This window comes from Mesoplodon densirostris, chromosome 3 (genome assembly GCF_025265405.1).
Source record: "Mesoplodon densirostris isolate mMesDen1 chromosome 3, mMesDen1 primary haplotype, whole genome shotgun sequence".
In the NCBI taxonomy this organism is placed as follows: Eukaryota; Metazoa; Chordata; class Mammalia; order Artiodactyla; family Ziphiidae; genus Mesoplodon; species Mesoplodon densirostris.
The window spans coordinates 56,895,032-56,965,851 of NC_082663.1; the positions used below are offsets into that span (position 1 = coordinate 56,895,032).

The following is a 70,820-nucleotide window of genomic DNA, read 5'->3' on the forward strand; positions in this document are numbered from 1 at the left end:
AGAGATTAAGTAAATGATAAAGCAAATGGGGTAAAATGTTAAGGATATTTGAATCTGGGTAAAGGGTATACGTGTGTTCCTTGTAATATTTTTGTTTGCAACTTTTCTAAGTTTGAAATTATTTTCAAATTAAAAGTAAAACAAAAAGATTGGCTTTGGGAAAAAATTTGATTGAAGTAATCTGGCACGTTAAGAGGCTGGCAATATTCTTGAGACAATTACCGTTGTGGAAACGTCATGGATCTAAAGAAATCTAAGTTTAGTCCCCTGTTACTAATTTGTGATCCTGAGAAAGTCACCCAAAGCCTCTCTGAGTTTGTTTCTCCAACCCAGAGTGCTGCCAAAATGATCAAATTAAAGAATGTATATACAAAAGCCTTTCCTGCTACATGCCACTGCAGAAGAGGAAAGTGTGTTTAACAATAAGTAGGACTAAAGCCATAACATCCTCTCACGTCAAACCAGCGGCTCCACTCTCTTTTCCAAGGCCCTGCTAACCATGGCTGCGCACAGGTTCGCCCCTCCAGGTGGGCGGTGATCATCCCTCTCCAGGTGGCAACAGTAGCTGCTTGAGGGCGCAGGCGCCGAGTCAGATCACGTGACGGTCTGGCCCCACCCCCGCCCGGACTTCTTCGCGGGATCGCCCTGGAAACGCATTCTAGGCGGAACCGGCCGCCGCCAATGGGAAGCGAGCGAGTGCCACGAACAAGCCAATAGGGAGGGAGCGGTGCGGGGTTTAAACCTCAATCGGTGCCCGATTCCTCCCGGCGTGCTGCGGAGGAACGGCTGCTGGCCTGCGGTGGGTTCAAGGTCCCCGGCTGGTCTGGGGCTCCCGTGCTCTGCTTCTCCCTACTGAGCTGCTGCCTGGTGCAGAGGAAGCCATGGCGCTCCGGATCACCAGGGTGAGCTGCTAGGGACGGTGAACAAACGCGGCTCTCCTGGCTCGCTGCGTCTCCTCTCCCTATGTCGCCTGCTGGAGTTCCGCTGGCAGGAGTGGACCGGGACAGATTTGGGGGGAGGATGGCGGTCGGTGGGCCCCTAAAATAGTGGGAGAGTTTGGGGTGCGGACAGACGGAGAGAGGAAGGTGAGAAAGAAGTGGATGGGGCTTGGATAAAGTGGGGGGGGGAGGGGACAAATGGAGGGTAGACGCGAAACCTTTTGTAAAAGGTGACGGAGGACCCCTGAGCGACCTCCCACCAACTGCATAACTCCCTCCCCACAGGAAAGGTGCCTGCAATTGAAAGCTTTTTCGATTTCCTTTCAAATGTAAATTCATGGTATTTTAGGTCAGGCGGGGGCTGAGCAGGCAATCCCTCAATAGGTGAAAGAACTGGTTCGGGGAGGAATCTGGCTTGTTACAGCTTTAGCGTAGACCCTGGAACGCAGGTTTCCCCTAGGAACCCATTTACTAGTCGGCATTCCTCCTGAGAGCCTCTGTTTTGCCCCCGCTTTAACCGTTGATTTACTCTAACTTGGCTGAGCCAGCTCTCAAAGTGGTCTTGCTTTTTACAGAACACGAAAATTAATGCTGAAAATAAGGCGAAGATCAGTATGGCAGGCGCAAAACGCGTGCCTGTGGCCACTGTTGCAGCCTCTAAGCCTGGGCTGAGGCCAAGAACAGCTCTTGGAGACATCGGTAACAAAGTCAGTGAACAGCCACAGGCCAAATTGCCCCTGAAAAAGGTAACTGTCTTTCTGATTAAACTACTCTGTAAGAGTCTGCCTTCCAACTGTGACCCGTGATGGAGAAACATTCCATTCTCTCCTTTTCATCCACAGGAAGCAAAAACTTTAGCCGCTGGAAAAGTTATTGCTAAAAAACTACCAAAACCTCTGGAAAAGGCTCCTCCTGTACCTGTGCCGGAGCCCCAGCCGGAGCTGGATCTGGAGCCAGAGCCGGAAACCGAGCCTGTTAAAGAAGAGAAACTTCCCCCTGAGCCTATTTTGGTAAACTTAACTGTAATATTTTAGAGCCTGTTGATTGTTTCTTTTCCCTTCATTTTACTAATGCATGGCATAGCATTTGACTAAATAGGAAAAATAGTAACATTTATAGAGCGCTTAGCAGGAGGTAGGCTCTGCTAAGCACTTTACATGCATTAGCTCACATAATCTTACACTCTCTCAGTGCGCTGGTATTATTACCTCTACTTTTAGATAATGACATAGAGAAGTATTAAGTATCTTTCCTAGAGTCATATCTCATCAGTGGCACATAATTGGATTCAAACCCAGGCTATCTGGCTTCAGAATCTATGCTTTTAATTGCTTTGTTATGCTACCCCTCCTTTGTTTACCGTACTGAGTAGTAGCTGCCTGGACTAAAGATTTTGCTGTCTTTGAGTACAAGCCATCTCTGGCCAGAATTTATTGACTGAAACACAGATTGTTCTCTTGAGTCCTTTTTTTTTTTTAACTCCATAATGTGGCCAAATAATAAGTCTGTAACACTGTAATTTATATAAGGATGTAAAGCAGAAAATGGAGCTCTTCAGAGAAGGTAAGATGAGTTAACACTTAGCCTCAAAAACCAAGAACATTTTATTAAATATCAGGTATGTAAATGTATCTACTCCTGTGAAGAAAATATACACCATCTAGAAGAGGCTGCTTTCCTGAAACTGCAATGAACTGCATTCTTTTTTTTTCTTCAATATTTATTTATTTGGTTGTGCCAGGTCTTAGTTGTGGCTTGCTGGCTCCTTAGTTGCGGCACTTGGGCTCCTTAGTTGTGGCATGCGAACTCTTAGTTGCAGCATGCATGTGGGATCTAGTTCCCTGAGCAGCAACGAACTGCATTCTTAAGTTCTAATTTTTAAAACTTCATTAAAGCTGGTTGGGAAAATGATCGGTTAAAGTCATTCAGCCTAGCTCTCTATATCTAAGGGAAAGGGATGTGAGGCTATGGCTTTAGTATTGTCCTTCTGGACATACCACAGAAACCTGTAGCATGCGCAGTCTTTAACTGGCCATACCAAAAGACCTGAGCTTTCCATCAACATACTGATTCTTGCCTTCACTTTCCCACCCTCTTTTTTTAAACTGATAACCTTCTCATCCTTCAAAACAGCTCAATCATCAACACCTAAAGCTTTCCCAACCCTACCCTAACTTCCCCGCACCTCTAGGATTTTTTCAATCAATCTCTTTACTTCATTTACTTATTTCTTTTAAATTCAAAGCCCCTTGAGGACACCATAAAGCCAGTGCTTAGCACAGAGCTTAAGAAAGTGCTCAATAAATGTTTGGACAACGGGGTAACTGGAGCTTGAAGAAAATGGTTCATGATAACAAAGCCAGTTAATCCTTAGTAGTTTGGGGGCTTCCCTGGTGGCGCTGTGGTTAAGAATCCGCCTGCCAATGCAGGGGACCCAGGTTCGAGTGCTGGTCTGGAAAGATCCCACATGCCACAGAGCAACTAGGCCCATGTGCCACAACTACTGAGCCTGCGCTCTAGAGCCCGTGAGCCACAACTATTGAACCTGCGTGCCACACTACTGAAGCCTGTGTGCCTAGAACCTATGCTCCGCAACAAGAGAAGCCACCGCAATGAGAAGCCTGCGCAACTCAATGTAAAGGAGACCCCACTCCTGCAACTAGAGAAAGCCCGCGTGCAGCAACAAAGACCCAACACAGCCAAAAATAAATAAATAAAATCCTTAGTAGTCGGGGACAGGACTTGTGTTCTCCTGTGCAGTGGGAAGCAGGCCATGTTACTAAAGACTAACTTGCCATTCATTTGGATTAACTTTACATGACATTGCTAAGCAAATGCATTACTTATCAGTTTCCTTTGGAGGAAAGTCTAGACGTGAACTTGCTTCCGCTCTGTTTTACCTGTTAGCATTCTACTGACTCTAAACTGATTCAGTCTAAGTTGGCATTTCATCTTTCATATTATTCACTTGCTGAACACAAATTGAATAAATTTGAAAAGGTAAATGAATCGTATGTCTGTTCAGCAGATAGTCTCTTGAATTGGTACCAATAATCTGACCTTCATTCCCAAATTGTATGCTCCTCTTTGCTATTATTTCAAAAAGTCTATTCTGTTTCAAGGTTGATACTCCCTCTCCAAGCCCCATGGAAACATCTGGCTGTGCCCCTGCAGAAGAATATCTGTGCCAGGCTTTCTCTGATGTAATTCTTGCAGTGAATGATGTGGATGCAGAAGATGGAGCGGATCCAAACCTTTGTAGTGAATATGTAAAAGATATCTATGCTTATCTGAGACAACTTGAGGTCAGTAATATTAAACCTTTGTTTTTTCTAAACTGCATCTAGCTTTATTAAAGAGATTTTCCATTAACAGTTCACAACAATTTAAGCAAGATATGAGCAGCATTTCTTAACAGTAGGTTCCACTTTGAAATTCTTCGTAGAAAAATAAAAAGGCCCAAAGTAAGCCAAGGAAATCTTTTTTTTGGGTGGGGTGGGGGTTGCATGCATGGCTTTTGGGATCTTAGTTCCCTGACCAGGGATTGAACCCCGGGCCTGGCAGTGAAAGTCCTAACCACTGGACCGCCAGGAAATTCCCAATGAAGTCTCTATTTGCCATTTTGAACAGGGAAAATTCAAAGTGAGAGTGGATACTACCATGGCTTTTCCTAAAGGAAAGTCCACAGATTGGAAGGTATTTTATATCTATCCCAGTTAGGAGTGAGTGAGTCCCAAATTCTGGGTTTAAGGAGCGTAACAGGCAGGAGGTACATGGTAATGGAGAAGATGCTGAAAAACTGTAGCCAAAAAAAGGCATTTTGGGTCAGTGTTGCTTATGAGCATGTGATATCAGGGAAATTGTTCTTTGTGTCCAAGAGGAGTATACTCAAAAACTAAAGGTTTTGGTTTTCTTCCATTTCATCCCATTTCTGAAACTTTCTATTAGTGTCCTTTGCCCTCTTCCCCCTCAAACAAGGAAGGATTCTGTATGTTAACAACATAAGCTATACAGTTACCAAATTTACCCAGTTGCTTGTTTATAATGCGTTGTGTTCTAGTGACATCATTAACATCTTCAGGCTCTTGCCTGGTTCTTTTGGGCATCTCCATTTTCTACAGGATTGTCCTGTAAGAAGACTTCCTTGCCAGGACCAGCCTTCTGCTGTGGATTTCTTTTCTCCCTTGTCTTTAAAGTTTGTGTTCTAACTTTGGAGGAGTGGGTTTTGCAGATGTGTGTGCTGGATTTTGATGGTTGACTTTTGTTACCTATGGTGTTTTGGGGGTTTAAACCCTGGAGTAGGAGTGGTAGCATATTGGTTCCAGCTGATCTGGGAACTGCTGCTATTTTTTTCTACTTCATAAAGCTCAGGTTGTGGGTTTAGAGTCTTAAGTGAAAAGATCTGAGGTGATAGGTAGTATGGTATCCTTATTTGGGAAGAAGTGGGGAAAGGGTGTGGGCCAGTAGTAGTGATAGTGAATTGGACATAGTAAGATGTGCCAATATGAAAACCTGCCACACTGTCCTGTTTCATGTTTGCTTTCTTTGTTTCTCAGTGATAGAGCTGTTTGCAGTGACCAAATGAATAACTGAGTTAAGAACCGTTAGAGATTCTAAATGTTCCAGAGCTATCTTGAGGTGACTATTTCTGGTCAGAAATGTCATGTGGAGTCTTGCTTCTTAGGATAATCAGCATTTCTTTTGCAGGAAGAGCAAGCAGTCAGACCAAAATACCTACTGGGTCATGAAGTCACTGGAAACATGAGAGCCATCCTAATTGACTGGCTAGTGCAGGTTCAAATGAAATTCAGGTTACTCCAGGAGACCATGTACATGACTGTTTCCATTATTGATCGATTCATGCAGGTGAGCATAATTCACCAATTGAGGGTTCTCCCTTCCAGGGTCCTAGCTGAGTCATAAAAAACAGACTTTTTCAGCTAAAATCTGTCTTGAGGCATGGGGTGTCATTAATTGAGATTCCGTTGTGAGAGTGTGTCTTTCCCACCACTCCTTCACAATTCTGTGCCTCCTTTTTCAAATATGTATTACTTATTGATCCAGTTGCAATTCCCATTGCAGGATAATTGTGTGCCCAAGAAGATGCTGCAGCTGGTTGGTGTCACTGCCATGTTTATTGCAAGCAAATATGAGGAAATGTACCCTCCAGAAATTGGTGACTTTGCCTTTGTGACCGACAACACCTACACTAAGTACCAAATCAGACAGATGGAAATGAAGGTTCTGAGAGCTTTAAATTTTAGTCTGGGTCGCCCTCTACCCCTGCATTTCCTTCGGAGAGCATCTAAGATTGGAGAGGTACAGATTTCTTGAAACCTTTGGTATGGTACATTAGGGAATACCGCTGGCCAATAAGATCTAATTGAAGTGCCTTGTATGTATACCTAACTACGTGAGGAAGGGATAAAGATGGTATTTATTTCCAATCAGGCTGTATGTTAATATTATTATTAAAGCCTTTCACGGGCAATTGCATTTGAGAGTTTGTAGGCAAACATCTGTAGTTAGTTATGGGCATACCGGTTACCGCCAATGCAGAATTCTCTGACAGAACCTATGGGTTTTATTCCAGGTTGATGTTGAGCTACATACTTTGGCCAAATATCTGATGGAACTAACTATGTTGGACTACGATATGGTGCACTTTCCTCCTTCTCAGATTGCAGCGGGAGCTTTTTGCTTAGCACTGAAAATTCTTGATAATGGTGAATGGGTAAGCTGTGACCCACAAACTGAGGTTACCCTGAGCTTTTAAAATTATAATATTTACTGCATACAGAACTGTTGTCATTAAAGGCCAGTTCAGATGGTTCTTAAATATGGCATCTACTGAGGGAATGATTTAACATATCTTGTTTGTGATATCTCCATAAAATGCTTCCATTTCATTGCCTAATCTCATCTATCTATACCCCTTTGAGAAAGGCAGAGCAGCTGCTACTCCTTACAGATGGAGAAGCTCAAGCAGGTCAAATGACATACTAGAAGTTCGTTCGTATTCGTTGATTAAACAAATATTTCTCCTATATGCCGTGTGATACTCTAGGCCCTAGAAATAGAATTACGAACGAGAAAGTCAGCTCCAAAGAACTTGGAGTCTAGCTTTGGGGTGGGCAAGTCAGCAATTACAAAAGTGTAATTAGGTTGGAGCACAGGATCCTAGAGAAGCCATGAAAGAAGGGTATTTGGGGAAGAAGGGGTCTTAAGCTTGTCTTAAATTTTGATTATAATCAGTCACACAGTATCTACTTCCCTACCCTACCCTACATCTAGAAATTTTATGAAAACCATTGGTGATGAGCATTTTCAACATTAACTTTTGTTGTCTTAGACACCAACTCTACAGCATTACCTGTCATACACTGAAGAATCCCTTCTTCTTGTTATGCAACACCTGGCTAAAAATATAATCTTGGTGAATCGTGGGCTTACAAAGCATATGGTGAGTCAATGGTACTGTATGGTGTTGGGAAAAGTGGAAAATCATTAAGATTTTGTGTGGTTTTTTTAAAATATGTATATAAATTTATTTATTTATGGCTGCATTGGGTCTTCGTTGCTGTGCTCAGGCTTTCTCTTGTTGCGCTGAGCGGGGGCTACTCTTCATTGCCGTGCGCAGGCTTCTTATTGCGGTGACTTCTTTCGTCACGGAACACAGGCTTTAGGTGCGCGGGCTTCAGTAGTTGTGGCACTCAGGCTCAATAGTTGTGGCTCTCGGGGTCTAGAGCTCATGCTCAGTAGTTATGGTGCATGGGCTTAGTTGCTCCACAGCATGTGGGATATTCTTGGACCAGGGCTCAAACCCTTGTCCCCTGCATTGGCAGGCGGACTCCTAACCACTGTGCCACCAGGGAAGTCCATTCATTAAGATTTTATGCCTGTAAATTCATAGCTTGCTTTTAAGGAGTTGATTTTTAAGTGTATATGTGTATCGTTGGTTCTTAGGATGTTTTCCTCTTTCCCTTCATTAATTACTATGCTTTTCTCTTCCAGACTATCAAGAACAAGTATGCTACGTCTAAGCATGCTAAGATCAGCACTCTAGCACAGCTGAATTCTGCACTAGTTCAAGATTTAGCCAAGGCTGTGGCAAGGGTGTAACTTGTGAACTTTGGAATACTATAAAATCTGCAAATAAAATTGGCACCATGTGCCATCTGTACATATAATATGTTACATTTATTTACTTTTAATAAAGTTGTAGTCCTTTTTACTTAAACCTTAACTCATTTGAATGTGGCTACTTCCCACTTGAGGATAAAAGTTGTTTTAAAGGTACAGTGGGGGAATAGTAAAAAAAACTGCTTTCAATTACCTGGGGACCCAATTAATATACACAATTTGGTCTTCTTCGTTCTTGTTTTATGTACCTGGCTTTACTTCAGATAAATTACTAAGCTCTTGAAGGCATTTACAATCCTTACTTGCTTTATGTCATACTGTATGTAAGCCCAGTCATCTTAAGAGAATTGGCTGCCTAGTTCTATGTAAGGAAAAGTACCACCTCATTCCCAGTTCCCCTGATTTCTATTTCCTCTGGTGGTTGCTGCTATAATTCTAAGTAATCTACTCATACCACTTTCTTAAATTATCAACTTAAACTAGTATCAACTTTTTCACTTGGAAAAATAAGAATTTTAATTTATATTCAAAACCTAGTTTGCTTTTTCTTTATTGGTTAAGAAAATAAAACAATCCTCAAAACAAATAAGAAAGTATCTAAAAACGTTTATTTACCCGCCCTCTCTTACTCTCCTATGTCTCAATCCCATCCACATGAAGGATATCAGGAGTTTGGGATGTATCCATTCATGCCTTCTATGAATATAGACCTGCATGTAAATTGTTATGGGGGGGTATTAAAAAAATGAGATCATACTATATACCTAGCAATTCTTTCAACATGGACAAGCCTTACCTGTATTTGGGCATTATAGTCCATAGTATGGATATACTATAATGTAATTAACCATTCCCCTGTTTATGTTCAGATTGCTTTTTGTCTTTGCTCCTACAGACAATGCTGTTTAAATGTCATTATATCCCATGCCTTTCTTTATGTACACTGGGTTTTCCAAAGAGTGTCTTCTAAGTTCTGGCAGGTACAGCCAGCTGACTTTCTCAATGTCATCAGCAATAAATGTACAGAAGTTCTGGTTTTCTCTGCATCCTTGCCAGAACTGAAGGTAATCATTCTCTTTAATCTCTGTGAGTTTGGCAAAAAATATCCTATTTTGTTTGCTGTTTATTTATACTTCTCATGAGTAGTTGAATCAATTTTTGTTGTCCGTTTACTTATCAATTTGTAAGGCTTTCCCAGTTTGTCGTTTGCCCTAAATCTGTTTATGCTATATCTTTTGCCATGCAGACACTTTAAATTTTTATATTATCCAAACTATTTTTTCTGTAGTTGCTTTCAGATTTTTGGTGTTAAGGTCAACTCCATCCCCAAACCATTACCATCTCTTAAATTTCTAAATTTTTCCTGTTTAGGTCTACAAGCCCTCAGTAAACTTTTTGTATGTTGTATGAGATAGGATTCTTAACTTCCAGATGGATGCCCATTTGTGCCAGCCAGTACTATATGTTTAAAGTCCTCCTTGTACGATTGAAACATCAGTTTCTATTGTTCCCTGATCTACTTGTTTCTTCCTGTGATTAATACAGTTTTACATTAAGTTTATCTGGTATGAGGAGGCTACCACTGTTTCCCAAATATGTGGGGGCAATTTCAAACACATGAACCTTAAAATTATGTCCAGTTACTGAAAAGCTCCTTTGAGATTTGACTGTATATTATATACATATATATAGAATGTTATGTACTAGCTCTGGATGGACTGATATTGTCTTCCCATCCAGAAACATTTTTCTCCATCAAAGACTTGTTGCATGCCTTACATTGCAATGTTAGAATTTAATTATGTAATTGCTGTACTTTTCTTGTCAAGTTTATTGCTGGGTTTATGCTTTTTTTTGTCACTATTGTGAATAGGCCCTATTTCCCACTTCTATTTTTTATTGCTAGTTGTATTTTTGTTACCCAGTGGACATCGATGTTCTTGATTTTAGTGCTTTTCTAGGCCTTAAATCCCCAAATTCTATTTTTTCAACTATATGATATATATATATATTTTTTTTTAATGCAGAGGGACTGCCTTTTAATTAATTTATTTATTTTTGCTGTGTTGGATCTTCGTTTCTGTGCGAGGGCTTTCTCTAGTTGTGGCAAGCGGGGGCCACTCTTCATCGCGGTGCGCGGGCCTCTCACTATCGTGGCCTCTCTTGTTGTGGAGCACAGGCTCCAGATGTGCAGGCTCAGTAGTTGTGGCTCACGGGCCTAGTTGCTCCGTGGCATGTGGGATCCTCCCAGACCAGGGCTCGAACCCGTGTCCCCTGCATTAGCAGGCAGATTCTCAACCACTGCGCCACCAGGGAAGCCCCAACTATATGATTTTTAAGTTATTAGAATCTCCAACATGACATTGATAATTGGTAGATCCCCATCTTATTCCTGGATTGGACATCTCTTCAGTAGTTTTACCATCTAATATTTATCTGTTAGTCTTTAAAAAAAAAAACCAGAAAAACCCCAATGATATCATAAGCTGAAAGAGTAAATAAAATTCCCCAGCCTTGACTATTAAAAACTCTTAGCAGGAAGAGAAATTTAAAATCTATTCATTTATTGAAAGCTAGCTAAATTAATCTATAAAGTCACCTGGCCTGTTGCTGCTTATAATGGTAGCTTTCCATGGTTTTTTGGTGTTTTTTAAAAATTCCCCACCACCACCACCTCAGAAAATCATCCATTCTGGATTTTCTAAATTACAGCTGTAGAGGTATATGATATTATTCAATCTCTTTTGTATTGTATCTTCTCATTCCTGATGTTGAATACTTGTGTTTTCTAATCAGGCTTGCCTAGGGGGTCTTTTACTGGTGTTTTGAAACAATGATACAAAGGTATCATTTGTACTACCTTTATTTGGTAGTTTTAGCTTTTATGTTAATTCTTACCATCTGCTTTTCTTTTGGTTATTTTCTAGTCTAGGTTAAATACTTAATATATTTTTAGTAATAAAAGCCTTTGTATATACATTTTCCTCTGTGATAGCTGGTTTCTAAAGTCCTCTTTCGTCAATATCTGGTTATTTTGTGATCCTTTTTGATCTGGAGATTATTTTACTGCTTATTTTCTAAGTAGTTTGTTTATTTATTTTTGCTGCATTGGGTCCTCGTTGCTGCACGCGGGCTTTCTTTAATTGTGGCCAGCGGGGGCGTCTCAGTGCGGTGGCTTATCATTGCAGAGCACGGGCTCTAGGTGCACGGGCTTCAGTAGTTGCGGCACGTGGGCTCAGTAGTCGTGGCACGTGGGCTCAGTTCCTCCATGGCATGTGGGATCTTCCCGGACCAGGGATCGAACCCGTGTCCCCTGCATTGGCAGGCAGATTCTTAACCACTGCGCCACGAGGGAAGTCCCAGTAGTTTATTTTTTTTGTCAGACATGTATATGTTGGTAATTTTTTATTTCATTGGAAATAAGGTCTATAAAAAGCCTTTCGAAACTTTTCTATGTGGATAAGTACTTGACTGACTTATGTAAATATTCCATGGATTTTATTTCCTAATAGGAAGCAAAGTTTTAGTGATTTACGTAGGCAAATATTAAGGCTACAGAGAAAAAAACTGTATGGCGGTCATATACACGCGTGTGTGTACTTGTGTACATAAATTTCTATTTTTAAGAGCCATTTGAAAGTAAATTTCAGGTGTCAATATAATGTCCCCTTAAATACTTCCATCATGCATCTATGTCCTAAGAATTAAGACCCTTAATTTTGATTTGGACCATTTTTAAAGTCTTTATTGAATTTGTTACAATATTGCTTCTGTTTTATTACATTTTGGTTTTTTTGGCCACGAGGCATGTCGTATCTTAGCTCCCTGACCAGGGATCGAACCTGCACCCCTGCATTGGAAGGTGAAGTCTTAACCACTGGACCACCAGGGAAGTCCCCACAATCTTTTTATCACACTAAGAAAGTTAACAACTCCATATGTAATATACAGTACATAATCAAATTTCCACAGTCATTCCAAAAATGTCTTACATTTTCCAATCCAGAGCTCCAAGTTTCATTTCTTTTTCCATACAGAACAATTGCCCTGCCTTTTTTTTTTTTTTTTTAAATTATTTATTTTTGGCTGCATTGGGTCTTTGTTGCTGTGCGTGGGCTTCTCCTTGCGGTGGCTTCTCTTGTTGCAGAGCACGGGCTCTAGGTGTGCAGGCTTCGGTGGTTGTGGCGCATGGACTCAGTTGTTGTGGCTTGCAGGCTCTAGAGCACAGTCTCAGTAGTTGTGGCGCGCAGGCTTAGTTGCTCCGGGGCATGTGGGATCTTCCAGACCAGGGCTCGAACCCGTGTCCCCTGCACTGGCAGGCAGGAAGATTCTTAACCACTGTGCCACCAGGGAAGTCCCAATTGCCCTGCTTTTTAACATGAATTGTCTAGGCCATTTTTCTTGTAGAATGTCCTTCATTCCAGATTGTTGTCTGATTGTTTCTTCATAGTTAAGTTCAGGTTATGCATTTTGGCGAGAATATTGGTAATTTGCACAACCTATGCATCACTGGAGTCACGTATCAGATTGTTAAACACTACTGGTGATACCACATTTGATCATCTGGGTAAGGTAGTAACCACCAGATGAGTTTTGATGTAAAGGTGCTGTTCTCTTTTTAGTTTTAACGTTCATTAACGATACTTGCTTTGAGTAATCTTATCTCACTGGGAGTGGGGTGATGGTAATTATCTAATTTATCATCCATCCTATATTATTGGACATTGATTCTGATGCATGCTCAGACTGGAGAACCACTGCATAGTCTTCATCCCAAATTTGGCCAGTGGACACCTGATAGGCAACTGCTTAAAAGGATGAGATTGGTGTGAGATACTGGAAGACATCCCTATAAAAGCAGTTAAGTGCAAAAAGAATAGGGTCACTTTTTTGTAAAGAAAAAAGGAAGCCAAATGTTCTTCCAGGAATTTGGCAGCAGGAGTGGTGAACCTAACATTTTACATCCGACCGTGCCTTTGAATCTTTTACCAGGAGCTGAATTACTTTGATAATAGGAAGAAAGGGGAGAATTGTGTGAACAAGTATAACTCAGGGGCAACTTGCGATAGAAGGGAATGCTCGGCTCTGTTGTTCAGAGGCCCGAGCTGCTTGTGCTTGTGCAGCAAAGACTGTCCCCCTTACACGACTGACCATAGTGAAAAGCTACAAACCAGTCAGGCATTTATGTCCTGCGTTGCCCGGTCACTGCTCAGCCAAGAAAGCTCAATTGTAATCTGCCGGATCATCAAACTGACACTTGGGGGCACCCAACTCTGTTACGAGTTCGAATCTTACGGACAGTTGAATTTCAAACTGGAAGTCTGCACTGCCTCGTGGGGAGGAAGTGAGTATCTCTGAACTTGGGCCACTCTCTTCTCCGCAAAATGAGGGGCCTGGACTTAATGAGCTCAGAGCAAAAGTCTACCTAACCCTCCAATGTTTACCTCTGCCAGCCTGCCCGGCACAGTCATCTTCCAAGGCCGCGGATGGAAGAGGAGTGCTAAGGTGGGTCAGTAAGGGCTATCCCAGCTCCAAGGCTGAAAAGACCTGTGATGTCGGGGTTCTCCCCTCTAGGCCGCGGTGCCAGGAGCCGGGGAGTGCCCCCGAACGGTTGCTGCATATAGCCCTTGGCCCAGCACTCGACAGAGCTGACGCTAAATCAAAGTGCTTCCAACTTCCACTAGTGGTCTGTAACGGTTTTTTTGTTTGTTTTGTTTTGTTTTGGTGGTACGCGGGCCTCTCTGTTGTGGCCTCTCCCGTTGCGGAGCACAGGCTTCGGACGCGCAGGCTCAGCGGCCATGACTCACGGGCCCAGCCGCTCCGCGGCATGTGGGATCTTCCCGGGCCGGGGCACGAACCCGCGTCCCCTGCATCGGCAGGCGGACTCTCAACCACTGCGCCACCAGAGAAGCCCTGTAACGGTTTTAACTAGTACCTGGGCCAGGCAAGGTAGAAGAAGGGACAGCAGCCACCAGAGACCTGGGCGGAAAAGGCGGGGCCCTGCGGAGGAAGGGGCGGGGCGGAGCGCCATGACCCTGCGGCCCCTTCCGTTGTCAATTTAGTGGCGGGAAAAGCGGCCCCTTGTAGGGAAGAGTGTGCCGGTCCTGAGTGGTAGCTTTTCGCGCCGCGGATGGAGACGCAGTCCGAGGAGCAAGCCGCTGGCGAGACCGCGGACTCCAGAGGGGAAGACGAGCCGCCGCAGGTCGCCGGCGCCCAGGAGGCGCCTCCCGAGGACCGCATGACCCTGCTGCTCAGGTTGTTCCCTCTGGCCGGCTGGGCGGGAACCAAGTGGGCGTCGTGGCCAGGAGCTCCCCGCTTTGCTTAGAATGTCCAGGGTTCGAATTCAGCGTCGGTCGCTTAATGGCTGCGTGACTGCATTATTCACTTAAGCTCTTTAAGCTCCTTTCTTCATCTTGGCAAAGGAGAGAAAAATGACAGCTTCCCAGCAGAGTTGCTGTGGGCATTAAACGAGATATTCTGGAGTCAGCGTTTAGCAAAGGGCCCTTAGAGCCTAGGGAGCTGTAATTAACGCCTCCTTTCTTACCCACTCATGCCCTGGGGCCCCGATTTTCAAGCCCTTTTGTGGGTTGCATCGAAGCCCTGATAACACCGGAGGGAGGTGGCTCCGCCCTTTTCTGTTATAGCTATGGCCCTTTTCAATGCAGAAGCTTCATTTGTTATATTTTCTACCAGGAAGCAACGTCTCTACGTTGCTAGGGCAAGATTTGATGAGAAAGGACATCAGTCTTTTACATCAGTGGGCAACTGTGGCCCTGGCCTTATCCATCCTACTCTGTTGTTGTGTGACCCCCTCAAGCTAAGAATAGTTTTCATGTGTGTAAATGGTTGGGGAGGGGGGAAATCACAAGAATATTTAATAACAGATGAAAATTATGTGAAATTAAATTTCAGTCCCCTTAAGGAAAGTTTTATTGGAACACAACTTTCCTGCTTCAAGGGCTGAGTTGAGTAGTTACAGCAGATACTATATGACTCACAAAACCTAAAATATTTGCTATCTGGTCCTTTACGGAAAACAATTTGCAGATTTCTGTTCTAAATCAAAACAAAGTGATTTAAAAAAAAAAAAAAAAAAGCTTTGTAAAAGTATTTTGGCTTTACCGCTGCTTTGAAAGGCCTTGCCTAATAATAAAAAACCTCACAACCTCACTTTAAAAATTCCCTCCTACCAGTGCACAAGAGGTTCCCCCAAACATGGAATCTTGTAGCCCAGGTCTTACCTGAATCAGGATGAGGGAATTGTGGGTCCAGGTGGGGCTACTGGCCATGCCTCTGCCTGTGGCTTATCTGCACATTCTGCCTCCCCTCCCACCCCCACTTTCTCCTGCTCTTCACTCATGGAAATTGTCAGGGAAATTTTTTACCTACAAGGGACTGCACATCTCCTACTAGGATTCTGTGGGTATGGTTGGAAGTCTGGAGATAGTCATGCTTCTATGTGGCTTTCCAACGTCCAGTTATGATTGGTACAAGATTTAGGTAGGTCAGACCGTCCAGTTTCATTCAGTGATCGCCCTCGATTTCTTTGGTGTTGGTGTCAGTGACAACCTGAGATCACACTATTCCATATTTGAGCAGGCCAGCCTCATGGAGGCACTTTGGCAGCATCTGGGGCTCCAGAACCTCAGGATCAACCTTTTTTCTCATGATTATGTAGATGTCTTTGCCCAGGAGCTGCTCTGCAGGTTCAAGCTGATTTGATCTGGTCGGCTTGCTATGAAGAGTCTCTGTCAAACAGAGTTGTATTTCCCAAGACCCACCATCCTCTCCTTCAAAGGCTTCTCAGAGATGGAGGCATGCTTTCACCCATTCTCACATGACTCGTGAACTTCTTTGTATTCTCTCAAGGTCTCACCCCAGTCTTTGGGCCATACCCGACCCTCTGAGAGTGAGTTGTGGGACCTGTGGACAGGGATAGGCAACAGTGATGGGAACTTAGTTATCGACAGTCTTTTATAGTATATCCATCAGAGGAAGAAGTTTAGAGGACACCGGGTCGGAGCTCTTGCTTTAACTATTCCCATTCATTTTATCTATGAGTCTTTGGATCTGGTCATTCCCTATCCAGAGTTCTTGGAGCCATATAGGAAAGTGCTGCTGCAGTCCACTGTCAATTCTGGACGGCCATATTAGCCACTGTTCACAGCTAGAGTATCCCATGGCCTTCTTTTTTTTTTTTTTTGGCTGTACGCAGGCCTCTCACTGTTGTGGCCTCTCCTGTTGCGGAACACAGGCTCCGGATGCGCAGGCTCAGCGGCCATGGCTCACGGCCCCAGCCGCTCCGCAGCATGTGGGATCTTCCTAGACCGGGGCACGAACCTGTATCCCCTGCATCAGCAGGCGGACTCTCAATCACTGCGCCACCAGGGAACCCCGTCCCGTGGCCTTCTTGAATGCATATATGGGCTTCATCAACTCCTGGAAAGAATAGCTTCCCTGTATTACCTTCCCCTATTCCCTTATTTGTTGTGTATTCCACTTAGGAAGAAATGCCCAAAAGAGGTCCTGGCTACCAAACACTATTCTCTCACAAAGGTCCACCTGACTCGTTTTGATCTATTTCTTTGTGTAGCCCTTCTCTTCAAGCCTCATTTCAGTGTGGCCCATTAAGAATAAATTTTAAAATCAAATTTTAAACTTTTCCTCACAGATGCTGTTTTCCTACTGTATTTCATTTTGAGTATTTTTCTGAGGCCTTAAATTCTTTATGCCCGTTTTAAATAAAATAGGCCAAATGGAAGACCTTAATGCTATTTATTTATACTCATTTTGTTGCATCAGCTTGCAAAAAAGATGAGTTGATTTATAATATAGTAATGAGTAAAACCTCAATAAGTATATAACTTTCTTGTCTTTATCTGTTTTCAGGGTAAGAGCACAGACCAAACAACAACTCTTGGAATATAAGTCAATGGTTGATGCAAGTAAGTATTTTCATTTTCAAATAAGGTTTTGTGAGTTTGTTGATGAACAAAACTCCAGGGAAAACACCAATTTTACAAAAATTTATTTACTTAGGGAATGGGAGGGCCAACATAATGCAGTACTATACCGTGTAAGAATGCAAAAAGCAGGCTTGCCCTGGCCCTAAGGAACTCGTTAGGAATTCAAGAAATGTATATAAAACAAGTAAATAACAATACAGGACAATTAAGTTCTGTTGATCAGAGAATTGGGAAATCCCTGTGGGGGTTTAGGGTATCACAAAACTTGCTACCACCAACAACCTGAATATTAAATTAGCAGATTAGATGATTGTTAAGCAAGTGATCTGAGACCTATACTTTGAGAAACACTGGATTATCAGCATGAGAGCAGAAGAGGCATAAAGGCGTAAGTGAAAATTTTCAATTCTAAACACAGAAAAATTTTTAATTTATCTTTTAAAATTATTAATCCAGAAATTTCGGGGACCAAGAGAGTAGTAAAATGATGGTTTAGTCATCCTGAAATAATAGCCACCTAATAGCCACCTGATTTATTGTAAGCCCTTGGGTCACAAAGATAGATTTTGGTTACTCTTTCTTTCCCCATGAAATAAGCTTAAAGAATAAAATCAAATAGTACACTAGGTGGAATCAAGAATTGTGGAGGGAGTTCCCTGGTGGTCCAGTGGATGAGACTCTGCACTCCCAGCTCAGGAGGCCCAGGTTGAATCCCTGGTCAGGGAACTAGATCCCACATGAATGCTGCAACTAAAAGAACCCACATGCCACAATGAAGATCTCGTGTGCCGCAACTAAGGCCTGGCACCTCCAAAATAAATAAATAAATCTTTAAAAAAAAAAAATTGTGGAAAAGCCGAGGGACCTCATAGATGTCTTAACCACTTCCCTTAGGTAATTTTTGAGCTCTGCTCAAGCTCTCTTTAAGGCCATAGATCTGAAGGCATTTCTGGTGTGTTTTCCATCTCCATTCCAGGGCTTCTAAAGTCATATTTTGCAAAAAACCAAACCAAACCAAACCCTAAAAAACTGGGCCCCCCAGCCTCTTTTCTGCTTACTGTAACTAGTAACTATAGGAAGTAGGATATGAACCAGGCCTTCTTGCCTCCAAAGCCATGTCCCTTTTGTTACATCAATAATGCTTACCTCCTGAAAAAGAATATCTATTACATATATAAAATATATATATGTGTGTGTGTGTGTGTGTGTGTGTGTGTGTGTGTATATATATATATATATATATATATATATATATATATATATATAACTCAATCACTTTGCTGTATACCTGAAACTGATACAACATTGTAAATCAACTATACTTCAGTTTAAAAAATGCTTAACTCAAAGATGGTTAGTAGGTCACTGCCTTTCCCCTGGAGGAATTAATGGTGTTCTTGTTTCCAAAGCCCATGTTCCTTGTATTAAACCAATCATGTTTACCTTAGAGATGAGAAGTAAGACATGCCTAATGCTTTTTCTGGCATGAGAGCCCACATAATAAAAAAGTAAATTTTATCTTAGATGTTGAGGTATAGGGGGAAAGCTATTCAAAATTTGGACCATTGAAGAATTATCTCTATGAGTATTCCTGCACTCATAGTTGAATGAATTGATGCTAGGGATGGAGATATGGTGTTGAACAAGACAGACTTTACCCTCCTGGAGCTTAAATTCTATGTAGCAAAACAGGTAAGCAAAGAAACATGTGAGATAATTATGAGGTGGGGTAAATATGATGAAGGAAATAATGGTGTGATAAGAGGGAGTGTCTACTTTAGACAGAGGAATCAGAGATGGCTTCTTCGAGAAGATGACCTTAAAGCTAAAATCCAAGTGATAAAAGAGTCTGCCTCCTCATGCAGTTCTTGTTTTCCCTGTATAGATAATTTTATTTTTAAGGGGTTGTGACATCTGAAAACTTGAGTAGATTTAATAGTCCACACTCTAGAATTTCTACAACTAAAGGAGAGGACAGATTTGAAGCAAACCATAAGTAGTTAGGTTGTAGTCTTTGAGAGAAGATATTTTTCTAAAATTGATTAGTGTTCTACCATTAAAAAATATATTACTGGGCCTCCCTGGTGGCGCAGTGGTTGAGAGTCCGCCTGCCGATGCAGGGGATACAGGTTCGTGCCCCGGTCTGGGAGGATCCCATGTGCCGCGGAGCGGCTGGGCCCGTGAGCCATGGCCGCTGAGCCTGCGCGTCCGGAGCCTGTGCTCCGCAACGGGAGAGGCCACAGCAGTGAGAGGCCCGCATACCGCAAAAAGAAAAAAAAAAAAAAAAAATATATATATATATTACTGAGGGCTTCCCTGGTGGTGCAGTGGTTGAGAGTCCACCTGCAGATGCAGGGGACATGCGTTTGTGCCCCAGTCCGGGAAGATCCCACGTGCCGCAGAGTGGCTGGGCCCGTGAGCCATGGCCGCTGAGCCTGCGCGTCCGGAGCCTGTGCTCCGCAACGGGAGAGGCCACAGCACTGAGTGGCCCGCGTACCGCAAAAAAAAAAAAAAAAAATATATATATATATATATATATATATATATATATATATATATATATTTTACTGAGACTTTATTGCATGAAGAAATTTTTTTTACAGTAACTGCATCTATTTTAAGGGTACAATTTGATGAGTTCTGACAAATGTATACATCTCTGTAACTACCACCACAATCAGGACATAGAACATTTCTGTCACACCTGCCCATGCCACTTCACACTCAGTCCCCACCCTGACCCCAGCAACCATCAATTTGATTTCTGTTGCTATAGATTTGTCTTCTAGAGTAGTGCTGTCCAATACAGTAGCCAGTAGCTACAGGTGGCCTTTTAAAGTTAAGTTAATTAAAATCAAATAAAATTTAAAATTCTTTGTTGCACTAATCACATATCAAATGCTTAAGCCACAATGTGGCTGGTGGCTACCATATTGGACAGTGCAGATATTAAGCATTTCATTCATCACAGAACAGAACAGTGCTTTGGACAGCACTGTTCTAGAATTTGATGTAAATGGATTTATATGGTATGTATTTTTTTGTTTCTGACATCTTCCTTTTGTGACTTAATTCGAGTAATAAAATTCACCATTTTTTTTAGTTAATTAATTTATTTATTTGGTTGTGTTGGGTCTTCGTTGCTGTGCGTGGGTTACTCTAGTTGCAGTGAGCAGGGGCTGCTCTTCACTGCGCTGTGTGGGCTTCTCATTGCAGTGGCTTCTCTTATTGTGGAGCACGGGCTCAGTAGTTGCAGCATGTGGGCTCAGTAGTTGCAATGCACAGGCTCTAGGGTGGGTGGGCTTCAGTAAATGTGGCACGCGGGTTCGGTAGTTGTGGCGCACGGGCTTAGTTGCTCCGTGGCATGTGGTATCTTCCCAGACCAGGGATCGAACCCGTGTCCCCTGCATTGGCAGGTGGATTCTTAACCACTGCACCACCAGGGAAGTCCCCTGTTAGTCTTTTTAAATTTTAGCCATTCTAGTAAGTATATAGTGGTATCTTATGTGGTTTTAATTTACATTTCCCTAATAACTAATGTTGTTGATTATCTTTTCATGTCTTATTGGCAATTTATACATCTACTTTTATGAAATGTCCATTCAAATCCTTACCCATTTTTAAATTGGATTGTTAGTCTCATTGAGTTTGAGTTCTTTAATTATAACTGAATACATGATGTATTCTATTAAACACTAAAGAATAAAATATTCACTCCTTTAAAAACAAGAATACAGTCCTTTTTCAGGTAAATAAATAAATATATATGTGTGTGTGTATATACATATGTATACATATATGGCAGAAATTTTCTCCTAGTTTGTTGCTTGCTTTTTTATTTCCTTAACAGTGTCTTTTGAGGAGCAGAAGGCATTAATTTTGATGAAGCACTATTTTTCACCCTTTTCTTTTGTGCTTTGTGGTTTTTGAGTTCTATCTAAGAAACTGTGACTACCCCAAGCTTGCAAAGATTTTCTCCTGTGTTTTGTTCTAGAAATCTTAAAGTGTTAGGTTTAACGTTCAGGACTGTGATTCTTTTTTTTTTTTTAATATCTTTATTAGAGTATAATTGCTTTACAATGGTGTGTTAGTTTCTGCTGTATAACAAAGTGAATCAGCTATACAAATACATATATCCCCATATCTCCTCCCTCTTGTGTCTCCCTCCCACCCCACCCTCCCTATCCCACCCCTCTAGATGTACACAAAGCACCGAGCTGATCTCCCTGTGCTCTGTGGCTGCTTCCCACTAGCTATCTGTTTTACATTTGGTAGTGTGTATATGACCATGCCACTCTTTCACTTCGTCCCAGCTTGCCCTTCCCCCTCCCTGTGTCCTCAAGTCCATTCTCTATGTCTGCGTCTTTATTCCTGTCCTGCCCTCAGTTCTTCAAAACCATTTTTTTTTTTAGATTCCATATATATCTGTTAGCATACGGTATTTGTTTTTCTCTTTCTGACTTACTTCACTCTGTATGACAGACCCTAGGTCCATCCACCTCACTACAAATAACTCAATTTTGTTTCTTTTTATGGCTGAGTAATATTCCATTGTGTATATGTGCCACATCTTCTTTATCCATTCGTCTGTCGATGGACACTTAGGTTGGTTCCATGTCCTGGCTATTGTAAATAGAGCTGCAATGAACATTGTGGTACATGACTCTTTTTGAATTATGGTTTTCTCAGGGTATATGCCCAGTAGTGTGATTGCTGGGTTGTATGGTAGTTCTGTTTTTAGTTTTTTGAGGAACCTCCATACTGTTCTCCATAGTGGCTGTATCAGTTTAAATTCCCACCAACAGTGCAAGAGGGTTCCCTTTTCTCCACACCCTCTCCAGCATTTATTGTTTGTAGATTTTCTGATGATGGCCATTCTTAACGATGTGAGGTGATACCTCATCATAGTTTTCATTTGCATTTCTCTAATGATTAGTGCATTTCTCTAATGAAAGGATGTTGAGAATCCATTCATGTATTTGTTGGCAATCTGTATATCTTCTTTGGAGAAATGTCTCTAGATCTTCTGCCCATTTTTGGATTGGGTTGTTTGGTTTTTTGATATTGAACTGCATGAGCTGCTTGTATATTTTGGAGATTAATCCTTTGTCAGTTGCTTCGTTTGCAAATATTTTCTCCCATTCTGAGGGTTGTCTTTTCGTCTTGTTTATGGTTTCCTTTTGCTGTGCAAAAGCTTTTAAGTTTCATTAGGTCCCATTTGTTTATTTTTGTTTTTATTTCCATTTCTCTAGGAGGTGGGTCAAAAAGGATCTTGCTGTGACTTATGTCAGAGTGTTCTGCCTATGTTTTCCTCTAAGAGTTTATAGTGTCTGGCCTTACATTTAGGTCTTTAATCCATTTTGAGTTTATTTTTGTGTATGGTGTTAGGGAGTGGTCTAATTTCATTCTTTTACATGTAGCTGTCCAGTTTTCCCAGCACCACTTATTGAAGAGGCTGTCTTTTCTCCATTGTATATTCTTGCCTCCTTTATCAAAAATAAGGTGACCATATTTGTGTGGGTTTATCTCTGGGCTTTCTATCCTGTTCCATTGATCTATATTTCTGTTTTTGTGCCAGTACCGTACTGTCTTGATTACTGTAGCTTTGTCGTATAGTCTGAAGTCAGGGAGCCTGATTCCTCCAGCTCCATTTTTCTTTCTCAAGATTGCTTTGGCTATTCGGGGTCTTTTATATTTCCATACAAATTGTGAAATTTTTTGTTCTAGTTCTGTGAAAAGTGCCATTGGTAGTTTGATAGGGATTGCGTTGAATTTATACATTGCTTTGGCTAGTATAGTCATTTTCACAATGTTGATTCTTCCAATCCAAGAACATGGTATATCTCTCCATCTGTTTGTATCATCTTTAATTTCTTTCATCAGTGTCTTATAGTTTTCTGCATACAGGTTTTTTGTCTCCTTAGGTAGGTTTATTCCTAAGTATTTTATTCTTTTTGTTGCAGTGGTAAATGGGAGTGTTTCCTTAATTTCTCTTTCAGATTTTTCATCATTAGTGTGTAGGAATGCAAGAGATTTCTGTGCATTAATTTTGTATCCTGCTACTTTTGGATTAACTTTTCTGTACAGTGTGCACTAAGTAAGGATCAAGGTTCATTTGTTTTCCATATAGAAATCCAGTCTTTCTAGCACTGTTGAAAAGACTTTTCTTTATCCATTGTTTATGTGTAGGTCTATTTCTGGACTTTTTCTCCTGTTCCTTTGAGGTATTTGTCTGTCTTTACAATGGTACCACACTGTTTGGATTACTGTATCTTTATAGTAAGTCTTGATTATCAGCTCTTGTAAGTCCTTCAACATTCTTTGTCAAAATTGCTGTGACTATTCTTGGTCCTTTGTTTTTCTATATGCATTTAAAATCAGTTTGTCAATTTCTACAGATTTGAGTGGGATCTATAGATCAGTATGGGTGAAATTGTTATATTAGCGATAATGATTCTCCCAATACATATAGATAGTGTATCTTTCCATTTCAGTATTTTGTAATGGGGTCTTCCCTGGTGACGCAGTGGCTAAGAATGCACCTGCCAGTGCAGGGGACACGGGTTCAGCCCTGGTCCGGGAAGATCCCACATGCCACGGAGCAACTAAGCCCATGCACCACAACTGCTGAGCCTGTGTTCTGGAGCCCGCAAGCCACAACTACTAAAGCCTGTGTGCTGCAACTACTGAAGCCCGTGTGCCTAGAGCCCATGATCTACAGCAAGAGAAGCCACCGCAGTGAGAAGCCCATACACCACAACAAAGAATAGCCCCTGCTCGCCGCAGCTAGAAAAAGCCCACATGCAGCAATGAAGACCCAACACAGCCAAAAACAAATAAATAAATTAATTAAATTAAATGAACTTATAGTATTTGGTAGTGTTCAGTGTAGAGGTCATACACATATTTTGTTAAATTTATCCTTAAGTATTTTGTGGTTTTGTGTGCAATTTTACATGTATTTTTAAATTTTAATTTCCTATTGTTGCTAATATATAGACATACAGTTTTGTTTTTTACATTGATCTTGTTCATTTTTTACTCCTTTTCTATCATTCTAAAACTGCTGTCTGACATGGTAGACATTAGCTCCATGTGACCGTGGAACACTTGAAATGTGGTTAGTCCTCATTCAGAAGGACTGTAAATGTAAAATACGCACAGAAGAAAAGATTGTGAAATATTTCAGTAGTAATTAGAAATTGATTACATGTTGAAATGATAATATTTTGGATCTGTTGGGTTTAATAAGCTATATTAAAATTAATTTCATTTGTTTCTTTTGTAGTGTGGAAATGAAATTAAAATTACATATTTGGTTTGCATTTGTGGCTTACATTTCTTTTGGACAATGCTTTTATAAAATACTACTAACGTCAAAAATTTATTTATTTGTAGATGAAGAAAAAACTCCAGAACAAATCATGCAGGAAAAGGAAATTGAAGCGTAGGTCATATTTTAAAATTTTAGTTGTGGTTTTTATAGATTTAATAATATTATCCATCTTATAGTATTGTCTTTCTTTTTCCTTTCCTTTTTTTTTCCATGTAATTTGTCATGCATGTATTAAGAAGTTGTTGATGTGGGATGTAGACTTACATGCACATGAGTGATCATATTAGCACTTTTGGCATCCTCCACACCTTAAGAAGACACTTAGCAAAGTATCATAGCAGGAATCAGTTTACCAAATCTGTAAATGCATAGGTGTGGGGAGCTTGTAGAATACTTTTATTTAGAGAACAGGCATTTTACTTTCTTCAAAGATTTACTTTATACCTTTATTCAAGTAGTTACTTTTTCTGATATTGCTGAAATTCTTTTGTTCATGCTTCTTTGGCAGTAAAATTGAAGAACTGGAAGAAGAAATTGAAGAGGCAAAAATTGCTATTGAAATGAAAAAGCTTGCGTTAGACAGGTAATTATTACCTTTTAAGTATGCAAAATGTGTATGGCTCAAGGTGGAGGGGATATTTTAACTAGTCTGAAGTAATCCATCAAAATGACGTTTAGATAATGGTCCCATGAATTTTGAGCCCTGAGAGAAAAGTTACATCATTCATTAATGTCTTCATTTGAAGAAGTTACATAAGATAGGGTTAATAAGGAAATGTCAGTCAAGACAATTAAAGTGTGAGTTTAAATCTCATTCTGGGGCTTCCCAGGTGACGCAGTGGTTGAGAGTCCGCCTGCCGATGCAGGGGACGCGGGTTCGTGCCCCGGTCCGGGAAGATCCCACATGCCGCGGAGCGGCTGGGGGCCGCTGAGCCTGCGCGTCCGGAGCCTGTGCTCCGCAACGGGAGAGGCCACAATAGTGAGAGGCCCGCGTACCGCAAAAAAAAAAAAAAAAAAAAATCTCATTCTGTGTTTGAAAGGATTATATGGATTCATTTACTCCAGTAACTTTTTCTTTTTTTTTTTTTTTTTTTTTTGCGGTACGCGGGCCTCTCACTGTTGTGGCCTCTCCCGTTGCGGAGCACAGGCTCCGGACGCGCAGGCTCAGGAGCCATGGCTCGCGGGCCCAGCCCCTCTGCAGCATGTGGGATCTTCCCGGACCGGGGCACGAACCTGCGTCCCCTGCATCGGCAGGCAGACTCTCAACCACTGCGCCACCAGGGAAGCCCCGTAACTTTTTTTTTTTAATATTTGTTTATTTATTTTATTTTTTGGCTGCATTGGGTCTTAGTTGGGGCACGCGTGATCTTCCTTGCAGCACATGGGCTTCTCTCTAGTTTTGGTGCTCGAGCTCAACAGTTGCAGCATGCAGGCTCTCTAGTTGTGGCTTGTGTGCTCAGTAGTTGTGGCTCAAGGGCTTAGTTGTCCCACGGCATATGGGATCTTAGTTCCCTGACCAGGGATCAAACCTGTGTCCCCTGCATTGGAAGCTCGGTGTCTTAACCACTGGACCACCAGGGAAGTCCCCAATTCCAGTAACTCTTAATGGAGTAAAAGAATTGTCATTGAGTTTAAATATATTTTTAATTTTAGGCTTTGCATATATATTTTAAAATTCATTCAACAAATATTTGAGTGCTTACTGTGTCGTAAGCTTTGTGCTGCAGCTGGCATACAGTTGTTAATAAGACAAACGGTGGTCTCTATTATAGACTTATGATCTGAATTAATAATCTCAATTAAGTGAATGACTCAACAGTTTTTTCCTTGTATTTCTGGCCATCCCAGATGAATTTATTTATATTTAATTGAAAGGTAGTTAAATCCCTTTTAATTGCTTCTAGCAGTGAACTTTTTTCCCTCGTTTCATATGCTGGCTCATTATATAGATCATATTTTTTAACTAAGGTGACTTCAGAGCTATTAAGATATCCCCCTTTAATGAAATGACTAATATTGCTGAGCTGATTGCCTTTTTTTTTTTTTAATTTATTTTTGGCTGCTTTGGGTCTTCATTGCCGTGCACAGGCTTTCTCTAGCTGCGGCGAGCAGGGGCTACTCTTCTTTGCAGTGCATGGGTTTCTCATTGCAGTGGCTTCTCTTGTTGTGGAGCACAGGCTCTAGGTGTGTGGGCTTCAGTAGTTGTGGCACACAGGCTCAGTGGTTGTGGCTCTCGGGCTCTAGAGCACAGGGTCAGTAGTTGTGGCGCGCGGGCTTAGTTGCTCCGTGGCATGTGGGATCTTCCCGGACCAGGGCTCGAACCTGTGTCCCCTGCATTGGCAGGTGGATTCTTAACCACTGCGTCACCAGGGAAGCCCCTGATTGCTTTTTTATTATTATTTATTAGCTATTTGAATTTAAAAATAAATTACAGTGCTTGCTTCTACATAGACACATTTTAAAGTTCACAGTCAAGTATGGTTTTGTATTCCCTAACTCTACACATTTTGGGCCCATGTTGATCTCTGTAGTACCTTTTTTTTTTCTTCCAGTTTTATTGAGATATAATTGACATACAGCACTGTATAAGTTTAAGGTGTGCAGCATAATGTTTTGACTTACATGCATCCTGAAATGATTATCACATTAGGTTGAATGAACATCCATCATCTCATATAGATAAAAAAATTAAAGAAATAGCAAAAAAAAAAATTTTTCTTGGGGTGAGAACTCTTAGGATTTATTCTCTTAACAACCTGCATATATAACTTACAGCAGTGTTAAACATGTTTATCGTGTTTTACATTACATTTTGTAGTGCCTTAATGCTTCCTCACAGCCCCGCACCAAGGTGGACGGCTCAGAGAGCAAGTTCAGGCTGGGTGTCAGGTCTGCTCAGCCCCCCTCTCTGGCCATATGCACAACCGCATGCAACAGCCCCATCCATATTGGTGTTCCTTCATATTTCTATAACTTACTTATCAAAGTATTTCCCATATGATACTGTTTAAAAACCTACTTTTATGTTATATTTAAAGAGAAATCAATCTTTACTTTTTCGTATTTTAAAATTTTCTTTTTCAATGTACCCTAACTGTTAACCATATTTTATAATGGAAGCTTTTTTCCTCTATAGGATGCAGCTTTCAAGTGCACTTAAAAAACACCTGGAGAAAATTAACACCAAGACTAGGTATGTTTTTTTGTTTGTTTTATTTTATTTTTTCTGGATTTGGCAAGGATGGGAATAAGGGAGATCTGCATAAGCAGTAGTTCTATGAATTTTTTTTTTTTAATTACCTGTCGCTGCCAACCACCTTTATCTGGGGAATAAGAAACATGACAGAATTTCTGTGGGCCCTCCTCATCATTACAACTTTTATAGTCCTGTTGACATTTTGTTTCATATGGATCGGGACCCTAAGAAGCAATGGAGGTTTTACCTATACAATCTGGGATTTTTTTTTTTTTTTAGTATTTATTTATTTATTTACTTGGCTGCACCAGGTCTTAGTTGCAGCATGTGGGATCTAGTTCCCTGACCAAGGATCGAACCCAGGCCCCCTCCATTGGGAACGTGGAGTCTTAAGCACTGGACCACCAGGGAAGTCCCCAATCTGAGAATTTTGAAGGAAGATTGTTTTTGCTTTTAATAAATTTATTTATTTTATTTATTTATTTTTGGCTGCGTTGGGTCTTTGTTGCTGTGCGCGGGCTTTCTCTAGTTGTGGTGAGCGGGGGCTACTCTTGGTTGCGGTACGCGGGCTTCTCATTGCAGTGGCTTCTCTTGTTGCAGGGCATGTGCTCTAGGCGCATGGGCTTCAGTAGTTGTGACACGCGGGCTCAGTAGTTGTGGCTCCCAGTCTCTAGAGCGCAGGCTCAGTAGTTGTGGCGCACGGGCTTAGTTGCTCCACAACATGTGGGATCTTCCCGGACCAGGGCTCAAACCTGTGTTCCCTGCATTGGCAGGCGGATTCTCAACCACTGTGCCATCAGGGAAGCCCCTGAAGGAAGGTTTTGAAAGTTAACTTTCGTTTGGGATTTACTGTAAAACAGGAGCAATGCTATCTCATTTAAGCCAACAACAACTCAATGAGATAGGAAATATACTCCTCATTTTTGTACTGGCCGAAATGAGCTTTCATAGGTTCAATAACTGGCCTGGCAATCAAGGTCATCTGTAATCTGATCCTAAGCTCTAATCTTGTGATAAAATACCACCACCACCACCACCCCATTGTTGGCCCCGGAAAAGTACCAAGATGGATCTGGCACTTTCTCTATCTGGACGTCTTAGCCCTGACTGATATCCATTCCTCCCATATTCTATTTAACTCCAGGATTACATAAATCCTAAAGTCTGAATTTGAACTCTCTAAATATTGCTCCCCCACGAAAGGAGAGCTTAAAACATTCTTGAGTTAAAGGAGTGCGGGATAGATTCATCGCATTGACACCAAAGAGCACAAAGGCCAGGCAGGCTGAGGCAGCGCCTTCAGCCTGTCGTAAAGTTTACAACCACATATAGCTGTAACTAGCAGAAAATGAGTTCGGCTCTCGGGTCTGTGCAAATAGTCCCCTTTTCAGCCTCCCAGGTAAACTCCTTCTACAGTGTTTCTCACGCCTGGCTGATTTTCAGGATAATTAGTTTTTTCACAATGGTCACATTGCCGGTCCCAGCCCAAACCTGCTGACTCAGAATCTCTGAAGATGGGGAGCTGGCAATCCACATTCAGCGAGGCTTCCAAGGGATCGTGGCACTCTGAAATATGAGAACCACTATTCTCATCCAGTCTTATTTCCACCCTTTTACTACAGCCGTACTAAACGGCTTGATCTAGGTAATCTTCATAATGACACTCGAGCATTGAACAACCTGGGTTTCAGCTGCCCAAGTCCACTTATATGCAGGTTGTTTGGGGTTTTTTTCAATAAATATGGCACCTGTATTTTCATTTTACAGATCTTTAAGTTAACTAAGTATGGGGGAAGATTTGTGTTTAGTTAGAGTCACAATATGTGGAATCAGAAGAACTAGGGTTTGATCCAAACTGTTTGAGCTTTCTGCCCTTGGGTGAGTCATTTAATTCCTTTGCTTTTGAGGCAGAGATAGCAGTGCTCTTGACTGTGTGGGATGGTTGGTGTCCCTAACCACTCACCCCACCTGCATTGTTCGAGGTTCAACTATACTTTACATCTTTTAAGACTCAAGGATTTCCCTTGTTCCACCCTTTGCACAACTCTTAGAAGGGTTCACATCCATTACTGGTTGTAATGAAACCATATGATGGTTGTGGATTTATTTTTTCTCCCATAAACTTCTTTGAAAACATGTACTATGTTTTATTCTGTTTTATATTCCTGGTGCCTGGCACAGTCTTGCCATGTAGTAGTCACTCAGAAATACTTGTTGGAGGGGCTTCCCTGGGCTTCCCTGGTGGCACAGTGGTTGAGAATCTGCCTGCCAATGCAGAGGACATGGGTTCGAGCCCTGGTCCAGGAATATGCCACATGCCGCAGAGCAACTAAGCCAATACACCACAGCTACTGAGCCTGTGCTCTAGAGCCCGCGAGCCACAACTACTGAGCCCGCACACCTAGAGCCCGTGCTCCGCAACAAGAGAAGCCCCCGCTTGCCGCAACTAGAGAAAAAGCCCGTGCGCAGCAACAAAGACCCAACGCAACCAAAAATAAATAAATTAACTATTTGGAAAAAAAAAAAAGAAATACTTGTTGGAGAAATGGGGATAAAAGCAGTTTATTCACTGAAACTATTCTGTATGATATGACAATGGTAGATACATGTCATTATACATTTGTCAACTCATAGAATGTACAACACCAAGAGTGAACCCTAACCCTAATGTACACCATGGCCTCTGGGTGATAATGATGTGTCAGTGTAGGTTCATCATTTGTAACAAATGGATCACTCTGCTGGGGGGGAGGCTGTGCAAATGTGGGGGCAGCATGTACATGGGCTTCCCTTCCACTCTGTTCTGCTGCAAACCTAAAACTTGTCTAAAAACTAAAGTCTATTTCCAAAAAAAAAGCTATGTATTAGCAAGCTGTTAGGGTTTTTTTCCCCCTAAATATGAGATTTTTGAAATGTTCTTGGGGAATTCCCTGGCATTCCAGTGGTTAAGACACCGAGCTTCCACTGCAGGGGGCACTGGTTCGATCCCTGGTCGGGGAAATAAGATCCCACATGCTGTGCAGTGCGGCCAAGAAAAAAAACAAAAGAAATGTTATTTGATATTCTTTGTTGTCTGTGAGCAAAAATTTTTCTAGGGAAGTGCATCTCTAATTCTAAACAAATTTAGTTTACATCAAACTTTGGTTCCAGACTTATTTTGTTAAACAATGACTCTCTATTGAAGTGTACAGTGAATATAATGAAAGTAAATATATACTGATTTCTTAATTGAGTTTTTTTAACTGTTAATAAATCATATTTTTTATTCCTTTTCAGTGTGTTCATGGATAACATGAAACAAGTACTAAGTCTAAATAAATTAGTAATGAAATCACAGCAGGTAACTTTGAATATAAAGCTGCTTATGCATTCTCATGATTTCAGTAACATTCTTGCTAGTAACTGTATGTGACTAAATAGAATTGCCCGAAGAGACTGATATGGTTGGAATTCACTGTCCTTAAGTTTTCTCTCTTTTCCATAATTCCATTATTTCTGACTAATTATCTACTTATCATTTAAGCTACTTTTCCTTTCCCTTTTGTTGTGTGGAAACAGAGGAATTGAAAACTGGAGCTCTAGAAAATATGAATAGATAAAATTCAGTGATTTAAATATTATAGGTGTGTTCTTAGGTTATGTGCCTTAATCTTTTTATTTCTAATAACAGGAAACTCGGGACTTGGAAGACAAATTGCTTGATGTTAGAAAGAAGAGATTGCGTATGTAGAACACTTTTTTTTTTCTTTTTGGAGAACACATTTTCACTTAATATGAAGATTGATAAGGCCAGATCTCTCAATCACTGAAAAATTTTTTAATTTTCTTAAAACTTTGGACATAGCAGTTTAAAAAGTAGTATATAAAATGGATTTTGCTTGATTTGTTGTTTTAGAACTTTAAATCACAAAAATTAAGACATTCTCAGTGGGGGAAGGAATATCAAATAATACAAAAAAGTATAATGTGAAAGCCATACCTCCGTCCTGTGTGACCACAGTTAGGAGTACATTATTCCAGGCCTTTTTCCACACCCATATAAATATATTTATATAAACATAATTTTTTTAAATTAATTTATTTTATTTTATTTTATTTTTGGCCGCATTGAGTCTTTGTTGCTGCGCGGGCTTTCTCTAGTTGCAGGGCGCCAGCTTCTCATTGCAGTGGCTTCTCTTGTTGTGAAGCATGGGCTCTAGGCACACAGGCTTCAGTGGTTGCAGCATGTGGGCTCAGTAGTTGTGGCTCTCGGGCTCTAGAGCGCAGGCTCAATAGTTGTGGCGCATGGGCTTAGCTGCTCCGCGGCATGTGGGATCTTCCCAGAACAGGTCTCGAACCCGTGTCCCCTGCATTGGCAGGCGGATTCTTAACCACAGTGCCACCAGGGAAACCCCCTAAACATAATATTTAAATGATCACTTGATGCATATGGTTCTACAGCTTTTTTTTTTTTTTTTGCGCTATGCGGGCCTCTCACTGTTGTAGCCTCTCCCGTTGTGGAGCACAGGCTCTGGACGCGCAGGACCAGCGGCCATGGCTCACGGGCCCAGCCGCTCCGCGGCATGTGGGATCTTCCCGGACCGGGGCATGAACCCGTGTCCCCTGCATCGGCAGGCGGACTCTCAACCACTGTGCCACCAGGGAAGCCCCTCTACAGCTTTTTAACTTAATGAACATGAGATGGCTTTTTGCATTGAAATGGTTTATTGAAATGTATTTCAGAAGTAACACATATTCTTTATAAAGAAGTTAGAAACAAAAATATACATAGGAAAAGTTAAATTTTTAATTTTATCAAGAGATAATCGATCTTCAATGCTTCTTATTTATAAAATAAAATTGGCATAATTTTATTCTGTGTTGTAAACTGCTTTTTTCATTTAACAGTATAGGCATGATTTATTATTTTAAAATATTATGTAGATTTGCCTTTTTGTAAGTAATCTCAGGGTTAGAAGTAGTCCTGGTCATCTGATCTAATCACCCTTTGGCTTTTTTTCCATTGCATTCCTGTCAAGGAACCAAGCTCCTGAGATACACCCATTTATGTTTTCAAATACTATCTGTCCCCAACTTATGATGTTTCGACTTAATGATTTTTTGGCTTTATGATGATACGCATCTAGTAGAAACTGAATTCATATTTTGAATTTTGCTCTTTTCCTGGGCTAGTAACATACTCCCATGTGATGCTGGGCAGCAACATCGAGCCCCAGCTCCTGTCAGCCACGTGATCACAAGGGTAAACAACCAATACACTTACAACTATTATGTTTTTCACCTTCAGTACAGTATTCAATAAATTACATGAGATATTTAACACATTGTTATAAAACAGGCTTTGTGTTAGATGATTTTGCCCATTTGCAGGCTAATATAAGTGTTCTGAGCATGGTTAAGGTAGACTAAGTTAAGCTGTGATGTTTGGTAGATTAGGTGTACTAAATGCGTTTTTGACTTAGGATATTTTCAACTTAAGATGGGTTTACCAGGAAGATTTCTAGTTTAGTTCTCAGAACATTTCGGGAACAACAAAAAAAATGGTTGATGGTATTTATCCCTGGAGAAGGGAATCTTACCTTTCCTTGAAAATTCATCTTGTTGATATTGTAATTGTTGTAAATGAAGGGGGGGAAAGTATTTCCTTACATATATCTCCTGCTATTTTTTTGGCGACCCAGAGTAAGTCCTCTTTGACGTGATGCCACAGCAAACATTTGTAGACAGTATCATTGTCATACATACATACCTTGAACATCTCACAGAGGACATTACTAAGTATGAAATTAAAATATTGGTGTTTTGCACCAGAGGAATCATTTTCAGATCAAAATGGAACTGCAGCCTAAAATGCTGCTTATTAAAAATTTTCTCTTGACTGAAATAATCAGTAACTGTTCTGCTTCATAAGTTTTCAAGATTCTTGTTTATAGGAGTTATCATATATAGTATGTCGTTTTATTTTTAACCCAATAGAGTTAAAACAAGCTTCAGAAAGGAAGCTTTTAGAAATACAGACTGAAAAGAACAAACAGAAAGATGATTTGGGTAGTATGGAAAATTCGGGCAAGATAAAGACCATACAACAAAACCTGGAGATGGAGATACAGATTACTACAGTTATTCAACATGTGTTCCAGGTAATATTTTTATAAAATAGGAAGCGGGGTAAAGAACTTTTAAAATATGAATGGTTGTATTACTTTCAGGCTTATTTTCATTTAGTTTTTGATCTTACTAAATAATTCAGTACTGAATATCAAGCTGTTTACATATATCTTGAATTTATGTCTATTTAGCATTTAAGGCTTTGGTTTTTTGTTATAATTAGACCTTAGGCATTTATAAATGGAAATGATTTCAGCAGCTCTGTGGAGGCAGAATGATATAACAGTGGAGAGCATTAGACTTCAAGTTGGGAAGTGGGGAAAACATGGATGCGAGTGATGGGAATCTAGAGTTAAGATCCTGCCAGCTACTTAATAGTTGCTGAGGGAGTTCCCTGGTGGCACAGTGGTTAAGAATCCGCCTGCCAATGCAGGGAACACGGTTTGATCCCCTGTCTGGGAAGATCCCACATGCCACGGAGCAAATCAGCCCTTGCACTACAACTACTGAGCCTGCCTGCATGCCACAACTACTGAAGCCCATGCGCCTAGAGCCCATGATCTGCAACAAGAAAAGCCACCGCAATGAGAAGCCCATGCACCGCAACAAAGAGTGGCCCCTGCTCACTGCAACTAGAAAAGCCCGCGCACAAATAAATAAAATAAAATAAATAAAATTTTTTAAAACAGTTGCTGACCTTGAGGAAATTATTTAACTTTTCTAAGCATTAGTTTCCTTGTGTAGGAAGAGTGGTTATTAGAACTAAAGGTGAAAATTCATGTTAATCTGTTTAGCATAGTGTCTGGTCGAAGCAAATTCTCAATGAATATTGGTAGTTATTGTCATGTCAGGGTTTTTTTTATTTTTATTTTTTAAGTTTATTTATTTATTTTTTGGCTGTGTTGAGCCTTCTTTGCTGCACACAGGCTTTCTCTAGCTCTGGCGAGCAGGGGCTACTCTTTGTTGTGGTGCTCGGGCTTCTCATTGCAATGTCTTCTCTTGTTGCAGAGCACGGGCTCTAGGCGCAGGGGCTTCAATAGTTGTGGCACGCAGGCTCTACAGCGCAGGCTCAGTAGTTGGGGTGCACGGGCTTAGTTCCTCCACGGCATGTGGGATCTTCCTGGACCAGGGATTGAACCCTTGTCCCATGCACTGGCAAGGCGGATTCATAACCACTGCGCCACCAGGGAAGCCCCCTCTTTACTTTTTATTTTTCTTTACTTTTCAATTATAAAATGTCTCTGGAACTGATGAGATGAAATACTTAAAACTACCAGTTTTCAATTGTGAAGATACCCAGTTAAAACTGCCAGTTATGTGTAAAGCATATCCTTATAGAACATGAGGTCTTATATCTCACCATAAGAAATTCTTTCCCAGGTCTTACTCCTATTTTTTAATGGCAGCGGGTGATTTGATTAGGAATAACCAGATCCCCTAGGTTAACGTCAAGTGGAAGATTACATAATAAGTACAGAATCATTTTAAGTTTCTTTGGCATGTGTTCCTTACTACTGCTTTGAAATTTCTGTTATTCTGTGTTTCTTAGTTTTTATTCATATCCTCTAAATTAGTGTTAATTTTGATTTAATGAACCTATTGCTTTGTTGAACGGAATATAGCTTTGCCCAATCTTAGGAGCTCTCTTTGTTCCTAAAAGAAAAAGAGCCCTTAGTGGTTCAGTCATGTTTGAATGCTTACCTCCACCTGCCTTTGTAAATTTGACTGGATTTATATACACCATCCCTTTCATTCACTTATAGCAAAAATGTGCCTTATATAGGCCAAGGTTTTTCATATTTTTATATATAACAATTTAATACTTATATTCTAAAATCTCTTTTAACAGTATTTCAATGAGTAATTCAGTATCATTGACTGCAGTTTTTAAAAGAATAATGACCAGTTTTCATTAATTATAACCCTAATCATTCCTCCATTGTCTACTGCAAAAATATTCTTCACCTTTGTCAGGGTCTTAAAGCTTTACAAGGGCTAAAAACTAAGCTCTTCTTTTACCTCTTGTAAAAATAATGCGTTTACTTACAATTCAATTGTTTTTCACCATAGAAGTGCAAAATGAAATCTGAACCACATCTGCAATCTTTTTCCTTTAGGACACACTGCCAGTATCCTTAATAGGTAAAAACTATCCACAAAAAGTGGCAAAGCATAAAAATTGTTGTAAACATTGTAAATATTCCCTAGCATTATGTAGAGCAAGGTTGAAGTCTTACTGAAAGTAGAAATGGGAATACAAGAATGCATTACTATTTTTTCTCATCATCATAGAGTAAATGTTCACACCTAGTTCTGTAAATATTTGATAAGATCAGTGAAAGGATTTATTTTATTTATTTTAAAACTACCTTCTTTTTAAAAAATTTTATTTATTTGTTTTATTATTTATCTTTTGGTTGTGTTGGGTCTTCATTGCTGTGTGCAGGCTTTCTCTAGTTGCGGCGAGCAGGGGCTACTCTTCATTGCGGTGCGTGGGCTTCTCATTGCGGAGGCTTCTCTTGTTGTGAAGCACCGGCTCTAGGTGCGCGGGCTTCAATAATTGTGGCACACAGTCTCAGTAGTTGTGGCTCGCGGGCTCTAGAGCACAGGCTCAGTAGTTAAGGTGCACAGGCTTAGTTGCTTCGTGGCATGTGGGATCTTCCCGGACCAGGGCTCGAACCTGTGTCCCCTGCATTGGCAGGTGGATTCTTAACCACTGCGCCACCAGGGAAGTCCTGAGGATTTTTTAAAAATCTTGTTAAATTTTTAAGAGTACTTAGAACATTAATTAAAAAATTTTTTTTCTTAATTACAGAACCTCATTTTGGGGAGTAAAGCCAACTGGGCAGAGGATTCTGCCCTTAAGGAAACTGTTCTGCAGCTTGAGAAGAATCTCACCATGATCCAATAAGAATTCTGTTTTGATGTTTTTTTGTTTCTGTCTTTAATGTCATTTAAATTGCAAATTTCAAGTGAAATGCTTTTCAGTGTTTTTGGAACTGTTCTAACACTGCAGTGTTTTTATAGCTTAACAGTGGTACATGGAATTTACTGCTTTAAATATGATAAAGTGACTGGCATAATCTAAAAGAATCTGAAAATTTTAGCCTTGGAAGTGTCCCAAAAGATATCTAGTCCAGCTTTCCACTGAATGTGGACTTTTTTTTTTTTTTACAACATTCCTGTAAGTCCCAACTCTCATTTGGAATACTTCTCTGTATTTGTTTGTCAACCAAAATATTGGAAATTTAGAAAAGCATATCCACATCTTTATTTTTTTCAACTGTCAATTGTATTTTATTCAAATAAATCTCATTTTAGTTCTGTCTCACTAGAGATTTTCTTTTGCCTTTTTAAAAAAAATTTGCGATATAATTGATATATAACATTGTGTAAGTTTAAGATGTACAGCATGTTGATTTGACCACCATGGCATTAGCTAACACCTCCATCATGTTACATAATTATCATTTCTTTATCATGGTGAGAATATTTAAGATTACTCTCTTAGTAACTTTGAAGTATGTAATATAGTAATGTTAACTAGAATCACAGTGCTGTACATTCCAAAATTTATTCATCTTCTAACTGCAAGTTTGTACCCTTTGACCACCATTTCCCCAGGTCTCTCACTCCATCCGCATTTTTAAACAGACACCCAAATAAAGCACCTCAATCATGAAAAAGAAAGAAAAAGAAAAACATATTCAAAATGTTAACAGTTGTGGTTATTACAGAAAAATTGTGACTTTTTTCTTTTGTATTTTTATGTTTATCGTGCATTACTTTTATAAGTTAAAAAGAATAAATATTATTGTATCTTATTAAAAAATAGAACTTGCCACCTTTTATAGAATCCAATTCCATTTTTGGAAAACTAATTTGAGCTCTTTATTAATTTGGAGCTGTTGATAATTTTTATAGACACTGTAGTGTTTTCAACATTCTTTTAAGGTGGATTTTAAGGGATCCCTGCTCAGGGAACTAGATCCCACATGCATGCCTCAACTGACAGTTTGCATGCCACAACTAAGGAGCCAGCAAGCCAGAACTAAGGAGCTGGTGCGCTGCAACTAAGGAGCCCACCTGCCTCAACTAAGACCTTGCACAACCAAATAAATAAATAAATAAATAATTTTAAAAATTGCTCTAGTTGAAAAAGACATAATGACGTTTAAAAAGAAAAAAGAAGGGGGCTTCTCTGGTGGCGCAGTGGTTGAGAATCCGCCTGCCGATGCAGGGGACACGGGTTCGTGCCCTGGTCCGGGAGGATCCCACGTGCCTCGGAGTGGCTAGGCCCGTGAGCCATGGCCACTGAGCCTGCGCGTCCGGAGCCTGTGCTCCACAACGGGAGAGGCCACAATAGTGAGAGGCCTGCATACAACAACAACAACAAAAAAAAAAAAAAAAAAAGAAGAAGGAATTTAAACTGAAAAAGATGCACTGCAGTGGATAATAGCATTTGAAATCTGTTCTTTAAATCAGTAACAAAAATAAAGAGATTTGAATTCTAAAAACTTTTCTTTGGAATATTTATAGTTTTGCTTCATTTGTTTTGATAAATCATAATTTGTGTAGTTTTTTAAATTTTGTCTTTTTTTTTTTTTTTTTTTTTTTTTTGCGGTACGCGGGCCTCTCACTGCTGTGGTCTCTCCCGTTGCGGAGCACAGGCTCCGGACGCGCAGGCTCACGGGCCTAGCCACTCTGCGGCATGTGGGATCTTCCCGGACCGGGGCACGAACCTGTGTCCCCTGCATCGGCAGGCGGACTCTCAACCACTGTGCCACCAGGGAAGCCCTAGTTTTTAAAATTTTATATGTAGTTACTCTTTTTGCCACAGTGTATTCTTGGAAATGGTCCACATGAATTATAAAACGTTGTATTTTTCTCATAGATAAACATTCTGGAAAATACCTTCCTGATCCAAAGATACAGCATTAAATAAATCATAGATGCACGCTTTATTAGTGAATCCCAACTCAAAGAGTTACCACCATCCTCAGAAAAACTTTCTGCATTTTCCTAAGATTTTATTGTCTTGTTGTGTGCTCCCTCTTAAAGCCCAGCTCTGAGGGAGAAATTGTATTAGTTAGCTTTCTTGGAAATCATGCTGAAAAACAACCTCAAATCTCAATGGCTTATAAGAAACATATTCTCTGTTGGATCCATGGTTTGGCTGATCATTCTAGGACCCAGGGTGAGGGAGCAGCCACTATCTGAAACACATGCTCATGGCTTATGAGGCCAAGTCAAATTATACAAGCACATTTCTTTTCTACTTGGAAGAGGTATACATTATTTCCACCCAGGTTCCACTCAGGCTCAACATCACTGGGGCAGGAAGGTATACTCCCACAGCAGGGAAGTGCTGCGGAAACCAAATGGATATTTGCTGAAAAGAATATAGTCTACCACAGCCTGCTACCTTGGTCTTAAATATTAGCGTCCCTTTTGCATGTAAAAGATGCACCTCTCCCCAAAGAAGGTAAGCTAACAATGTCATCTAGTCATACCAGTTCAAAAAGTCTTCTCATTATTTCAGATGTAGCTCTTCTTGATCTGGAGACCTATGAACTGAAAAGACAAGCTATACTGCTTCACACAGCCAGCAAACAATAGTGGAGAAGGACTGTAGCAATTCTTAACTATCGCTTGGCAAGTGATAGAAGGTGCCCTTTCCTAGGGGACAGGGAACACCTTTGGATTTGGCTCTCTGGAAGCAGTTCTTTATCTGTGGTTCTTCATTCTGCCCTTTGGGAGGTTCTCCCTATCCATTACTAACTTTGGCCATATCTGAAGAGGGCATTAGAGATTATGCCCATCTGAACAGCTTGCTTAGTTGGGGACCCAAATATCTTTTTACATCTCAAACAATCACAGTCTTTTAAAATCCAGGCTAGTGGTGCTTTTGCTAATACATTTTTCTTAAAAATGGTGGTGGTGGTGATGGTTGTTTTGGTTGGTTGTTTCATCATATCAAACTATGATTTACCAGCTGACTGGTTTTATAAATAAAGTTTTATTGGAACAAAGCCACACCCATAGGTTTACATATTATCTATGGCTGCTTTCCCTCTACAATAGCATACGCTGGTCCCCTGCTTATGATGGTTCAGCTTAGGATTTTTCAACTCTGTGATGGTGCAAAAGCTATATGCATTTAGTAGAGACCATACTTTGAATTTTGAACTTTGGTCTTTTCCTGGGCTAACAATACTCTCATGATGCTGGGCCGCAGCAGCGAGCCACATCTGTCAGCCACACAGTCACAGAGGCAAACAACCAATATACTTAGAACCATTCTGTTTTTCACTTTCAGTACAGTAGTCAATAAGTTACATGACATTTTCAACACTATTATAAAATAGGCTGTGTTAGATGATTTTGCCCAACTGTAGGTTAATGTAAGTGTTCTGAGCACATTTAAGGTTAGGTGTATTGGGACTTCCCTGGCGGTCCGGTGGTTAAGGCTTCACCTTCCAATGCAGGGAGTGCTGGTTCAATCCCTGGTCAGGGAACTAAGATCCCACATGCCTCGCAGCCAAAAAGCCAAAACATAAAACAGAACCAATATTGTAACAAATTCAATAAAGACTTTAAAACAATACATTAAAAAAAAAAGGGTTAGGGTTTCCCTGGTGGCGCAGTGGTTGAGAGTCTGCCTGCCGATGCATGGGATGCGGGTTTGTGCCCCGGTCCGGGAAGATCCCACATGCCGCGGAGCGGCTGGGCCCGTGAGCCATGGCTGCTGAGCCTGCGCATCCGGAGCCTGTGCTCTGCAACGGGAGAGGCCACAACAGTGAGAGGCCCGCGTACCGCAAAAAAAAAAAAAAAAAAAAAAAAAGGGTTAGGTGTATTAAATTCATTTTGACTTAGGATCTTTTCAACTTAAGACAGGTTTATTGGGACGTAACCCCATCATAAGGAAGATCTCTAGTTGAACTGAATTGAGTAGCTTCCACAGATTATATGCACCCCCCAACCTCTTCTTACAGTCATTGACTTGAAGGAACCAGTTGCCCTGTAAAGTTCTCTATTCTGATTAGTCTGATTGCTTCCTAGTAGTTTAGGTAGCTTGCTTCACCTGTTTATTCCTGTAAATCAGAAGTCAGATCTAAGTGCTTTATTAAAGTAGTTTCAATTTTTTTTTATCAAGAAAATTCACAAGTTGTTCTGGATACTTTGTATTGCATCACATCAGGAAGTTGTCATGCACAATGAGTTCTACCTAACAGATGTACAGCAAATGTCAGGAACAAGGTACATGGAACAAGAAAAGAGTCAAAGGCCAGATAAGATAGGGACGTTAAGAAGACACAATATAAGGAAGAATCAGATGGTGTGCTCCACAGGTCTATGAAAATAGTCAAATAATAGCATTCAGGATATAAACTGTTGACTGAAAGAAAAATGCACAATGTAAGAGCTGTGAGTTGAGTTTTATTCAGTGTCCTGCTGAGGACTAGGAGACAGCCTCTCAGATAGCTCTGAGGGACTGCTCCAAAGAGGTAGGGGGACAGGCCAATTATAGATGTGACTTTGGCTAATAAGTATGTGCAATCCAGTATACATCTCAGTAGAAGGTTACTGCTAGTCAAGAGGAACAAATACGCCAGTTAAGGATTTTAGTGCTTTTCTAAGTATGGGAGGATGTAAGAAACCAGAATCACAAAAAAAATTTCCTGAAATATATCTAACTAAGGGCCTGTTTTGCTTGTCCTCCTAAAGCACAGAGTACCTCTTCCTTTGTTCTGAATTTCTTTCAGGGTGTACTGTATGTAGGTCAGCTATTGCAGTGGCTAATGACTTGATCCTTGTGGAACTGGAGGGTGGACAACATTCTTTGTTTCACAAGACGAAAATCACAGACTTGCATGGGATGAGTAATCAAATGATGTGATGACAGGAGGGTGATTGACACTGAGCAGCAGGAAGATAAGATAGGATTTGGTTTGCTGCCTCAGCTTCAGCTACTTTTATCATCTTCATCTTAGAAAGAACTAATCAAGAAGGGGCCTGGGAGAGAATTCTGTGTAGTATGAATGCCAACACTTAACAAATAAATCCACAAGTAGAGAAAAGTCAGAGCATTTTCCTGGCAGTCTTCCCAAACAAAATTCATACCAATATGACCGACCAGTAATTTGTATTGCATTTGACATTTTCTGAATTTATCATCAGGTATTCCCAGGAAACTTCTTGGTATTACAGGACTTGGAAAGTTTATCTTTTAATAAAATCTCTAGACATATATACACTAATAAGTATAAAATAGATAACTAATAAGAACCTGCTATATAAAAAAATAAAATTCAAAAAAAAAAAATCTCAGGCTTCCCTGGTGGCGCAGTGGTTAAGAATCCACCTGCGGGCTTCCCTGGTGGCGCAGTGGTTGAGACTCCACCTGCCGATGCAGGGGACACGGGTTCGTGCCCCGGTCCGGGAAGATCCCACATGCCGCGGAGCGGCTGGGCCTGTGAGACGTGGCCGCTGAGCCTGCGCGTCCGGAGCCTGTGCTCCGCAATGGGAGAGGCCACAGCAGTGAGAGGCCTGTGTACTGCAAAAAAATAATAATAATATAATTTTTTTTAATCTCTAAATCATGGGAATTCTTTGCCCATTTTCTTCATCTCTTTCTTAAGTATAATCATAAAGGAAAATGACAAATATTTATTTTATTTAGAAAAGTAGCCAATAAATTCTCTCTTAAATGACCAGAATGAGAATCTAATATTGCAGATTTTCACATAGAAACTTGCTATTTCTCTGAATGTAAATGAAAAGTCTGTGTACTAGGAATCTAAGCTGCTGTTGCTTTTGAGCTTTTCCCCACCAGCTTTATTGAGGTCATTGACAAAATTGTAAAATATTTAAATTTTTCAATGTGTTGATTTGATATATGTATACATTGTGAAAGGATTCCCACAATCCAGTTAACACATCCATCACCTCACATATTTACCTTTTTTTCTTTTCTTTTTTTTGGTGGGAACATTTAAGTTCTACTCTCAGTAAATTTCAATTGTGCAATACAATGTCATCAAGTATAGTCACCGTTTTTGAACTTTAAAAACACATTAGTTTATCTGGTTTTGGCAATGGTGACTTTAAAAAAAATTTTGTTTTTAATACACTTTATTTTTTAAAGCAGTTTTAGGTTCACAGCAAAATGGTGCAGAAAATCCAGAGTTCCTGTATACCTACTTCCCGCACACAGGCACAACTTCACCCCACTGTCAACATCCCCCACTAGAGCGGTACATTTGTTACAACTGAACCCTAACATTAACATGTCATTATCACCCAAGGGTTGTATATTTTATGAGTTTTGACAAATGTATAATGACATGTACCCACCATTATAGTATCGTACAGAATAGTTTCACTGTCCTAAAAATCCCTGGTGCTCTGCCTGTTTGTCCCTCCCTCTCTCCAACCCCTGGCAACCACTGATTTTTTTTTTTTTTTTTTTTTTTTTTTTTGTGGTACACGGGCCTCTCACTGTTGTGGCCTCTCCCGTTGCAGAGCACAGGCTCCGGACGCGCAGGCTCAGCGGCCATGGCTCACGGGCCCAGCCGCTCCGCGGCGTGTGGGATCTTCCCAGACCAGGGCACGAACCCGTGTCCCCGGCATCGGCAGGCGGACTCTCAACCACTGCGCCACCAGGGAAGCCCCACCCACTGATATTTTGAGTGTCTCCATAGTTTTGCTTTTTCCAGAGTGTCATATAGTTGGAGTCATTGAGTTACATGTAGTTTTTTCGAGTACCATCTTCTACTCCCACTGTCGATGAAAATTCAATTAACTATTCAGTTAATTGATATTCAGTTAACTATCAAGATGGGGGGAAAGGAATTTTATTCAAGCCAAACAGGATTATAATCCAGGTAGCAGATTCTCAGAAAGCTCTGAGAACTTTTCCACCTGTTAGAAGTCTAAGGCACAGTCATACATTTTTGAGACAAAGGATTGTACATCAAAATGACAAACTGATATTTTCCATAAAGTTCCCCAAGCATACATAAACCAGGTGAGCAGCAAGTCACCGTGACCCCCTACAGAGCTGAGAAAGAAGGCTATTGTTTTAAGAAGTTACACTGCTAGCGTCAGAAGAAAGAAAAAAAAAATATCTTTGCAGTTGAGCAAGTGCTCCCATGTTTGATGAGTTCTGGTTAATGTGTAATGCAGATGCACGTGCACATTGGGGAGGGAGGAGGCCCAAAGGGACACACAGAGAGAATTTTATGTTTAATTTTTCTTGTCCTGTCTTAAAATACAAGTTTCATTTCATCACCACCAACGATATACATTAGTGCCTCTTTCCGTACAGCCTCCCCAGATCATATTCTTCAAATTCTGTTTGTCGGCCACTTTGATGGGTTGAAAATAGCGTTTCAGTGTAGTTTAAATTTTTCTTAGAATAAGGGAGGTTGAATGTCTTTTAACGTTTTTAAGGGCAATTTGTGTTTCTTTTCTGTAATTTACCCGTTCGTGTGCTTTGCCCATTTAACCACTTTATCAATCTGATTTTTGAATATGTGCTGCTAAAACAATCTTTGAAAGCTTTAAAAAAAAAGATTCCTGGGGCTTCCCTGGTGGCGCAGTGGTTGAGAGTCCACCTGCCAATGCAGGGGACATGTGTTCGTGCCCCGGTCCAGGAAGGTCCAGGAAGATCCCACATGCCGCGGAGCGGCTAGGCCTGTGAGCCTAAGGACACTGAGCCTGCGCGTCCGGAGCCTGTGCTCCGCAGCAGGAGAGGCCACAACAGTGAGAGGCCCGTGTACGGCACAAAAAAAAAAAAAAAAAAAAAAGATTCCTGGTGTCCTCCACACACATACTGAATCAGAAGGGGCCATATTTAGGCTCAACAACCCTCCTAGATTTAGAAACCATTGACCTAGATCATCAAAACAAATCTGTCACTCTAAATATTTACAATAGTGTAAGGCTACATTACCTACAAAGTTAAATGGCTGCAACATATTGTGTATTAATTTTTTAACATTGTAAACATTAATATTTACCATAGAATTGAATATAACGTGGGGGAATGATATGGATGGCTCATGTTTCAAAAAGAAAAACTTGAACTTCTGAGTTTTCTCAAACTCGAAGTAGGCAGCAGTTTAATATCAGGACTAATGGTAGAGAAAGGAATCAAAATACCAAATCGAGAAATGTTAATAAGCAACGGGAATTAATACAATATTGTAAAACAACTACACTTCAATTTAAAAAAATAATAAGCAACGGAGTATGAGGTGGCCTTGTATAGACCCGGAACTGACCACTCTTTCTGAGCTTGCTTCTTACTCCTACACTTTAACAAGATTGTTTGTTTTAGGAAGCCACAAGAATTTATATTACTTATTTGGTTTCAGATTAAATTTTGGACTACACTGAAACTGGAAACTGCCTATCTGGAGAAGAAATGGTCCCAGATCACTCATAGGTAGGTGAACAAAATAAATACAATACCACAAACCTTCGTCGGCAAAACGAAGCAATGGGAAACACCTGGGTCAGTTCCCAAGCAGGAAGAGAGGAGGGGCGGTGTCAGGCACAAGTGGGTGGGGCTAGCTCCGCAGGGGAGGAGGGTCTCTCGGGAGCGCCCGCTCCTCCTCCGTGACGTCACAGGTAGAGCCCGCCCCCAGCCGCCCAGGACTCCTGTTATAGCCGCTGCTCGCTACGGCCCCGGAAGCTGCCCCTCTCGGGGGTCATGATGGGCAGCAAGATGGCGTCTGCCAGCAGGGTCGTTCAGGTAAGGAGACTCGATTGCCTTTCCGCACCGTAGGCAGTAGGGATGGTGCTGACTGTAGCACCGACGCTGGGGAGGAAAGGCGGTGGTGGAGACTGCGCGGTGACCACGGCCCTGCGTAGGGCCAGTAGCGGCTTCCCGGGGTGTATGTGAGAATTGGGCCTCGAGCTCGTTGGGTCGGGCAGTGAGCCGGGGACCGCAGCTGAGGGTTCGAGCCAGGCCGCGGGAGTGCATCTCAGCAGGTAGGCACATAGCTGTTCCGAAGTCCCTGGACTGCCCTCCACCGGGACCTCGTTAGCCTGTTAGGAGTTTGCAGGCTTGGCTGCCCTGGCAATATCCTGGCCAATCAGCGACCAGTATTGTCTGTGTTGTCGCGGGTCAGCCAATCGGAAGGAAGGCGGTAGCGGTGAGTGAAAGGAAGCGAACCCTGCGTCTGACCTGGTGTCCCTTCAAGGTCTTGGGAATGGCCAGAGAACTGGCCCCGCGGGCTACGTCCTCGCCGGAGGCGGGTTCTCCCCCACCAACCAGCGTCTGGTTACAGGCTGGATGGGGGAGAATGGAAAAAATAGATATTTAAGTTTATCTGTAATATGTATCTTAATGTTGGTTTCCTAAGCTTTTTTCCCCTGAATTTAGATTGGCGCTAGAGGAACTTTATTGTTAATCCACACATCAATTACTAACTCCTGACAGCTTTTGTTTTTGCTTCTCCAGCTGTGATCTCTAGCTTAAATAGGAGAGGTAAAATTGGTATATAATGGGCCACAGTCTCCACTTTTGTGGTTGCTTTACACGAGTTTTTTCAACTCTTAAAGTGTATTATTGTACAATTAACTTTTAACTTTGACACGAGAAGTGCATTTCCCTTTGCACCTCTTTTTTTTTTTTTTTTTTGCACCTCTCTTAAAAGACCTTTTCTTAAAGTTATTTTGCTCTGAAAGAGAATCCTAGATCCCAGTGTTTGCTCCCATTGCAATGAATGATCCTCACTTATTCATTCAACGTGTAGTTATTGAGCGTTAAAGATGCTGTGAGGACAGGAGAACATCCGACAAAGGACTGGTATCCATAATAGATAATTATATATATCCATAATATATAGCCCAGTTTTTAAAATGGGTAAGAAAAACTTGATATTGCACAAAGCAAGATATTCAGATGAGCACTAAGCCAGTGAAAAGATACTCAACATCCTTACTTGCCAGGAAAATGCAAATTAAAACCAGGAAGTACTACCACACCCACCAAAATTATTAAAAAGACTGACAATACCAAGTGGTGATGAGAACATGAAGCACCTGAAACTCTCATACAGTGCTGATGGGAATACAAAATGGTACAGTCACTTTGGAAAACTTTTGTGGGCCTCTAATACTAGTTAAACATACCTACCCCATGTCCAAGCAGTTTTTCTCATAGGTTTATATCCCAGAGAAATGAGTGCATATACCTATTTAAAAAACTATATAAAAATGTTCATAGTTGCTTTATTAATAATAACCCCTAAACCAGAAATTATCCAAATGTCCCTTAGCAAGATAAGGTGTGGTAGATTTGTTAAAATGGAACAGTACACAGCAATAATAAAGAACTTACTATTGATGTATGCAACAACAACAAAAAAAGGTGCTGTGAGATATACAGTAAGAAATGGTCTGTCTCCTTTTAACAAAGCTGCAAAGACTTGTATTCAGGTTCATAATACAAAGCAGTATGTGCTGACATTATGTAATAATTACATGTTAACATTAGCAAAATGTATTGAGTACTTCTGTGCCAGGCCTATACTCAGTGCTGAGACTGCAGTGCCAACAAGACAATACATGGTGCCTCCACAGAGCTCAGAACTTGGCTGTTGATTGGTGTCTTGAAGAAAGAGTAGTATTTCAACAGGCTGGCACAAACTGATAGGAGTTCACAAAGCATAGTGTCACCATTAAGTAGAGGGATTTGGCTGGACCACAGGGTATTCAAAAGTAATTTTAGAAGAGTAATTTATAAGTGTTCATTAAATGCCTGCTAAATGCCAAGCAGGGGCTTCCCTGGTGGTGCAGTGGCTAAGAATCTGCCTGCCAGTGCAGGGGACACAGGTTCAAGCCCTGGTCCAGGGAGATCCCACATGCTGCGGAGCAACTAAGCCCGTGCACCACAACTACTGAGCCTACTGTCTACAGTCCGTGAGCCACAACTACTGAGCCCGCGTGCCACAACTACTGAAGCCTGTGTGCCTAGAGCCCGTGCTCCGCAACAAGAGAAGCCACTGTAATGAGGAGCCTGCGCACCACAACGAAGAGTAGCCCCCACTCAACACAACTAGAGAAACCCCGCTGGGCTTCCCTGGTGGCGCAGTGGTTGAGAGTCCGCCTGCCGATGCAGGGGACACGGGTTCGTGCCCCAGTCTGGGAGGATCCCACATGCCGTGGAGCAGCTGGGCCCGTGAGCCATGGCCGCTGAGCCTGCGCGTCCGGAGCCTGTGCTCCGCAACGGGAGAGGCCACAACAGTGAGAGGCCCACGTACCACAAAAAAATAAATAAATAAAAATAAGTAAATTTATATTAAAAAAAAGAAAGTCAACAATGAAAACAGCCTGACTAAAAAATGGGCAAAAGAGCTGAACAAACTCCTCATCAAAGAAGATATACATATGACAATCGTATGAAAAGATGTTCAACATCATAGTCATTAGGGAATTAATTGCAAATTAAAACAACAGTAAGACACCTCTATATACCTATTAGAATGGCTGAAACCCAGAATACTGACACCACCAAATGCTGACAAGGAAGTGGAGCAATGGGAACTCTCATTCACTGCTGTTGAGAATGCAAAGTGCTACAGACACTTCGTAAGGCAGTTTGTCAGTTTCTTACACAACTAAACATACTTTTACCATATGGTTGAACAATCTCACTTTTACCCAAATGAATTGAAAACTTATGTCCAAACAAAAACCTGCACATGGATGTTTATAGTAGCTTCATTTATAATTGCCAAAACTTGGAAACAACCAAGATGTCTTGTAGGTGAATGGATAAATAAACTGTGGTACATCCAGACAATGTAATATTATTTAACACAATATTATATGATTGTAATATTATATTATTATATAATTATATATTTGTATATTATACAAATATAATTTATAATGTTATTTCAAAAAGAAATAAGCTACCAAGCCAGGAAAAAACATGGAAGAAACATACATGCATATTACTAAATGTAAGAAGCCAGTCTGAAAAGGCTACATGCTGTATGATTCCATCTGCATGACATTCTGGAAAAGGCAAAACTGTGGAGACAGTAAACAGATCAGTGGTTGCCAGAGACTGGGGAATGAAGGGATGAGTAGGCAGAACACAGAAGATGCTATAATAGTGAATATGTCATTGTACATTTGTCAAAACCCATAGAATGTACAACACCAAGAATGAACTCTAATGTAAAATTTTGGGTGATAATGACGTGTTAATATAGTTTCATCATTTGTAACAAATAGAATACTCTGGTGGGAGATGTCCATAGTGAGGAAGGCTGGGGGGTGGGGTGAGTGGGGGTGTTCCCAGTGGTATATGAGAACTGGAAGAAGATTGGAAATGACTCAAATTAACAACCCAAATTAACAGGGGGCTGGTTGAATAAACTTATGGCATTTATCATGACTTCCTACTGATTCCCTCAGATTCCAGTCTTAACACTACAGTATTCTTCGTTGCCTTCCCTCATCCCATATTTGTATGTTCTTTCTCTCACAGGGAAATCCCTGCCTTCCCCAAACATCAATATATGTATATACTCATTTGCTTAGTCCTACAATATATATACAAAATGTATAGCTATATCTATACAACCAACCTACTAAGTAAAAAGTTCAAGATTTCTTTGTACTTCTTTTTGTCTTTAGACTGAAGGTGTATAGTCCAAGCACTATGAAAGTTATTTGGATTAGCTCCTTTTTTTCCCTTAGTTATAAGCTGCTCAACTAATTGACAGACTTATTTGTTTCTCTTTGTATTTACATTTAGAGTTTAAAAAAGACAATTTTGAGACAGGAAAATTTGAGCATAGCTAAATAATAGATAATATTAAAGAATTATTTTTGTTAAGTGTGGGAAAAGTATTGGGATTATGGTTTAACCAAATCCTTTTCTGTTAGTGATACATGTAGATGGTATTAACAGATGAGATGACTGGGATTTGTTTAATGGGGGAAGGGTTGATGAAATAAGATTGATTACTGTTGAAATTGTGTGATGTGTTTATCAGGGTTTATTTTACTACCCTGTCTGCTTTTATGTATTTTTAAAATTTTCTCTTAAAAAGGGGGGGATACCAAGCTGTGGGAATTTAATCTATATGGGCGTATTACCATATTTTTAAGTGTACAAAAGCAATGTTGAAATGGATTCTTTCTCTCTGGTGTATGTACATTTGTTTAAGTGTGTGTATTCATACTTACATACATATACAGTTAGCCCTTACTTACAAATGGTCTATTCACTCATTTGTCACATGTTTGCTGAGCATTTACTACGTACTGGCTACTGCTGCAGAAGTACTTAATTTTCCATCTCTGCCTTTCCAGGAGCTTTGCTCTCCTGTAATCATTGGCTCATTTACTGTCCTCTACACAATATTCTTAAGATGTTCAGGTTGCTGTGGAAACACAGGAGGAGTTTTAAAATCAGATTTAGGAATCGGGAATCTTCTTAGAGAGGAGTGACAGTTGAGCTGTTTTCAAAGATAAGCAGTCAGATGAAAGTGGAGGCATGGAAGCGGGGTGGGACCTGGGAGAGATTCATGGCAGAGCACACAAGCTGTAGATTGAATGGGGATGGAAATGGTACGAGGAGTTAGGGAAATGAAAAGTACTTCAGAATACCTGGAGTGCAAGGTACAGTGGTGGGGAATGAGGCTAGAGAGGTAGCGAGAGGCCTGATCATGATGGGCCTGTGTATGCCAAAAGCGAGTCTGAAGTTTATCCTGAAAAGCTTAGGACTATAGGAAGGAAAGAACACTCTTTCAAGAAGCCTGGCTGTGAAAAGAAACAGGTACTAGATGGAGTGAGAAGGTTTGTTTTTTAACACGAAAGATGTGAACATGCTTTTATGCTTAGGGAGACGACTGTCTTCCAGCATTTTCTCACAGCAGCAGAATTATGGTGGTTAGTTTTCAGACCCATCCCTACAAGCCTATTTGCTTCTGTACTCATATAAAATGTGTAATGTGTAGTACATATATACAAATATATTGCAGATAAACACACACCTGTCTCACTAGTTACACAGCAACTTATAGATTACATTAGTAAAAAACAGTGCTCTGTTTCTTAGAGTCTCAGCATTTTATGTATATTCAGAAGATTTCATACTGAAAGTTCTGCTTAAGCTCCTCTGTAGCATTAACTGGAATTTTAGGGATAAAACATTAATACTCTTCAAATATCTTATTAAAAACAGTGTTCTAAATACATGTATTTCTGTGGGTATAGGAAAAAGGCTGAAGTCAAGGGCTATCAAATGCATAAATCTATTTTATGTGGGTTTTGGCTTATAGATGGTGCTTTCTTCTTTGTGCTTTTCTGTGTTTTTTCCAAATTTTTTACACAGAACATGTGTTACTTTTGTAGTCAGAAAAAGTATTTTTTTGATTACCTAATTTTCAATATGCTTTTTATCCTATTCTAAACCACTAGGTATTAACATAGTAGAGAAACAACACTCAATACAAGTCAGGAAACTTCCAATTCTTACCAATCAGCAGGGTGATTTAGAAGTCATGCAACATAAAATCCTTGTCACCTTATAGGGTTGTTTTGAGGTCAGTAGGCAGTACAGTAAAATATCTTGTTATGTACAAAGTACAAAGTTCTTATGAATATCAGATAAGATCATAGTTCATAGACTAGCTATCCTTGTTGGGAAAGAGTAAAATTTAAAATAATAAAATTTAAAGTTGCTGTCAGGTACTAAGTTATTTTAACAAAGGCATCTGCTTGTGAGGTTCATTAGGTTATTTCTTATGTAGTAAATGAGGTTATTTTAGTGCTTCATTTCTTTTTCATGCACTTTATTTTTCCTTTAGGTAGTCAAGCCACATACTCCATTAATAAGGTTCCCTGACAGAAGAGACAATCCTAAACCCAATGGTAAGCTGTAGTTTATTTATACTAAAAAGATATGTACATGCAGATTTATACATGAATATTCTATTATACACAATATTTCTCATTTTAGAATCAGGTAGACAATGGTAGCTTAGATCACAATGGAATGTTAGGTTGCATTAACTTTCTATTACCTCCTTGTAAAAAAAGTAGTAACTTGACAGTAGATATTTCTGAATTTTTAATGATACTGTGTTTATATATGGGAATTTTTGTTCCACCTTCTGTCCTTCAGAAGAATCTCCCATGCTTATATTTGCAGAGATTATGATGAATAACCACCATTCCTATATTTCTCTCCCAGCTAATCTTTTCTTTCATTCACTGATTTATCTGTTCATTGAGGCAGTAAATATTTCTTGGATTGCCTTAGAACTCAACAATCATTGCCTGTTAAAGTAACTGAAGACTCTGAACAAGTTCTGTTTATCTCTTACTGCTCTGTCAGCGTCTTTAATAATAAGATACTTGACCTTTAATTCAGGGAGAATTTTAACAAATTTTGTATGGATATTTTTAACTTATTGTAAATCTTGAAAAATTAAGATATAGGTGACAAACAAGTATGGAGAAAACAAATCTCATCTGCATTTACCAACTTTCTTATTCTCCATTGTATGGTACTACCTGTAATCTCTACCATATGACAAAATTTAAGTAATGTAAGTTATCCATACAGGTTGAACTCCACTACCTAGAAATTTCATTATTTTATGAACTTACTCTTCAATTTAGTAATTCATTCACTTGAAACTACCTCATTTGCTTTAAAAAGAACTTTATGAAACTATATATAGCTACCCAACTAAGTTACTCTGTAATACTTATCTCTTGAATTGTAATACTTATCACTTTAAGAATAACTTGAGGGCTTCCCTGGTGGCACAGTGGTTGAGAGTCCGCCTGCCGATGCAGGGGACATGGGTTCGTGCCCCGGTCCGGGAAGATCCCACATGCCGCGGAGGGGCTGGGCCCGCGATCCATGGCCGCTGAGCCTGCGCGTCCGGAGCCTGTGCTCCGCAACGGGAGAGGCCACAATAGTGAGAGGCCCGCGTACCGCAAAACAAAAAAAAAAAAACTTGATTATTTAATGATAGATAATTCAAAATAGTATTTTAAGACCCTGAACAATTCCTCTTTTTTTTTTTTTTTAATTTCAGTGTCAGAAGTTCTGAGATCATCAGGACTACCATCTCACTCTTCTTCAATTTCACAGCATTCTAAAGGAAGTAAATCGCCAGACTGGCTGATGCATCCAGGTCCACCAGACACTGCAGAGATAATAAAAACTTTACCTCAGAAGTACAGAAGGAAACTTGTATCTCAAGAAGAAATTGAATTTATCCAAGTACGTTGTTGCTCTTTATCCCAATACTGTGGAAAGCACCTCAACGTTATTGGCTTTGGAGTTTCATATTGCTGATTTCCATGTTCTTCCCATTGTCTTGTCAAGGTGTGTCCATAGCTAAGACAGGGATGGTCATGTAGGCCTGGACTAAGAAATAAACAATGTTCGAGCCCTCAGTAAATGTGCATGAAGGAATATATGTGTAGAAGTATAGTATGGTAAATAGCAAAATATATATACCCCATGGAAAAAAGCTCTTTAGGGTCCTCATTAATTTTTTTTTAATTAATTTACTTTTGGCTGCGTTGAGTCTTCATTGCTGTGCATGGGCTTTCTCTAGTTGCAGCAAGCAGGGGCTACTCTTTGTTGCGGTGTGTGGGCTTCTCATTGCGGTGGCTTCTCTTGTTGCGGAGCACAGGTTCTAGGCACGCAGGCTCCAGTAGTTGTGGCGCATGGACTCCATAGTTGTGGCTTGCGGGCTCTAGAGCACAGGCTGGGCAATCGTGGCCCATGGGCTTAGTTGCTTTGCGGCATGTGTGATCTTCCTGGACCAGGGCTCGAACCTGTGTCCCCTGCATCGGCAGGCAGATTCTTAACCACTGCGCCTCCAGGGAAGCCCCCTCATTGATTTTTTAGAGTGTAAAGGACCAAGAAATTTGAGGACCATTGATCTAGGTCAACCTTGAGTCCTCTTCAGATCTGAAATTATAACATTGATAGGAGTGCCCAAAAGCCATGAAAAATGTGAAATTGTTTTTAAAGCCTAAAGATCATTTGATTAAAATGTTTCAAATTTTGTATAGTGGCTATGATAACATTTTGTAAATGAAACACCTAATCTTATTGCTTTATTTCTTCCTTTTCAGCGTGGAGGTCCAGAATAATCACTGACAATGTGGTTGCTGTTTGTTTAATCAGACAAAGAAGAGTCTTTACAATGAAGGACTTCCAGAAGGACAAATGAGAAATTGTACATTAAACAACTTTAATAAAATTTCTGTAAAAAAAAAAAAAAAGAAGTATAGAAAATTTAGGACACTTGTATCTCCTAATTTATGTATCTTGATCAGCTTCTCCACAAGCTTACCTGATTGTTTATATACTTTATACTTATTAAAGTATACATTTTTAAATGTTAGCCTATTAATTTACTCAGATAATCAAATTATCAAGCATTACAGTGTTGAACTATTAAAAGTACACAATGTCTAGTGAACAATCATAGGTTTACCATAATTTCACTTCTCTTTCAGTTTCTGTTTAAACATGGAAAGAATATATCTGGCAGAATTGCAGCTTTCTGGAAGTAAGTTTCCTGGAATTGGATAAGGATCAGTGAAATAATGACTCCATTATTTATTCTTAATTCTCTCAGTGTTTTTGCATTCACAAAGTTACTGGAGAATAACTGGCTCAATAAGCATATCGTACGCTAAATAATAAAATACAGCCATGGTAAAACAGATGCCTTTGTGGTATTAAGACTAGGGAGTTAACACAAAAGATTATGTAACCTGTGTTCAGAAAAAAATGTGAGAGTATAAAATGGAAAATAAGAGATCAAAATGAATATAGCACAGGAATAACATTTGAGCAGAAATTTTAAGTTATTATGTTTTTAGGGGTGTTAAAGTCTTGTTCTTTGGTTTATTTTACTGTTTTGATTGTGATCATATGTACAAATCCTGATAATCATAAACTTTCTCAAACTTCATTGTCCGAAAGCCTCATAAAATCAACCTATTCACCTTATTAAGGCAATTTACAGAATTTTAATAGGCTCTTCCTGTGCCAAGGGTATGTATGATTGTGAAAGTAAAGCCTCACAAAGTGAAATAAATTCTCCTCTATACCTTTAATGATTTCTACAATATGCGTTAAAGAAGTCATCCCTAATAGGAAGGGTAACTCATGAGTAATAGACACAGTAGAATTGTTGAGTACGTTTTTGTATTTGCCCAGTTGCATATGGATTAATCTTTATATATTTTTTTCTTTTTTACTATTTCGGAGTTGATCTGCTTTTTGTGTAAATTCTGTATTGTGGCCTAGTATAAATGTTGCCCAACTTGAATGTGAAATAGGAGTTTGGTGCTAGCAATGAGCTATTCTGGTAACTCATGAGAAATACATGACTCATGATTTCTTTTTTATTATTTCAAAAATATACTTGGAAAAATTTCTTAAAAACTAGCACTATTCTCTTTTTTCTCCTTAGCTTTCTCATTTCAGTAAAAGGAAGCCCAAGGCAATTTTTTTGCTCTCAGAAACAGAGTAGGTGCAGGAAATGAAGAGTGGCTTGAGTAATGCCGTGGGCCAGCAGTTAGAAACCCCAATACTGGAACCATCTGAAGACCACCTTTACTACAGCTGCTGCCATGAAAGTTCCAATGAAAAAATATATCACTTTTACAGAATTTATGACTAGAGGTATGGCAAAAGGATGTTCGTGGGAATTGCTGTCATAGGATGAGCTCCCAAGGAGGATGGTGTCATAGAAAGAATTTGGGCTTGACTTATCGAGTAAATAGCTTGTGTTTTCATTTAGGAGTTAAACAGTTAAGTATCTGTAACCGTTAGCAAATTGCTCAGTTTGTCCAACTTGCAGTTTTTTCTCCAGTACTATACAGTGTGATAGGCAGGATCAAATTAGTGTATTGTCTGCTACGTTGTAACAAATCACCCCCAAACTTAGTGGCTGAAAACAACACTCAATAGCTCATGGTTTCTCTGGGTCAGGAATTCTGGGGCAGCTTGGCAGGGCAGTTCTGCTCAGTGTTTCTCATGAGGTTGCAATCAATGCCACCTGGGGCTGCAGTTATCTGAAGGTTTCACTGGGGCTGGACCATCCATCTCCAAGATAGCTCACTCACATAGCTGGCAGGTTGATGCTGGCTGTTGGCAGGAGGCCTCAGTTCCCCTCCACCTAGGCTTCTCCACAGGGCTGCCTGAATGAATTCATGACATGATGGCTGACTTCCCCCAGAGCAAATGATCCAAGTGTACAGGCAGAAGCAGCAATACCTCTTTATGATCTAGACTCAAGTTATACACATTAATTTCTGCAATACTCTATTAGTCACACAGAACAGCCTGTTTTGTTGTATGAGGAAACTACACAAGTGCATTAATACCAGAAGGCAAGAATCATTAGGGCCATCTTGGAAGCTGGCTACTACTGGTGTGTGAAAGTGCTTTCTTAACTGTAAAATGCTATACAGATGCTGAATGGTATTTTATATTTATACAGTGCCCTAATAAACCCAGAATATCACTTAAACATTGCCTTTGTTACCCTATTTAAAATGTCCCAATATAGGAATTTACTTGTCAGCAGCATGGTATAATGTGATTATCAATTCATATGCCATGGCACACTTGGGAACCTCAAGCCTCAAATTAGTTCACTATTTAGCTTGTTTCTACTACAAGTGAGGTTAGATTACTGTTAACAGTGATGTCTTTTAGAAGGAACGATGACCTAAGCCACGTGACACCATATATCACTAGGTATGACTTGCCACAATTAAGAGATATAAGTGGTAGAGATGGTATGTTTTCTGCAACATAGGAGAATTTTGCTTAATGAATATATCAGCGCTCAATAAAGACCCAAGTAGTGACAGAGAGCTGGAAGGTGACTAGTAATAGTTACGTGATGGCTAACATAAACTGCACACTGTCAGACGTATCCTAAGGGTTTCTGACGTGTGCAGTCATTTAAGCCTTACAGCAACCCAGTGAGTAGGTCCTATTACAGAAGAAACTAGCAACAGAAAGTTTAAATAATTTGCCCAAATCATAAACCTAGTAAATGAATAGTGGTGGGGCCAGTATTCATATGCAGGTAGCCTAGATCCAGAGTAAGGACTCAGCCTTTACACTGTATTACCTTGAGTAAGTTATGAGTTTTTGTATTCTGCTGCCTTCTTCAACCTAACTCTGAAAATCAGGATTCTCAACTCTCAGAAGCATCAAATGCTCCAGCTCAAAACCTTAGAATTATCCTTTTCTTCCCCCACAACCCATGTCCAGTCTGTCAGCAAGTCATATTGGCTAGAAGCCAAACTAGTACCCTCAATACAACCATCTGGATTCCTGCAATAATTCTTTAACTGGCCTTGGTTTTCCTTGCCCTTCTAAGTTTACAGTGTAATCTCTCACAACAGTCAAAGGGCGAGCTTTAAAACATTAAGTCCGATATCACTTGTCTGCTCAAAACTCTGCAGTGGCTTTTCAGTAATGTCTTTCTGGTACCACCCTATTTAAAATCACAAACCCTACTATCTATCCCCTTTCCCAGCTTTATTATCTCTGTAGCACTTATCACTATGTATCATAGTGTATTTTAATTATCTCCTCCCATTGGAAGGCACTGATATTTGTTTTTCCCCTGCTGATTTCTCAAAGTCTGCAACAGAGCCTGGCATATAGTAAGCATTCAATATATATTCGTTGAATAAATGAATTGTTTGTTGATTTGTATGAAAACTTATGAGAATCAAAGTTGGGTACTGATCACAGCTAACCGTTGAGCACTATGTCTAAACTTTGCGCAAGTTTCATTTAATCCTCGCAACCACCTATGACGTAGTCTACAAGTTCCACTTTACAGGGTAGAAAACTGATGGCCAGAAGTCTGTTCCACAGCACAAAATTGTTCAGTTGACTTGGAACTTCTTTGCCTAGACGTGCTTCTTCATAAAGGACTAAGAATGCCTCTTGATCAGCCCTTAAGAACTGGGCACTCGCTTAAGTAACCTGAAATTGTCGGCTTAGGCGTCCACAGTAACCATGGTGACAGGACACCCTTGAGCAAAAACCAGAGAGCGAGATCAGACCCAAGGCCGAGCCTTCCGCACTCATACACACCTATTAAATCCTGAACACAAAGCATCGTATCAGAGCGCTGATCCGTCTTCGGTAGTGAAGAAAGTATCTAAGTTAAAACGGTAACAGGGTGACACAGTTAGCCACCACCAAGAGCACCCGCTTCCGGTATAATCTGCGGTCACATGGTAGGGCGGGGTGCGGCGCAGAAGAGCCCTCCAGCCCTGCCTCTTGCTGCTCACTTAGGGCGGGCTCTGGCCGGACCTACTTAATAGCATCCCCGCCCACCCCGGAAGTGGGGGCGGAGCTAATGAAGCATCAGCGCTCAGTGGGCGGAAGTGGCTGTGGGAGGCTTTAAGGTGCTTTAAATTCTTGCTGTCTTGGGAGCTCACCCCTTTCAGCTGGAGTCGAGCTCCGCGCGGCAGATGGCTGTGGACGTGAAGTCGCGAGCAAAGCGTTATGAAAAACTGGACTTCCTCGGGGAGGGACAGGTGAGATTCTCGGGCGGGGCTCGGAGGGCCCTGAGCGGGGAACGCCGGGCCGCCTCACACCATCGCGGGTTTTCTCGTGGAAGCCAGCGGACGGGACACGCTACTCGTTCTGCTTGCGGGCGGCTGCCCAGACCCCTCCTGCGGCCCCTCTGTCCACCCTGGGCATGAGACCTTGAGCGGCCTTCTCCGAAGAATAGACTGGAACGAGACGTGGACGGCCCCACCATGTTTCAAGCCGCCGCGATTTTTCCCCAATAATCCTGGGTTCCTTGCTTCCCCGAATCTAATAAAGTAAAAAGGCAAACATAAACCAAAAAAACTCTCACCAACTTAACTTTATTCCTCTTTTTCTCTCTAGTTTGCCACGGTTTACAAGGCCAGAGACAAGAACACCAACCAAATTGTCGCCATTAAGAAAGTGAGTTGCAGTTTGTTTTTCCTTGAGTCTCCTTGAAGATGTGTGTATATGGGAGCTGGTGTCTGGCCGTTTTACTTCTCTTGACCGTTCTCTGCTAGTGAGGAGTTACTTAGGTCATTTTCAAAGAAAATAGAATTTCTTAGTGTCTTGTGTTCCAACGTGGAACTCGGGTTGAACTTGTGTTTTGTTGTATTCATTGAAATTGAAATGAAGAGGAAGCTGTGTGTTACGTTTGTTCTACAAACGCAGACGTTGGCAAAGGGGACAAATACTGCTCGTCTCTTGGGTCCTCAGAACACCTAACCTTTCCAGATCCCTATTTCTGCCTCACCTGCATCCACTTTGTATATCTGTATTTCCTGAGTACAGGTGTACCATGAAAGGCTTTCGCCAGCATTAATGACTGCTTTGGTGCGGGTTTTTTTTTTAATGGTTTCAGTAGCTTTTTTACTCGCGTTCATTCAAGAAACTTGGGTCACATTTAGTTAACTTTCTATATACCAAGCACTTTCACCCTCGTTTTTTCATTTAATCCTCATAAGAGCCCATGAAATAGGTAAAGTATCTCTATTTTACACTTGAGGTGGCTGAAGCTAAGAGAGATTAGGTGACTCATCAAGATTACACAGATGGTAATTGCTAGAGCCAGGATTTAGATCCAGGTGTCCTGCTCCCAGGTTGATTGCCTTTTCCCATACTACGGAAATCAATAACCTTCTCAAGAGAAGCTGGTTTCTTCACACCTCAGGCCTGTTGGTGGCTTAGGTGACCACCTTCCTTATTATTCCTGTTGCTGCTTTGAATCTTTCTCCTTGAAAATCCTTAATTCCTTTGACGCATATCCCTCTCATACTCTTAACACCTGCTTCCCACTCTTCCATTCCACAATTATTCCTGCCATTGTTATCTTTTTTACTTTTTCTGACATGTCTCATCTCCTTTTCCAGTTTATATTGTTCTATAAACCAATGCCATAGCTACTCCCTTGTGAAACCCTTAACTCTGTTAATTCTTTCTAAAGTTATTTTTCTGATTCTACCCGTGGTTCACTTTATTCTAGCAATACTGACCTTTCTGTCCCTTGAATACATTGAATTCATCCCAGTCCCGGTATCATTGCATTTGCTCTGCCTTCTGGTTAGTATATTTTTACTCTAAAACTTGAGTAATCATGTAATCAGGAATCATGACTGATTCCTTATCATTTAGATCTCAGTCAAATATCTCCTGTACATACACGCCTTTGCTGGTCATTCTAGCTAAAACAGGTGTGCCTCCCTTCTTACCTGGTGTTCTTTGCATATTTCTCTATTATTATTTCATAGCGTTTATCAAAATCTAAAGTCTTTTACCTATGAGTTTATCTTCTATTTACTACCACTTGAATTATATTTAGGACTGTGTCTGGTACATTTGCAGGCACTCATTAAAAATGTATTGACTAGGGGCTTCCCTGGTGGCGCAGTGGTTGAGAGTCCGCCTGCACGGGTTCGTGCCCCGGTCTGGGAGGATCCCACATGCCGCGGAGCGGCTGGGCCTGTGAGCCATGGCCGCTGAGCCTGCGCGTCCGGAGCCTGTGCTCCGCAACGGGAGAGGCCACAACAGTGAGAGGCCCGCGTACCGCAAAAAAAAAAAAAATGTATTGACTTGACTGATATAGTCTCTTCAAATTGGTATGATCTCACTGAATTCTGTGGTTTTCTGTAAATCCTAGTGGGTTTTCTTGTTTGCTTACTTTTATCATAAACTAGGATTTAGAATTCATCCTATTTCTCAGTGATAGACTTGTACCCCTTGAAAGTGACTCATAATGGAATATTCTTTTACATTTAATTTTTATTTCAAATAGTACATCTTTGTGGTTTTATGGAATATAACCTTTATATAAATGAATATATAACCTTTAAAAGTTGTGAATCACTTTGTTATACACCTGAAACTTATATAATAGTATACATAAACTGTACCTCAGAAACAAAAGGAGCAGAAATATTTCTCCTTCTACCAAACCAGGTATTTCTCAAAATATATATATATATATATATTTTTTTTTTTTTGCGGTACGTGGGCCTCTCACTGTTGTGGCCTCTCCCGTTGTGGAGCACAGGCTCCGGACGCGCAGGCTCAGCGGCCATGGCTCACGGGCCCAGCTGCTCTGCAGCATGTGGGATCTTCCCGGACCAGGGCACAAACCCGTGTCCCCTGCATCAGCAGGCGAACTCTTAACCATTGCGCCACCAGGGAAGCCCTCAAAATATATTTTTTTAAAAAGTCAATTACTAGGCCAAGCATGCCTGTCTCCTCTACCCCTGGTTTTCACTCCTTGGAGCAATCACTTTCAACTCCAAAACTGTTTTCTCTGCTATTTACATCCATTTCTTTAGATAGTATGCTTATCATTATTTCTTGAGTGGTCTCTTTCCCTAGTTTTAGACATTTTCTATACTTCCTACTGTAAACATTGGAGATTTGGTGCTTGTGCACCTTCCTCTCCCAACACTCAATTTCTACTCCCACTCATTTACTGACATGTTTAATTTTACCAAAAAAGGGGATAATAAGCTATGTATTCTGTATTCTTTTGCCTATTGTATTTTGGACTTTTAAGACATCATTAATCTACCTTATCCTTTTTAAACAATTGTATTGAATTTATGTTTACCAATTTATTTAACCAGTTCCCTATGGTAGCCTTTTGGAGCCTTTCTCATTTTTCAGTATTTGTTTTATGTATCTCAACAATTTATAGTATTGCATACTTCTAAACTCTTTCTCTCCCTACACACACACACAGGCATGCGCGCACGCAATATTCTTCTGCAACTTGTTTTTCTGAATCAGTATTATTTCTGAAATCTTCCAGATGGATACATGTAGATCTGGTTTATTCATGCTCATCAATGATTAGATTCTGTTATGTGGCTACACTAAAATTGGTCTATCCAAACTCTTGTTGATAAACATAAAAGCTGTTTTTTTTTAAACATTTTACTTTTATACAGTCCTTCTACAGACATTCTTAGACATATGTGAGTTTCTCTAGAGAATGTATCTTTAGTTGAAACCAATTATGAATTGTTGCTGTATAGAGAATACACAGCAGTGTCACCATATATTGTCAAATTGCTCTCTAAAATGGTGGGATCAGTTTAACCTCCCACCACATTCTCACCATCTTTGTATTGTCAGACTTTACAACAGTTGTCAATTAGATGGATCGAAAACGGTATATGGTTGTTTTTTCAATTAATATTTCTCTGATTACCAGTGAGGTTGATCATCTTTTCCTAGATTTATTGGCTTTTTAGACTTTTTCTGTTAGGTTGCTTACATTTTCTTCTTTCCTGTTGATTTGGTGGGGAATTTCTTACATATTCTGGATACCGATCCTTTATCAGAAATTTACACTGGAGATACCCTCGTTGCTGTAAACAATCAATAACTGATCTGTAATAAGAATAGAAGAGTATTATTCAAGCCAAACTGAGGATTATAGCCCAGAAGACACTCTGTCAGATAGCTCTGAGGAACTGTTCTGAAGAAGTATGGCTTTCAGCATAATTTATATCTTGTCAGAACAGAAAACACAGAAAACATCAAGTATGACAGGGGTACATTCCTTCAAAGTTTCCGGAAAAAAAAAAAAAAAAGACGGATCAACCGAAGACAGATCACGGAGTACACAGTGAGTCAGCATGGCCTTGGCTCCAGGGAAGGGAGCCTTATCATCAAAGGAGTACTACTCCTGAAGTCCCTGGAAGGGAGGCATTTATCCCTATCTTCAAAATGGACATTCTTTACTTCAGGACAATGCACCCTTTTTTTTTCAATGGTTAAAAGCAGATGTACAATGTGTGTTTGATAGACCACAAAACAGGCTGTTCTAGTTAGCAAAAAGTTTGTTAAATCATGTATAAGCCAGAATGACTTCTCCATACTTCAGTATGTAAAAGTTTTTTCCATCATCATCTCCCAGTCTTTGGCTGGGCTTTTAGTTGGTTTATGGTATGTTTTGAGACACAGATATTTCAAATTTTAATCTGGTTAAATTTGTCCATTTTTTTCCTTTATTGGTTCCCTTTTTTGCGTGCTTCCCTACCTCCAGGTTATAAAGAATTCTATTATATTTTCGTCTAAAAATTTTAAAGTATTGCTTTTCACATTTAGGTCTTCATTCCATTTGGAATTAAATTTTCTTTGTTGTGTAGTATGGGGATCCAGTACTTTTTCCCCAGCTCTCTCAACACTATTGATAGTATGTCCTTTTCCTGGTGAGTTGTAATGCCAAGTTCCAGTTTCTGCTTGGATCTGTTTCTGGGCACACTATTCTTTTTTACTGGTTGACTTTTTTTTTCCCCCATCCCTGCTCCAATACAATAAGTCTATAATTACTATTGCCTTATAAAGTCTTGAAGTCTGGTAAGTGCCACATAACTATTTTTCTTCAAAATTATCTTGGCTTACTCTATGGGTCAGTTGAGAAATTTGAAACAGATCAGGAGAATTTGGATATGAACTAGTTATTATATGCTACTCTGGCATTATTATTAATTTTGTTAGGTATGAGAATGGCATTCTAGTTATGTAAGAAAATGTCCACATTTTAGAGGTGCCTACTTAAAGTATATAGGGATGAAATAACATGAAGTCTGGGACTTGAAAAAGTGTATATTGTAGCCAACAAAAAGGGGAGGATGAATGAATGAAGTAAGTATGGCAAAATATTGGTAATTATTGAATCTGGGTGATGAAGTAGATGGCTTCATGAAACTAGTCTATTTTTTATTATATTTAGAAAATGTAATAATGTTTTAAATTATCTGTTCTTAGCTCCTTACTTTTCCATATAAAGTTTAGAATCCATTTGTCAATGTCCTTGAAAAATGCTGTTGTACTTTACATTTAGTTCCATTAAAGAGAATTGACATATTTGACGTATTTATGATATTGAGTCTTCCTATCCATGAACATGCTATCTATGTTTATTTTGATCTCATTTCTTAAGCATATTTTAAGAGTGCTTTATAGTATTCATGGGAAGCTTCATACATCTCTTGTTGGCTTTATTCCTAAGTGCCTTATATTTTTTGGTGCTATAATAAATAGCCTACCTTTAAATTAAAAGTTCTGTTTGTAGTATATAGGTGGGGGATATTTTTAAAAGTAGAATAGTTGATTTTCTGGAGTAGGATTTTTTTTTTTTGTATTCTTGGTTACATTGTCATTGTATAAAGTAGTTAGCTCTTGTTCTTTAACCTGGTACTTGGTTTTGTGTAAGACTGAACCTATTAATGCAGTTTGATGTGCTTTTTCACAGTAACAACAGTTTAACCATTTTCTGTATCCATCGCAATTTGTAATTTATCTTTTTGGAAAATGTGGTCCCTGGGAGCATATTATTGGACACATTAAGCATCTTATTTTATGTGTTACGCATTTCCTTCCAAGTAGTCTAACTTGAAGTGCTCGTTTTGTTTATTAGCCTCTATACATTTAATTATTTGTTCCTCATTTAATCTAACAAAGATGTGTAATTCAAAACTTAAGGGGAAAGGAATGATATGTACTTGATCCTTTCTTATATTGTTAATTTTGCCTTTCTGATTCATGATTCCTACTCCCTTCTTGCCTACTAATACTAGCTACATATGAGTTGCTACGTATTTTTGCTATAAGTTTTTTTTTTAAGAATTTTTAAAAATTTTAATTAGTTTCTTTTTGGCTGCTTTGGGTCTTCGTTGCTGCGCGTGGGCTTTCTCTAGTTGTGGCAAGCGGGGGCTACTCTTTGTTGTGGTACGTGGGCTTCTCATTCCAGTGGCTTCTCTTGTCACGGAGCATGGGCTCTAGGTGTGCAGGCTTCAGTAGTTGTGGCACTCGGGCTCAGTAGTTGTGGCTCGCAGGCTCTAGAGCGCAGGCTCAATAGTTGTGACACACGGGCTTAGTTGCTCCACGGCATGTGGGATCTTCCTGAAACAGGGCTCAAACCCGTGTCCCCTGCATTGGCAGGTGGATTCTTAAGCACTGCGCCACCAGCAAAGTCCTTGAAGTGTTTATATATATGCATTGGTCTAAATAATTTAACATATTTCTAATGTGTTTGTTTTTTCCTCTGCCAGATCAAACTTGGACATAGATCAGAAGCTAAAGATGGTAAATAACTTATTTCATGTAATCTGACAGAACAGGAAAGGTTCTTATTCTCAGTGAGGAAGAGAACAAAGTATTAATTAAAGTTAACAATGGTTCTGGATAGAGTTATTGCAGGGTCCCAGAAGAGTAAAGTTAGACTCAGGATAGAGATAGGATATTTGTGATTTTCACCATTTGGGTGTTCAGAAGAATATTCAAGTCACCTAAGTAGATGGAAGACAGCAAGGTTATTAGTGACTTGTCTTGATGTCTTCATTACTGCTTTAGGTGTTGTTACAAGCCATTGTTTCTTCTTCTGAGCTTCTGATTACTTTGAAAATTCAGGATTCATGGAAGTATACAAAGCTTACTATAGAATAAATGTATGGGGGGGAAAGATTTTTTTACCCCTTCTTCCAAAGCCTTATTTGCTAGAGTGCTAAGTCCTATTTAGTCATCAAGAAATAGTTCCTATATAAAGGATCCATCATCTCTGTAATAACTAGTACCAGATTTTATTTTAAATGTTGAGTTCCATCCTTCACATGGGGCAAGATTGTATCTAATCACTAGTTTACTGTTAGCTTAAAGAATCTGCCACTGATATTCATAAGGCAAGAGAAGGGAGCCATTAACTTCTCACCTATATGCTACACACTTGTGTACATGTTGTTCCAGCAGTCTTCAGATCTGATATCTCACAGATAAAGTGAATACTTGTTTCACCATTTATCGTAGTCTGTGCTAAGCTATTTTAAAAATAAAGCAATATAAAATGGAAACAGGTATGTCATAAAAATTGTTATTTTTTTTCCTGAGGAATAGTCATCGCTATTTCGTCAGACTAACCTTTCCCAAAAAATACGTTTACAAGAAGGTTTGAGATTTCAGAATTATTTTTCACTTTTTTCTTTGCCTTTTTATGTAGGTATAAATAGAACAGCTTTAAGAGAGATAAAATTATTACAGGAGCTAAGTCATCCAAATATAATTGGTGTGAGTATGATCTAAGTTGTTTCTGGGATTTGGGACCCTGCCTTTCCTGAATGTGGTAGATGTTGATTGAAGGCTCAGCAAGATAAGTTGTTCTAGACGAGCCTTGCAAAAAGGCTGAAATTTATTTTCTATCCTAATTGTTCTTGTAGGCAGTGTCTTAAAAACTATACAACTGATGAAATAAATTAAATATTGGCATACAGGCTGATTTTGTCAGAGATCATTTTGAAGCCTAGAGAGCTCTAGCATGTGTAAGACCTTTTAGCAAGTTCCCTTGAACTCTGTGCCATAATCCCTACCTCATAGCGTTGTTATGAGACTAGCTCACTGAATACACGTAAAGTACCTGGGATAGTGCCTGGCATAGAGAACACACTCATTCAATGAATGATAGCTGCTGATGCTATTTGTAGGATATTCTTAAGTACCAAGTTTGGGAATTTTTCTAAATTGGAGACTTAAATGAGGTTTTCATTAATTCATATCTTTATTATAACTCCAAAATTTGGAGGGAGAGGTTAAGTATTTAGTGATTTTTTTAAATAGTAAAGTTTAGTATCTTGTGCTTCAAAGTACTAATTCCTAGCCCAAAAAAAGGATAAATATTAAATTTGATAAAATTATTTAAACTTTACAGAGAATTGTCAACAATCCAAATGCTTGTTTAAGTTTTTAAAGATTACTTCAGTTGGTATAATACTGTCAAGTGTTTAACAGAGAATCACATGTTGATTTTTTTTTTCATTTTGCTTTGCAGCTCCTTGATGCTTTTGGACATAAATCTAATATTAGCCTTGTCTTTGATTTTATGGAAACTGACCTAGAGGTAAGATTAAAATTCCTGGAGGAATTTTTTTTCTCTGTTTATCAAAAGAGAATCTAAATGTTTATTTTCTACCTTTGAAGATACTGGCAGTCAAAAAAATGCTTAATTTTGTTGAAATCTAGTCGTGTTCTCAAGTCAAAGATCTTCTGAATCATTTAGCCATATTCCCAGGGTTAAATACAAGAGTTGGATTTCAATAGCATTGTATCTACCAAGTTCCCAATACCTTATTGACATTACTTTTTAGAAAAATGAGTGTTTGGCTTCGGAGGATTTGGAACTTCTTTGTGATATTATCACAGAATATCCTTTTGAAAGCCAGGTTTCTTTTTGAGAAAAATAAGATTTTATACTTTTCATTAATATTAATTGAATCTCAATAATGGACATTCCAAGGATGTGGAACAAGTGGAATTCTCATACACTGCTGATGAGAATGCAAAGTGATGCAGCTACTTTGGAAAACAGTTAGGCAGTTTCTTATACAATTAAATATACACTTAAGGTACAATCTAGTAAATACCACCTCTACGTATTTATTTATCCAAGAGAAACAAAAACATGACTACACAGATGTTTAGCTTTATTTGTCACTACCCAAACTGGAAACAACCCAAATAGCTTTCATTAAGTGAATGTGTAATCATAAAGTGGAATACTATTTGAGAATAAAAAGAAACAAACTACTAACATATGCAACAGTATAGGTGAATCTCAAATACATTAAACTAAATGAAAGAAGCCAGGCTCAAAAAGCTATTGATATTGGGCTTCCCTGATGGCGCAGTGGTTGAGAGTCCGCTTGCCAATGCAGGGGACACAGCTTTGTGCCCCGGTCCAGGAAGATCCCACATGCCGCGGAGCGGCTAGGCCCGTGAGCCATGGCCGCTGAGCCTGCGCGTCCGGAGCCTGTGCTCCGCAATGGGAGAGGCCACAACAGTGAGAGGCCCGCGTACCGCAAAAAAAAACAAAACAAAACAAAAAACAAAAAAAACTATTGATATTATATGATTCCATGTATGATTTTTTGGAAAAGGCAAAATTAAAGGAACAGAAATCAGATCAGTGGTTGCCTGGGTTGGGAATCGAGGGGAGGATTGAGTAGAGAGTGGCCTGGGGAGAGTTTAGGGGGTTATGAAACTATGTCTTGATTATGGTAGTGGTTACACAACTGGATGTGTTTGTTAAAATTCATAGAACTGTGAGATTAAAAGGGTATATTTTACCTATTTAAAAAAAAGAAAATGTGAATTTTTGGATCATATAACGAAAAGTCTAGGAATAAACTGACTGACTTGAGGCATAGTTCACAAATAATGCTAACGTAACACAGTCTTTCACTTTAACTCAGTGTTTTCTTCTCTGTTGCCTTGTTCATGGGTAGAATTTCTCAGTATAGTGGCTCAGGCACTTGCAGGCTTCTGTCCTTAGAGTTTAATAATCCCTGAGGAAAGAAAGTGCTTTGTTCCCTTTGATTCTAGCACCAGTATTTGCCTTGGCTTGGCTCACATATCCATCCCTGAGCTAGTCTGGAAAGCAGGCTGCAGTGTGGTGACTGACCATGCCTGGATCATGTGTCTACCTCTGAAGGCTATAGGTAGTGCACAGTCCTGTTTTAACCACGTGGACTAAGCTGGGAACAGATGGAGTGTTGAATGCTGTTGTCTGAAGGGGCTATGTATCTGGGGGCAAGTGAAAACAACAGATGTTTGCTACATGGATGCCTAAAAACAAAGCAGTAGGACATAAAGCACTGCTTTCTTTCCAAACCAAGGATACTTTCCCTAACCATATAATTGGAGGTTCTGACAGTACTTCCTAAGGAGAGTTAGGCAATCTCTCTTGCGATTCTCCTCTATGAATAAATCCATTTTATGTCTGTAAATGATTTTATATAGTAGAGTCCATTTGGAATAATAAAGCTTACCTGTATATTGTATGCCTGCTTTACAGGTTATAATAAAGGATAACAGTCTTGTGCTGACACCATCACACATCAAAGCCTACATGTTGATGACTCTTCAAGGATTAGAATATTTACATCAACATTGGATTCTACATAGGGTAAGGTTTTTAACCAAGTATTATTGCTTCTTCACGTTGTAGTCAGACTTTATGTAGCCAATTTATTACACAAAAGGTCTGAGTATGTAAATTGTTACAAAATAGAGCTGGGCCATTTTATCCAACCGTCTTCCTCTGTATGCTCCCTTCAGTTCCACTACGTGGTGCTGTGAGGACTCTGAATTACTATGTGAAAGTTAGAAATGGAAGAGACCTCCTCCTTCATGCTTTTCATAGTTGAAGAGCTAAGTTGCTGACCAAAGTTAACGTATTGTTTTTCAAGGTCAGCAGCTGAAAACTGACAATAGTATTAGAACCTAGACATTTTGGCTTGAAGTCCAGTGTTCTTTGTGCTGTACTGTTGTAATGGGAAAAAAATAAACAAAACCAAAAACAGTGGGAGTCTGGATTAAATTATGCAGTGCAAAAATACCTTTGGAAAAATATTTCTGGTAGCTCTAAAATTCTAGGAAATAATGAAATAAAATTTCTGAAATGGCTGAGTCATTGTTAGGAGCATTCAGCTACTAGAACAAGGCTGATAATTTAGATAGGTAGATGTTCTTAGGCACCCTATGTAGATGAAATAGCTAAAAATAAATAAGTTATAGTTAATAATTCTCATACTTACACTTGGAATCCCTTTTAGGTTATTGCTAATATATTTTTAGCATAGATTGTGAAGACTGTATTCCTCATCCTTATAAATTCCTAATATTTTTATATACTGAAGTTCATATATAGTGGGCTTTTTTTGTTTGTTTGTTTTTGTTTTGTTTTTGGCCTCGTGGCTTGTGGGATCTTAGTTCTCCTACCAGGGACTGAACTCTGTCTGTCAGCAGTGAGAGTGCAGAGTCCCTAACCTCTGAACCGCCAGGGAATTCCCCATATATATTGTTACTAAATTAAATAGCAGCAGCTATTTATTGAGTGCTTACTATGAGCCAGTCACTACACTAGGGTTTTTACAGGAAATATTAAATTTAATCCTCACAGCAAACCTGTGAAGTAGGTAAATTGAAGTTCAGTGAAATTAAGTACCTTGACCCAATGTCTCACTAAGTAATATGGCCAATCTTATTTTGCTTTGTAGGATTTTATGTCAATAAAAATAATATTGGTGGTTGTTTAGATTTGGGATGTTACCCCATTCATGCTAAGTTTAAATTTAAGCCAACTAAATGTATCATTGTGATATTCTTCTCCACCCTGCTTACTTGTTTGTTTAAAACCTCCGTTATATAGGACCTAAAACCAAACAACTTGTTGCTAGATGAAAATGGAGTTCTAAAACTGGCAGATTTTGGCCTGGCCAAATCATTTGGGAGCCCCAATAGAGCTTATACACATCAGGTTGTAACCAGGTAAGGATTCCTTAACTAACTGAAACCTTATATTGTGTAGGATATACACAAATGATTGTGATTACACAGATGAGCATCATTTGTCTTCTCTGAAATTTTGGCAGAGTTCAGGGATTACTATTGGTATTTTATTAAAAATATAGGGCTTCCCTGGTGGCGCAGTGGTTGAGAGTCTGCCTGCGGATGCAGGGGACATGGGTTCGTGCCCTGGTCCAGGAAGATCCCACATGCTGCAGAGCGGCTGGGCCAGTGAGCCATGGCCGCTGAGCCTACGTGTCGTCCGGAGCCTGTGCTCCGCCACGGGAGAGGCCACAACAGTGAGAGGCCTGCATACTGCAAAAAAAAAAAAAAAAATATATATATATATATATATATAGCCCTTTTTTATATTGTGTATATCTTACCACAGTGAAAAAAATATATAGCCCTTCTTTCAAACAGTTGAATTTAACTCAGTCCTCAGATTTACCAAGTTATTTGGGGGACTAATTTATACTTCTTATACAGTTAGGTAGGCTGGAACTGTAGTGCCTATTCTTGTACATAAACACATGATTTGGGGGGCCTGTGTTTATTTTATTGGTCAGTCTTGGTTCCACATTTTTTATTTTTATTTTTTTTGCGGTATGGGCCTCTCACTGTTGTGGCCTCTCCAGTTGCGGAGCACAGGCTCCGGACGCACAGGCCCAGCGGCCATGGCTCACAGGCCCAGCAGCTCCACGGCATGTGGGATCTTCCCGGA

The 70,820-nt window shown here is 40.0% G+C and overlaps 4 protein-coding genes and 1 pseudogene across 6 annotated transcripts in view; all 5 read left to right on the plus strand.

Moving 5' to 3' along the window:
- Positions 1-735: 735 nt before the first annotated feature.
- Positions 736-8,184, plus strand: CCNB1 (cyclin B1). Its single transcript, XM_060092986.1, has 9 exons — positions 736-902; positions 1,514-1,684; positions 1,781-1,948; positions 4,061-4,243; positions 5,646-5,804; positions 6,021-6,257; positions 6,532-6,672; positions 7,291-7,401; positions 7,953-8,184. The coding sequence occupies exons 1-9, from the start codon at positions 882-884 to the stop codon at positions 8,058-8,060; spliced, it is 1,299 nt and encodes a 432-aa protein (XP_059948969.1). The 5' UTR covers positions 736-881; the 3' UTR covers positions 8,061-8,184.
- A 5,908-nt stretch (positions 8,185-14,092) lies between these two features.
- On the plus strand, positions 14,093-37,018 carry CENPH (centromere protein H). Of its 2 annotated transcripts, XM_060091725.1 has the most exons (9): positions 14,094-14,336; positions 16,971-17,026; positions 24,446-24,494; positions 24,892-24,966; positions 27,520-27,576; positions 30,856-30,919; positions 31,250-31,301; positions 33,556-33,719; positions 36,503-37,018. In XM_060091725.1, the coding sequence occupies exons 1-9, from the start codon at positions 14,212-14,214 to the stop codon at positions 36,596-36,598; spliced, it is 738 nt and encodes a 245-aa protein (XP_059947708.1). In that variant the 5' UTR covers positions 14,094-14,211; the 3' UTR covers positions 36,599-37,018. The 2 variants fall into 2 exon arrangements, with proteins under 2 accessions (XP_059947709.1, XP_059947708.1); XM_060091726.1 differs by lacking the exon at positions 27,520-27,576 and having other exon boundaries at positions 14,093-14,336.
- Positions 15,333-16,533, plus strand: LOC132485781 (mesoderm-specific transcript homolog protein-like; annotated as a pseudogene).
- An 8,315-nt stretch (positions 37,019-45,333) lies between the features above and the next one.
- Positions 45,334-54,093, plus strand: KGD4 (alpha-ketoglutarate dehydrogenase subunit 4). The gene is made up of 4 exons (XM_060091727.1): positions 45,334-45,448; positions 51,531-51,594; positions 52,773-52,960; positions 53,827-54,093. Exons 1-4 carry the CDS (start codon positions 45,407-45,409, stop codon positions 53,842-53,844), a joined length of 312 nt encoding a protein of 103 aa, XP_059947710.1. The 5' UTR covers positions 45,334-45,406; the 3' UTR covers positions 53,845-54,093.
- A 4,022-nt stretch (positions 54,094-58,115) lies between these two features.
- The window catches only part of CDK7 (cyclin dependent kinase 7), a 26,723-nt gene continuing 14,018 nt past the window's right edge, over positions 58,116-70,820 (plus strand). Inside the window, exons 1-7 of one of the 2 annotated variants that reach the window (XM_060091728.1) lie at positions 58,116-58,281; positions 58,640-58,699; positions 64,816-64,849; positions 65,757-65,824; positions 66,582-66,650; positions 68,604-68,714; positions 69,960-70,078. In XM_060091728.1, coding sequence (XP_059947711.1) covers positions 58,216-58,281; positions 58,640-58,699; positions 64,816-64,849; positions 65,757-65,824; positions 66,582-66,650; positions 68,604-68,714; positions 69,960-70,078 — 527 coding nt within the window. In that variant the 5' untranslated portion in view covers positions 58,116-58,215. The remainder of the gene's footprint in view (positions 58,282-58,639; positions 58,700-64,815; positions 64,850-65,756; positions 65,825-66,581; positions 66,651-68,603; positions 68,715-69,959; positions 70,079-70,820) is intronic. The other variant, XM_060091729.1, reaches the window with a different exon arrangement.

Excerpts from the sequence above, each read along its gene's own strand:
- KGD4 (XM_060091727.1), top strand. The coding sequence starts at position 45,407 with ATGATGGGCAGCAAGATGGCGTCTGCCAGCAGGGTCGTTCAG. Across the intron at positions 45,449-51,530 it reads CTGCCAGCAGGGTCGTTCAG|GTAGTCAAGCCACATACTCC; the intron begins GTAAGGAGACTC and ends TTTTTCCTTTAG. Across the intron at positions 51,595-52,772 it reads AGACAATCCTAAACCCAATG|TGTCAGAAGTTCTGAGATCA; the intron begins GTAAGCTGTAGT and ends TTTTAATTTCAG.
- CCNB1 (XM_060092986.1), top strand. The coding sequence starts at position 882 with ATGGCGCTCCGGATCACCAGG. Across the intron at positions 4,244-5,645 it reads CTTATCTGAGACAACTTGAG|GAAGAGCAAGCAGTCAGACC; the intron begins GTCAGTAATATT and ends TTTCTTTTGCAG. Across the intron at positions 7,402-7,952 it reads GTGGGCTTACAAAGCATATG|ACTATCAAGAACAAGTATGC; the intron begins GTGAGTCAATGG and ends TTTCTCTTCCAG.
- CENPH (XM_060091725.1), top strand. The coding sequence starts at position 14,212 with ATGGAGACGCAGTCCGAGGAGCAAGCCGCTGGCGAGACCGCGGACTCC. Across the intron at positions 14,337-16,970 it reads CGCATGACCCTGCTGCTCAG|GGTAAGAGCACAGACCAAAC; the intron begins GTTGTTCCCTCT and ends ATCTGTTTTCAG. Across the intron at positions 24,967-27,519 it reads AAAAAGCTTGCGTTAGACAG|GATGCAGCTTTCAAGTGCAC; the intron begins GTAATTATTACC and ends TTTCCTCTATAG.